General features: G+C 34.5%; 1 protein-coding gene across 1 annotated transcript; it reads right to left on the bottom strand.

The window, feature by feature from the left end:
• Nucleotides 1-40,760: 40,760 nt before the first annotated feature.
• Nucleotides 40,761-69,944, bottom strand: EFCAB13 (EF-hand calcium binding domain 13). The gene is made up of 10 exons (XM_051996633.1): nucleotides 67,957-69,944; nucleotides 62,010-62,115; nucleotides 57,865-58,154; nucleotides 56,905-56,987; nucleotides 54,871-55,014; nucleotides 50,783-50,926; nucleotides 48,567-48,638; nucleotides 45,575-46,378; nucleotides 41,760-41,903; nucleotides 40,761-40,834 (listed from the first exon to the last, which is right to left on the bottom strand). The coding sequence occupies exons 1-10, from the start codon at nucleotides 69,942-69,944 to the stop codon at nucleotides 40,761-40,763; spliced, it is 3,849 nt and encodes a 1,282-aa protein (XP_051852593.1).
• Between the last annotated feature and the right edge of the window lie 2,145 nt (nucleotides 69,945-72,089).

Genomic DNA, 72,089 nt, shown 5'->3' with positions numbered 1-72,089 from the left:
AAAAAGAACAAATTTAAAACTCCCAATTAAATAACAAATTAGAAATTCTGAAACTCAAAGGAGAGATTAATAAAAATGAAACCAAGAAAACTATTGAATTAATAAATAAAACTAAGAATTGGTTTTATGAAAAAACAACAAAAATAGATAAACCTTTGATTAATTTGATTGGAAAAAGGAAAGAAAAAACCAAATCACCAGCATCAAAAAAGAAAAAGATGAATTTACCACCAATGAAAAAGAAATTAAAGCAATAATTAGGAGTTATTTTGCCCAACTATATGGAAGCAAATCCAACAATTTAATTGAAATTAATGAACATTTACAAAAATATAAATTGCCCAGATGAATAGAAGAGGAAAAAATTACTTAACTAGTCCCATCTTTGAAAAAGAAAACAAACAAGCCATTAATGAACTTTCTAAGAAAAAATATCCAGGACCAGTTGGACTCACAAGTGAATTCTACCAAACATTTAAAGAACAATTAATTCCAACACTATGTAAACTATTTGGAAAAATAGTTAGAGAAGGAGTCCTGCCAAATTCCTTCTATGACACAAATATAGTACTGATATCTAAACCAGGAAGAGCCAAAAGAGAGAAAGAAAATTACAAGCCAATCTCCCTAATGAATATTAATGTAAAAATTTTGAATAAAATATTAGCAAAGAGATTACAACAACTTACCAGCAGGATAATATACTATGACCATATAGGATTTATATCAGGATTACAGGGCTGGTTTAATGTCAGGAAAACTATTACCATAATCAACAATAAGAAAACCAATAGAAATCATATAATAATCTCAATAAATGTAGAAAAAGCTTTTAATAAAATATAGTATCTATTCCTATTAAAAATACTAAAAAACATAGGGATAAAGGGAGCCTTCTTTAAAATAATAAGCAGTATCTATCTAAGACCAACAGCAAGCATTATCTGTAATCAAGGAAAGCTTTACATATTCCATCAGGGGCAAAACAAGGATGCCCATTGTCACCACTATTATTCAACATTTTACTAGAAATGTTGACTTTAGCAGTAAGAAAAAGAAATTAGAATAGGCAATGAGGAGATAAAACTATCACATTATGATGATATACTTAGAGAATCCTAGAAAATCATCCAAAAACCTACTTGAAAATTCACAGCTTTAGCAAAATTGCAGGATATAAAATAAACCTACACAAATCATTAGCATTTCTATATATTACTGACAAAGTCCATCATCAAGAGATAGAAAGAGAAATTTGATTTAAAATAACTGTAGCCAAAATAAAATTTTCCCTGACATGAAAAACCCCCAGGAATTATATGAACACAATTACAAAAAATTTTTCACACAAATAAAGTCAGAGCTAAACAAATGGAACTTACTATTTCACAAAAATTTCTGGGAAAACTGGAAAATAATATGTCAGAAACTTTGGGTAGGCTTACATCCTAACAACCCATACTAAAATAAGGTTGAAATATGCATATGATATGCAAATTAGGAGAGCAAAGGATAGTTTACTTATCAGATATCTTTGGAGATGAGAGGGATTTATCTCAAAAGAACTAGAGAACATTTTAAAAGGCAAAATGGGCAACTTTGATTAAATTAAATTAAAAAGGTTTTGCACAAAACAGAAGTAACAGAAACAAGATTAAAAGCAAAGTACAAAGCTGGAGGAAAAATCTTTACAGCCAGTGTTTCTGATAAAGGTTTCAGTTTTACAAATGGTCAAAGGATATGAACCAATTTTTAAATGACAAAATTAAAACCATCTATAGTCATATGAAATAATGTTTTAAATCCTTATTGATTAGAGAAATACAAATTAAAACAACTCTGGAGTACCACCTCCTCTTCCAGATTGGCCAAGATGACAGGAAAAGATAATGATAAATGTTGGAGGGGATATGGGAAAAGTGGGACACTGATGCATTGTTGGTGGAGTTGTAAAATGATCCAATTAATATGGAGAGCAATCTGGAACTATGCCCAAAGAGCTATCAAACTGTTCATACACTTTGACTCAGCAGTGCCACTACTGTATCCCAAAGGAAATCATAAAGAAGTAAAAAGAACCCACACATGCAAAAATGTTTGTAACAGCTCTTTTTGTGGTAGCAAAGAATTGGAAAATGAGTAGATGCCCATCAATTGGGGAATGACTGAATAAGTTGTGGTATATGAAGGTAATGGAATATTATTGTTCTACTAAAATGATGAACAAGTTGATTTGATAAAAACCTGGAAAGATTTATACAAACTGATACTGAACAAAGCCATGAAAACATTGTACACAAAAATAGCAGGATTGTGCAATGGCCAACCAAGCAGACTTGGTCTTTCTCAGGGGTTCAGTGATCCAAAGCAATCCCTATAGATTCTGCATCCAGAAAAAAGAATTATGGAGACTGAATGTAAATCAACACATGCTATGTTCTCTTTCTTTTTCTTCTCTCTCCCAGGTTTTTCTCTTTTGCTCTGATTTTTCTCTCCCAACATGATTCATAAAGCAATGTGTATTAAAAAATAAATCTTTTTTTTAAAAGAATGCCAATTTTGTTTCTTGTTTTAATTCAGCTGATCCTATTACATTATGGGTTTGAATATAATAGGATCAGCTGAATTAAAACCAGAAACAAAAACAATGCTAAGAACTGACAAACTATTGCTGCAAAAGAGCTTAATTAAGCCTCAGAAAATAGCAAAGACTTTTAGAAAGACTTGGCAACTAAAAATTATTCAAAATTACACAATGTAGCACAGATTTTTTATAATTGGAAAATCTAAGAAAAACAGTAAAAAAAAAAAAACTAATCATTTCTGTAAAAAAAAAATTAGCTGTCATTGGCAAAGTGATTAAGATTAGAAAAAAGTAATTTTTATTGATGAAATTCTTTTTTTATACAAACCTATGCTAAAATCATTGTTAGAAGAAGTTCAATTGAGTCTGGGCAACTTCATAAAATGTGAAATATCTGACCCAAAAATGTTTTGGGGAATTTTTTTTTACTTCTAGTTGGTTTGAAAATCATATTCTTTGAAAGAATAATGAATTCTAAAAAATAAATTGATATGTTGATAAACAGAATGGCTTCAGAATTCTCAGAAGAAATCAAAGTTATCTGTTAATAATATGAAAAATGCTCTAAATCACTATTCATTAAAGAAAATAGATTAAAACAATGCTGAAATAGTACTTCACATTTCAGAAATGACAAATGTTGGAAAGGATGAGAGAATAATAGGTAAACTAAATTTTCGGTAGAGTTGTGAACTGATTTAATCATTCTGGAGAGCAATATGGAACTATGCCTAAAAGGCTATAAAATCGTGCATTCCCTTGACCCAGCAATATCATTTGTAAGCCTGTATCCCAATGAGATCAAAAATAGAAAAAGAATGTTTATGTACAAAAATATTTATATCAACTCTTCGAAATAACAAAGAATTGGAAATTGAGGGAAGATGCCTGAATGTGGCACATGATTGTAATGGAGTATTATTATGCCATAAAAGAAGTGATGAGGAGACGGTTTCAGAAAAACATGGGAAGATCTATATGAACTAAGGAAAAGTGAAGTAAGCAGAATCAGATCATTTTACACAGGAACAACAATATTGCAGTGATGATCAACTGTGAAATACTAAGCTTAGATTAATACAAAAATCCATGATAATTCCAAAGGACTCATGATGAAAAAAAGCTATCCATCTCCAAAGAAAGAACTGATGAACAATAAGTACAAATTGAAATATACTATTCTCACTTTTGTGTTTCTTGCTTTTTGTGACTAATATGGAAATTTTTGTATTATTTTACACACATAATTGATATCACATTACTTGCCTGCCTGCTCAGTAGATGGGGAAAGGGAAATAGGGAGGAAGTGGATGTAGATTTGAATTTTTTTAATGTTAAAAAATAACTAATCAATATTTTTTTTCAAAAAACAAGAGACAGAAACAGACATACAGATGGGAAGGGAGGGGAATGTTTCAATGGCCTGCAAATGTGATTTATGCCCCATTGAAAAGGCTAGATGTAGGAAAATGTACTGCTAATCAGAGGCATCCTTAATATATTAACATGACAAATATGGTTTCATGATTAATAATGAAAGAATATGTACAGTTAATTATATTGTATTTTTAGGATCCCTGTTCTGTTGTGAATAAATTCCACTAGAATCTCAAACTTTTCAATCAATATTCTTTCCCACTCACTTTAAAGGAAACCTAGGTTCTTCCCTAAGGACACTAAATCTCTTACAGCCCTTTCCATTCTCCCACTGCATAGTTTTAAGTGAAGGAAACAATACTTTTTGTTTTCCCCAAACCACTTCCAGAGAGTTATCTTACCACCATCCCTCCATGACTATGTTGACATTTTGCCCACTGAACAGAATAGGAGCTCTTTGAAGATTTTATATAACCAGAACTTTCCTCCCCGTACCTAGCACAGGGGCTAACTTTGTCTACAACAAATTTGTTGTATTGTTGAACTAAATGATTCTAAAATCCAGTAAACTATGTTTAGTGATATTAATTCAATATATAAAATCCCTTAAGAAAGTATCTTGGATTCCCAAAATTCACCAAAACATTGCAAGTATTCACCATTGGCAAGCTCAGTGGCAAGCTCAGGTAACATTTGTGTAAGTGCTTCACTTGCTGCATAAAGACCTTGTTCATTCAATGCATTCTTGAGTTCATCATAATCAATGACATTATCTTGGACATTTTCTAGGACAGAAGAGACTAGTTGCAAAGCTGAAAACACATAACAAGGATAAATAGTCAGATGATTGTAGTAAGTGACAGTGGCAGAAATAGGGTCTGATACATATATAAATTAAATTATCTATTGTTTAAGATATATAATAGAAATGTCACAAATATCTAAAAAAATTGAATTAAGAAGTAGAGATAGACATAATTAAATAACCTGGAAACTTGATTTATATCTGACTGAAAACTTCTACTTTATAATCAAGACTAGTTGGGGAAAATGTGGAGTGCCATTTGTAGTTTCATATATGACCTTTAAAACATGTAAAACACTTTGAATTGCTACTATGGTAAAAAGTATCATACCTTTAGAAAATATAAAATTATATTATAGTATAAGGGCAAAAATAGCTTCAAATGTTCATTAAGAAGTAGATGAATGATGCAAATATATTTTGGCTCTTCGTCCTAAGAGTAACATATTTGCTAACATCACACAGAAATTGCCAACCACTTGCTCTGTTCTTTTGAAATTGAGACCAAAGGTTTCCAAAATCTGTATATTCTGAGGTATCTAAATCTATTAGAAAAGTTGAACCAACAGTTTTTTTTTAACTTGAAGGGGCTGTAAAAATAATTTATTTCAATCTCTCTTTCTACAGATGAAGTAACTGAATGCAAGAAAGGAGATCTGACTTGCCAGGGACATACATTTAATTTCAGAACTTGGAGAACCCAGGTTATCATAATTTCCAGTCCAAAGCTCTTTCCAATGATAACTGTATTTCCCCACAGGCATTAAACTATTTTTAGTCTTAATAAATTAGTTATAAAAAAAGTTCTATTACTTTATCCAAAAAAATATAATTCAATAAAAGCCAGAAAAATATACAGTTTTTTCAACTCAAACTCTGTTCAAATACTCTTCACTCCATTTTAGGAAAATAAAGCACTTAGAAAGTATATGTAAAAATTATTTGGCCCATTTTGGAGTCCAATTATGATTCCAAGATCCTCTGTTAGGTAATCCATTCTTCTGTGACTTAAGTTAAATGGATGATTTGCTATTCCCTAAACAAGTCTAAACTTTTATTCCTATCATCAATATTTGCTGATGCTGCTAACTGAATGAAATGTCTTATCCTGGTCAAAATTATAACAATATTTCAGGGATCAGCTGAAATGTTGCCTTTATAATGAAGGTTTCTTTGATGCCCAGCCAAAAAATATAGAAAAATACAAAATTAGGATATTACAGTGATATGGTGAAAAGTTATCTAACCCAATAATTTTTCTTCAAACTGAGTCTTCACTTACCTATGGAATCAGCAAATTTTGGAATCTCTGTTAAACCACTGATGAAATCTTTTAACTGTATATTCCCATTCTCTGTAGGTACAAAATTCAAAGATATTGATATTCAAACACAGACCCCTTTTTCAAAATCCTTTTCCTATTAGCTGTGTCTAGGTCTGCCTTTTCCATTTGATAGGAGATTTATTTTTCAAACCCAAGATAAAGACTTCACATGTACTTCTATTAAATTTAGAATTAAAGAAAGAGGGACTATAATCTTGGCTTTTTACTGTGCTTGTTTTCTCAGATGAAATGATGTCTTCCTTATAAGGTGCCCTTCAATAACTTTTTGTAACAACTCTGAAAGCTCAGGCACTGTTTTGGGAAAGTGAATTTAACTTCTTGAGGTAAGAAAAAAGTTAGCTAGAGTGATTTTAAAAATTAATAATGGGAAATTAATTCAATTTCTTGGCCTTATTTAGGATCTCCTTTTAGTAACCTGATATATAGTATACTTATATCAAATGATCATCCCACCTCTAGAAGACCTTTAAAAAATGTCATCTTCAAAACTCTCTAAATAGCTCATTCCTCTTTGGGACAATTTTAACTGTTTGTTACATCAAGAATAAACTTGTCTCCTTGAAACTTTTGTCCATCATTCTTGTAATTGTCCTCTTAGGCCAAATACAAGCCTAATTCCTTCTACATGCCATGAGATATTAAGACAGCATCTCATTTTCCTTTCTTGAGTTCAAATCAAAATTTTTGATGAAGCCAACTGGTTCTTTGTAATCACTCTTCCCCCTTCTGATGCTCATCAACCATCTCTTTAATGATCCAATCTATAATCTTCCAAGGAACAAAAGCCAAACTCACTGGCCTATATGATTTGCCACTTCTAAACCAAATGATTTGAACTTATTAAAGGCAAATGAGGTGCTGTCTTAACATCTCATGACATGTTTTCTTAGACATTTTTGTTCTGTCATTTCTACCTCAGAGATCATTCCTCCTTGGCAGAGAAAAGCAAAGAAAGAATTAAACAACTCTGCCTTTTCTTCATTATCATTTGTCATTCTCCCATGTACTCCAAAGAAAGATTCAATCCCTCCTTTTATTCTCCTCTTTCTTATATATTGAGAAAAAAAATTTGTTGTCCTTAATTTCTTTAAGTAGCCTCAACTCATTCTGAGCTTCAGCATTACTGATGCTCTTTTTACAGAAAACTATGCCATACTTCTAATCACCATCTGTTAATCTGGGTTTGCTTCCACCATCTGATTGTTTTAATCAAAGTTGGATGGTAAATCCACTGTGCATCCACATCTGTTCTCTTCAGACAAATCTCATGTTCCCTCCTAATGAGAATTTTTTCCCTTGTCATCAAAATTTTCTTCATGAGCATATCCCATCTATCTTGAGCTGATTTTTTTAGTTGTATTTTAGTCCATAAGATCCTACTTATCCTTCTCTCTGAATCTTTTGAAGTCTGCTTTCCTACCCTCTAGGGTACATATCAGATCTTATCAAGACAATAATGAAGTCATTTGCTGCTCTGCTCTTGGCAGAGAGCTTCAGCAAATGTATCAGAATTTCTCCATCATTACTATTATTATCATGTCTATGGGCCAGTCTTGTGATCCATTTCCCATATTCTTCATCTTTCCCCTCTTTTTATTCAGGTGGTATGTAATATATCCCAAGGACATAATCACTTGTTCCTCTCTCCATTGACAAATACTCTCCACAATGCTTCCCCACTCTCGTTTATGTATTTCCTCACGATTATATACTCTTAATATCCAATACTACTCTCATTTTTTTATCTATCCTGTTTTTTTTTAATAAAATACATTCATCAAGAACCATGATACAGTCAGTCATTGGTTTCCTCTCATCAAGTCTCAATGATATAGGGTTGAATTTGTTTTCTTGAGTTAGAACTTCTACTGCTTTTATTTATTACCAATACATTGAAGACCATGAGTTTTTTGCTGCTGGTTGCCTTCTTAGATTTTATCTACTGTGAACTTTTGACTATCTCAATTAGTAGTCTTCTTTATTGTTGCTATTCTCTATTGCATCTAGTTTATTATGTATGTAAATATATACATATATATGTATGTATTCAAAAATGTATGTATTTACACATAGACAAATAGGCAGTATTCTCCCTCTCCATAATTTTTTAGTTGAAAGGTTTTTTATTTGATTTGAAAGACACCCAGAACATACCCTGTTACTAAACTTTGTTAGTTATATTGTTTATAAACAGGAATTTGTCATTTTTATATTTTAAGCAATGGCTCAGATGTCTAAATCCCACTCTCAGAGACCATTTTCTTAGCCAGCTATTCACTTCCCAAATTAATTTTTCACTTCTGCACTCTTGTCTTCAATAGGCAGTAGTGAGGAAACATGATAAGTTCTCAGGGTCTTTAGGTTCTTGCCCAAGTCTTCCTAATTGTTGGCAGTATTTTTACTTTTCTGCTATTAATATTGGCTATCCATGTGAATAATCAGAAGTGAGTCACTTTTCATCTGTTTTGATAAGTTTGAGAAAGTTCTCTGTAGTATCTTGGGCACATGCTCCAAAATGAAGACTTCTCTTTCTCTCCACTGTTATCAAGCTAACAAATAGCATCTTGGTCATCAGTCACTACCACTCTTTCTTTTTCTCACCCTCTATTACCCCTATGCTTTTCTTCTCCTTACTCATTTCAAATCCTCCCGCAGGAACCAAGAATAGTATCCAGTGATGGCATCTTTTGTCTATAATTCTTCTCCTTCCTCAAGCACAACATTTGGATCACAGTCTGCCTAACCTCCTCTCTCTTGCCCTTCTCTGATGAGACTTCAGTACATGTGATAATGATGACATGATGATGATGATACTCCCCCCCAAGCAACCTAATTTATCATTCTGTAATCCCATTACTTGTCTAGTCTTGTATGAATACTCTCTTCTGCTTCTTCTACTTGTATAACATGTTTATTGGACAAATTTCCTTTGCTGGATCATCACCCTTAATGGTCCCTTTAATCGTGATTATGCCCTAAGGTTCATAAGAGTCTCTTTCTTTATTTAAAACACAGTTTATACAACATCTTCTGTATGGAATCTTTCCTGGTTTCTTATTTGAAATCTTTTCTGATATCCATTAACAGCTACTACTGCCTTCTTAAAATTACTTTGTATATAATTGTATTTATTCCCTTCATTATTATGCTGTATATGACTTAAACATGTACTTGTTGTTTCTTCATTAGAATAGAAATTCTTTAGGATAGGGATTGTTTCATTCTTTACACTTGTATCCCCAGGGATTTGTACAGTGCCTTATGGATTATATGAGGGATTAGTTGTTTTGGGAGTACTCACATTGGAGAAATTACAAAGCCATCAACATAACAAAGCAAACCTTATGAAGAATTATTATTCTAATAACTTCCTGTGAATAAATAATACAGAACCCTACTCTAAGAATGCTCACCATCAGGAGCACAAGATGCAATGATTTGATCCAAGTTTTCCTTTGGTAAATTGATATTCAAATTAGTCAGGCACTCCTTCAGGTCTGGAACACCAATCTTTCCATCTTCTAAATGTGTAAGAACATCAACACTCTTTTTCAAGGCTACACAGAGAAAGAACAAACAATATATCATTTGATGATTAATTATGTCGCCAAAAAGTATACAAGATAATTTTTTTTTAATTTTATTAAGTTCACAGCAGGTAAATTACTATGGTAATAAAGAGTATAATAACCAAAACTGTGAACCAATGCAGAGTATAGTATGCAAAACCTAGAATTCAATAGACTAAAATAACAACATAAAGGAAAAGAAAATAACATTAAAAGTTACATACTGGGTAATTATAATAAGCCCCATGATTTTTACCTAAAAGTAACAATGAGAAAAGTCATAGAGAAGCCCACTTTTCCTACACAAGTCCCAGAAAATAACTGAAAAGGACTCCAGAAAGGCCAATGATAAAGAAATTCAGAGGAAAAAATAGAAGTTCTCTATTCAATTAACACCTGTACCAAAAGACTGGTGGAGGCAAAGAAAAGAATCCCAGCTGGCAAGACTTAAAATTATCCAGTGCTCTGAATAGAGGGTCTTATAAGCCAACATGAACTCTAGTAATGGGAAACCTAAAAACAAACCCAAGACCTGACCTAGCAGACCAGAAAAGGAGACAGAGTCAGCTCCAGTAGGCTACTATATGAGTAGACAAGGGATGGCTATGCACTTTTTAGATCATGGGGAGCCACAGCATGAAGAAAAGTTAGCCTTCTTTTCTAAGAAAAATTTAATTTAATTAATTAATTTAATTAATTTTCTAAGAAAGCAACAATGGACAAGAACAGAGCTAGTAGTCCATGAGACAAGAGAGCTTGTCAAAACTTCCTTTGATTGGGCACTGTTCATGAGAATAGGTGTCTTGAATTTAATTGGTAGTTCTCCCATATACAGTATATAAGTTAATAAGAAAGGCTAGGGGAGGGTGGGGAAGGGAGTTAGATGGTGTACTGGATGGAGCACTAGCCCTAAAGTCGGGAAGACCTGAGTTAAAATTCAAACTCAGACACTTAACATTTACTAATTGTGTGACCCTAGGCAAGCCACTTAACTCCATTTGCCTCACCCCTCCCAAAAAAGAAGAATGTTAGAAAGCTGGAAAGATAGGTTTTGCTAATACCTTTGATCTGAATTATGGGCACATGAGTTTTGCCTTTGATCTTCCATTTCAAAGATTGACTAATATAGCAATGGATGATCAAGCATTCCTAAAAGAGTCAAATACATTGGATGTTTCCTCATGATTCATTGTAATAGAATCTGAGCTAGGCAAATAATTATCTGTTCTGTTCATTTACTATTTCTTGAGTTAGATGCTTTCAGCAGGTATTGCTATCCTCCTAAACAGGGAAGAAAACAGAAGATCAAAGAGAATGCTCATTCGCCTAGATGATTGGTGACAAATGTTATAAATTAAGATTCTTGATCCTGACCCAATTTAAATGACAAAGACATATCCATTACCCATTTGGTATATTTTCTATATTATGCATATATTACCATCTTTCACAGGAAGCTTCTTGCTCTGAGACAAGGCCGACATAAATACATTGAATTTATCTTTCTCTGAACCTAGAAAGGAAATTAGATATTACAAAAAAAAAAAAAAGACTGATTTGCAAATATTACTAGGCATGGAAGAAAACTAGGGAATTTATTCTACACAGGAAGAGGAAACATGGCAGAGTGTATAGAGTATTTAGAATCATGGAAACTTGATTCAAGTTGTACCTCTTAATACAAGAGGTTATTTAAACATTAGCAAATCACTCATCTTGACCCAAAGAGACTCTCAAAAATTCTTGGAGTTCTAGATGAGTTGCTAATCTATACTTTGTAAAATTCTCCTCTCAAATAAAATCTTGGGTTAGATAAATGTATGTGTATTTAATCGTAAAAATTTTTAAAGTATTTTAAGCTAAAAGATGGCAATGTGGTTAGAATAAGGATCTCAAACTGCTTACTGCTACAAAAATCTATCTCTTTAATCCTAATTATTCTCCCATTGGTCATTAAAGTCTATAAATCACAGAATACCATGATTTCAGAATAATTAAAATGATGTGTGGTATAGTGGGAGGAGGGGTGTTGGGAGTGGGAAAGAGATCTAATTGATCAGGAAATTGCTACTCAACTGATTTTCCTCTAGCCCAGTAGAAAACACTATGCTGATCAGGAAACAGATCCCCTAGCTGAGAAAGGAGATAGTTTTAAGGAGGGCAAGCTCTGACAGTCCAAAAGAGTGCCAGCTATGGGAGAAGAATTCATCTTTTTAGAGAAGTTCACTACTTACCTTTTGGTGGGAGAGAGGATGTTTCTCTCTTCCTGTATTATTTTATCCTAAGATATTTTATAGCAGAAATACACACCTACCAGGAGATACCACACCCTACAGGGAACAGGCCAAGGAAACCTAGGGACATGTTCATCAGACACATTAGATGTAGAGGAAACAGTAAAAGGCTTATGCATGAGATGCATGAGTCACTTTGCCCACATATATGGTCTATCTCTAGAAACTTGGAAACTATAAGATACTCATAATATTTAAATATTATTAGCCACCTTGATCAAAGTGCAAGATAGAGTTGTCTCATTCCAAATATGCTACAGATAAAACAATTTTAGAGCAAGTTTGCCATGTTTTTTAAAAATGATGTAACTGAGGCTTCATTAGCATTTTGCAAGTACTAGGAAACCCTTGGGAGGAAATGGTCTTCCAACACTATAGCACCTCTTCTTCTCTTACCTCAAAAGATCAGATGGTATAGGGTCAACTCACCTTCAAGAAGAGGGCCACCAATTGCATACTCAATTGATTGATCAGATAATGGCATTCCCATGGAGTCCAGAGGATATTTTTCTTGAATAATTTCTGAATATATATCTTTTATAGGGAGAGGAACTGTTTTATCCTGGTCCATTGCACTGATTATCTCTTTCAATGCTACCAATAAAATTAAAATAATTCAAAATGGATGAGTTATAGGGCTTAACAAAAATTGATATTATGAATACCTTTAATCCTGGGGGGGAAAGTACTTCGCTATTTAAGCTTTGTGGTAATTCAGCCATAATTAACAAGTAATACATTTTAAATGTCTTTGTAAATTTTTAAGCTCTTACTTGCAAATAAAGAGAATGAAAAAAAAAGTAGCTTTTTTCTAACTGAATCCTCAAGATATTAAGGATTCCTTGAATGTGTTTTTAATTTCTAGAGATAGCAATTCTGAAACATTAAATTTGCCTTTAGGATCTCTCTATTTTGCTCAAAAACAAGACACTAGATCACTTCCCAGATAGCTTTAAACCATACTGTTTGCACTCTAACCATCCTCCTGATCCCTCCTCCAACCAGGACTTGTACTCTGACTCTGGGACCCAAAACTTTGACAAGAGAACCAAAAAAAGAGAAAAGATTGCTATCAAGCAGATGAAGATAGCTAGCTATTAAACAGCACAGAAATGTCATGGAGGATGAGAACTATGAAGAATGCTTAGATTTGTCAATAAAGATAAATTATCGGAGGCTTTGAAAAGAATAATACCATCAAAATGAGTAATAACATCAAAATCCAAACAAATAGTTGAGAAGAGAAAGAGATGAGAGGAAAGTAATTTTTCTAAGAATTCAAGAGGAAAGTCATAGGATGATAGTTTGAGTAAATGGTAGGATGTAACTAGAACAGCTAGGTGATGCACTGAATAAAGTGCCAAACCTGAAAGTAGGAAAAATCATCTTCCTTAGTTCAAATCTGATCTCAGACATTTACTAGTTGTGTGATCCTAAGCAAGTGAATTAACCCAACTTGCCTCAGTCTTCTCATTCATAAAATGAACTGGAGAAGGAAATGGTAAACCACTCTAAGTGCCAATAAAAGCCCAAATGGAATCACAAAGAGTCAGACAAGACTGAAAAATGACTGAACAACAAAAATCTAAGGTTGTTTTTTTACTTTGTTTATTAGGATGGGGAAGACTCAGCCATTTTTGTAGATAAATACAAGAAACCAGTGAGTAGGGAGAAATAGAGAAAAAGATAATTAGAGATAGGGAATGATTGAGGGGGCAATCTATAGAAGCAGTAATAAGGGGATAGGAAGCAAATTCATACTAGTCTTGGAAATAGGTATCTCATCATGGACTGGAGGTACAAGAGTACAAGGGTACAAGGATATTATATCAAAATGTTGTGAGGTTTTGGAGAATTGGGACTAAAAAATTTGTCTATAAAAGTATCTGAAGTTTTAGTAGATAGCATGCTCAATGAAAGTAAACAATGCAATAGAGGAGGCAAAAAAGTTAACATGAATTTAGGTGGAATTAAGAGAGGAGTTTTTGATTCTCAGGGTCATCTGATTTCCCTGGATCAGGCCATATCTAGAGTATTGTGTTCAGTCACAGATATCAAATTTTGAAAAGTACATTGATGAGCTAGAGAAAGTTCAGAGGTGGGCAATCAAGAAGGCAAAGGATCTAGAGATCCTTTAATCACAAAAACTTATGAAGCCCTGATTATACTAGGTGTTGGAACTAAGCAGCTAGGTAGCCCAGAAGTAAAAATACTGGGCCTGAAGTCAGGAAGACTCACCATCCTGAGTTCAAATCTGACTTCAGACATTTACTAGCTAGGTGACCTTGGGCAAGTCACTTATCCCTGTTTGCCCAAGTTCCCTCTTCTATAAAATGAGCTGAAGAAGGAAATGGCAAACCACTCCAGTATATGTCCAATATATGTGACCCCCAAATGAGGTCATAGAGAGTCAGATAAGACTGGAACAACTGAATAACAGCAAATGCTAGGTGGTGGATACAAAGATAAAAATTCAATTCTCCCTGCTCTTAATGAGATCCACTGAAGGAATCTAGAATGTTTAATTCAGAGAAGACAAGGGATAAGGAGGGGGGAGTACAAAATAGCTGTCTTCATTTGCTACAGGGCTGCCATATGAAAGGAGGATTACATTTGATTTGTAGAGCTAAGAGTAATGACTAAAAAGTACAAAGAAGCCAACAAAAATAGCTAACTCGTGGTGGATAAACCAGTTTAGGGAGGCACAGGTTTCCTCCCCCTACTGAAGTTTTTCAAGCAATGACTCAAGATCCATCTGTTGAGTTTATTATAGAAAGAGACTTACTTTTTCAGACACAAATTGAACTATATGACCTCTGATAACTCAATAACTTTGAGGTTCTACTATTGTAATCATGTAAATGTATATTCTTGTTCAAATGTATAGTACAATATAACATTTTCAACCTATCTTACTTTTCCTTTTTTCATTACTTATTGTTCCCTGTTAGTCAGACTCTGGATCTAGTCAAATTAATCTTTCCTAATCACACATGACATTCTATTTTTCCTCTCTCCTGTCCTACGGAGAACATATTTAGAATCACTCCATTCTTCCCTCTACCTCTTAGAATCCTTAACTTCTTTCAAAGCCCAAATTCAAATGCCATCTTCTACAGGAGGATTTTCTTGATTCCTCTAGTTGCTACTAAATTCCCAATCCTCCTTGGTGAACTTATCTTTTAACAATGTTGCATAAACCCTCCATGTATACTTTGTCTCCCCTTGTCAAATTGAACAGGAATTACATATCTATTTATAACTTGTCATTTATTCAATGAGCATTTATTTAAGCATTTACCATGCAAAAATATCATTAGTAATTGACATTTACATAGCTCTTAAAAAGTTTACAACACTTTCTATATACTACCTCATTTGATTCTCACAACTCTCTAAGGTTATTAAGACATATTATTATCCTCCTCATTTGATAGAAAAGGAAACTGAGCCTCAGGCAAGTGAAACCACAAAAGTCAGCAAGTATCTAAGATGAGATTAAAATGCAGGACTTGCTGATTCCAAGCCCAGCACTATCCCTCAATACCACTCTGACTCAAGGGGCTGGGTATCCTACCATAATCATTTTGACAAAACTCTTACCAACAATATTGGAGAAACTGTCACTGCTCCTTAAAGTTGACAAAAAGTCTTTGATATTCACTGAGTCATCATCTGCAAGGTAGAAAAGAGACAGATTGAGCCAGAGCAAAATCTATAGACAAAGCATTTATTGGCCCATTTATTAACCACTAAAACAGAAGTTTAATTAGTTTTTTTCGTTTCTCTGGGACATCATATATTTATTAAGTGTTTGAAATTCATTTTATTTCTATCCCAACAACCCCAGAAAGTAAGCATACCATTTCTGATCTTTATTACAAGCAAATAGAAATTTTAAAGTTGAGTAAATGAGGTCAACAGACTATTACACAGCAAAACTGCTAAACTTTTATTTTGCTTCAATTCTAAGTTATCACTAATTTAGCTTTGGAAGATTTTCCTTGGAGTAGTGGAGAGAATGCCAGCCCTGAAATTAGCAAGAGCTAGCAATGACACACATTGGTTATATCATACTGGTCAAGTCATTTAGTGTAATGGGCTGAAGCTCGAGTTGATGCACTGAGGTTCCAAGCATGTGAGGCTAAATAATAATTGGACCATACTCTATTAATACTCTAGACTCTAAGAAAGTGCCAGAAATTTTCCTTACCCAGCAGTTTTCTTTAAAAGTTAATAACCCTGACTTCAAGCAAAAGCATGTACATTAAAAACAAAAAACAAAAATCCTCTCAACTCAATTGTGAAAAGAATGATGATTCAATGTGTGTTTCTGTGTGAGGGGGATAGTTGACATGAAAGCTGTGGAAAGAGAGACACCTTTTCTTACTGCTTCTTCAAGGAGAAACAAAAAAGAAAAAGAACAAACCCTTGTCAGACAATATACAGAACTCCCATTAGGAGCGATATAAGTCAGTTCAAGTAAGAAAAGAGGCCCTCACTCAAAGGAAAATTCCCAAAAATTTCTAAAGAACTAAGTTAAAAATCACAGCATGTTTGATGAGCCAGCTGGGCTCACATCTTGCTTCAGACTCATACTGATTATGGTATGACTATATGGAATCATGAAGAGTCCTCTTTCAGACAGTCCTCTACAGTCATTAGTTTTAAAGAAAATCCTAACTTGCTTTAATAAGGGTTCCCTTACCTAAGAGTTCCTTAGATCAGTGAAATCACAGATCCAATTCCAATCCCCATTCCTAAAAAATAAGAACTCTGAGGATGCAGAGAAATAAAGGAACAACTGGATAAAGCAATATAAATTAAGTAAAACCAGGAGAACATTATGCACAATGATTCCCATCATGTGAATCAAAACACAAAACCCATACTTGTAATTATAATTACCAATGTTGGTCTTGGGGAAAAGATAATGAATGGAATACACCTCCCTCCCCTCAACAAAGAAGTGTGGGACTGTGGAGGCAGAATGCTACATATAGTGTCAGAGAAGGTCTCAAGTTATTTTTGCTTAATTGTCTCAGTCACGGGAGTTTTCAATGCTAGGAAAGAAGTAAGGGGAGGGTTATATAAGGGGATTAGTGATATAAAAATTAAAAGCACCCATAAAATAAAATTACACATTATGAAAATAAAATACCTGTAGATGTAAGTAATTTTTCCAACTGTTCTTTAGGCAAATCAATCCCCATATTCTTCAAGACATAATCCAAGTCGTCCTTAGCTACCTTGTCATCTGTGATCATATTTAAGGCAAGGATTCTCTCAGATGGCTCTAGAAACAAATAAATGGCAATTTAGAAGAAACCTGTAGCAAGAAGATCAACACCTAGTATAATCAGGGCTTCATAAGTTTTTGTGATTAATTTATTAATAATCTCTAGATCCTTTGCCTTCTTGATTGCCCACCTCTGAACTTAAATTTACTTACCAAAAAAAAAACAAGGGGGAAGGTACTTCTCATACTACTGGGCTAATAAACAAATGGCACTCTGTAGCTATCACATTATGTAGCCATGGTATGGAGGGTAGAAGAAACCTGTAGCAAGAAGATCAAACTAGCCATGAATTTACTCTACAATATTCAGGAACCCATGCTAATTTATTACCAAGGTTCTACCAGCATTTCCTCTACTGATAAAAATGTACCAATAGTAGTAAATTCTCATTCTTTCAATGTAAAAAGTTCAAAGCCTTTGTTTGCTTTCATCTTGCCAAAAAGAAACAAATTAAATTCAAACCTAAACTGAGATATTTTATGAATATAGGCAAGAGTATGGAACACAAGACCTAAAAATATCCTCAAATAAACAATTTACCCAAGCCTTGCAATAACTTCAGATGCATCTAAAATGTCTTTTATTTGGCCATCAGTATATGGTCGACTTGACCTTGTAGAATATTTAGCTCAATAACTTCCTATATCATTCTATTGGTGTTTAATTGACTAAAGATATGTTTAAGGCATGTTAATAGAGTTTATCCTGGGCAAAATGATTCAGATAAGAGAAGTTTTGGAATTTCCCATTTCCTTCTTCAGCATTTCCATCACTTTTTGGCATGTCCTTCTCCAGACTTCTGATTATAAATAGCCAGTTCCCTCCAGCTGACCCTAGACTGACAAATTTCATCACTCCTTCATAACATCCGTACCCCTGTCATTTACCCAAACTTGTCCTATATTCCAGCAATGGCCCAAATTTCAGACCTTTCCTTTTACCTGATCTATGAAAGGTTGCCTGTTTTAAATTAGAGGATCATAGATCATAGCCATTCCTTCAGAATATCATTTTTTTGTTTCCCAACCCAATATGATCAATTATTCTTGTGCATTAATAACAATGTCACTCAATACAATTAGCACAATAATAGTTTCATAGAACAATAGATTTTTAAGAGTTGAAAGGTATCTCAAAAGATCATCCAATTAGAAAACCCCTCCGTAATAACCCCGACAAATGTTTACCAAGCTAATTACTTGAAAAACTTCAGGGAGGAAAAACTAAGTCTTCCAAGGTAGTCTATTCTATTTCTAAGCAGCTGTAATTACTACAGAGTTTTTCCTCATACTACATATAAGCCAGCCTTTGAAATGTCTATCCATTGTTCTTAGTTTTGCTCCCTAAGGTCAAGAAAAACAAGTCCAATCCTACTACTTCAACATGAGGATCAAATATCTGGGAAAAACTGCTGCAACCCCAACTAAATCTTTTCTTCTCCAAACTAAACATCTACACATTCTTTCTTTAGCCAATTGACCATTTATAACTTCCTTACTAAGAAACAAGCAGGCCTTCTGTAAGGTCCTTTTGTCTATGGTTATGCTTTCTTGTCATGTAAAAACAGGAAATTAAAAGTTCACAGTTGACTATTCCTGTGCTTTCTTAAAGAAATAATTAAGAAGGATAGGCTTCTAAAAGAAACAGTTCAGAGTATTATGGGAAATAATGCCAAATACTGAGCCACAGGATAGGATTCTAATCTTAAGACTTAAGAATAAACAGGGTCTTCTCCCCTGGAAAATCAGAAAAACAAGATCTGAGAATATTTAAAGGAAGTATCCATGTGAGCTGTTTCCAAAACTAATTCATTTCTAAATACAGATTTCTGGAGAAAGGACTTTCTTATTTTCATTGCAAAAGACCCTTAGATTCCAAGTCAAGACTTCCAACCATTAGCCGAGCACAAATTCTGTTGCTGTATATTCATTTGCATTCCTAAGATGAGTTTACTGAAAATGTTGGCTCCATAATATACTCCAAGTTTCTAAATTCAATAAAAGCGAATTTTCATCAATCATAGTACATTTCTTACCTATTATTTCCTGTGCTTGTTGTCTTGTATCTTCTAGAGCCTTAAAGAACTTGTCAAAATCTACATTTTTATCTTCTGCAAGGCAATATATGGGTACAAAATATTTTGAAAATAGTCTTAATAAATAAAGATCAGGGTATAATAAAGACATTGTGCATTATTATCCTAGTTTCTATGCCATTAATGAGCAACTAAGTTGCTCTGCAAAACCAGATTCATTTTTTCAAAGTTTATATTATCAAAGAATACTATTACTACTAATAACTAACATTTATATAATGTTTGCAAAGTACTTTTCACATATTATCTGTTTTTGTGGGATGACTGAGTATTCAAAATATGTCATGGAGACTAGGTAATAAAGATTCATTCTCCAACCAAAGTGAACTATATAATATTGAAGTGAGATTTGGAGATCAGCTCACAGAAACACATGAATCCTGGAGTGACCTGTGATAATCTTAGAAGTTTCCTGAGTAGAAATGTTTTAATTCATTGGGCAAGGGAAGCAATGAAATCTCCTTGCTTTAATAGAAAGAAAAACTCTCTAATAATCAAGGAAATGTAAATCAAAACAATTTTAAGGTATCTCCCCTTATGATGACAAAAACTGGAAAAAAATTATTGCAGGTAGACATAGACACCCTTAAAATAACGTTCATAGGACTATAACTGATGCAAACATTTTGGAAATCAATGTGACAATGCACTATAATAATCATAAAGAAATAAATGTCAACAAGCATTTATTAAGCACCTACTCTGTGCCAGGTAATATTCACATTTTAAGTCAATAATTTCCATTTCTAGAATTTATCCCAAAATAGCATTATGAAAAAAGACTATTTGTAAAATTCACAGGAACTTGTTCTGTAATAGAAAAATGAGGGGAATCCCTATCTACCAAATGATTGTACATACCTTAGCTAAATTTTATATTGCACATTATGGTCAAAAATGATGAATGTAAAGCAAAAGAATAAATATGGAAAGACCTATATGAAGTGATAGAAAGTGAAGTCATTAGAACTAGAACCGTATTCATATTGATAAAAATATTTTTGAAGAGAAAAAACAGGGAGGGAAAGAAAATAGAAGGGGGAAGAAAATAATGAGGAGAACAAGGAGGAGAAAGAAGAGAAAGGGTGGGAATGAAAAAGATAGCACTTCAGACTTGTCTAGAAAGAAATACAGAATAAAAGCATCCTCTCTCCTTGTTTGTTATACTAATTTCTTTGGTTAAATAGATTTTGTTCCTTACTTTTGTATGTTTTTATTGATTATATTTTACTTTGTGTGTTTAATTGATTATATGCCTAAATAGCGATTCTTGTCTATCGGGTTTTGTTTTGTTTTTTTTTTTAAATAAGAGAAACCATCATCAATTTTGGTTTAGCCTTTCACCTGTCTGAAGAGGCTAGGGAGATTAGATCACATGACATTTGGAGATTGTTTCCAGCTCTTTGATTCTTTGATTCTTTTTCTGTTCTGTTCTGAACCTGTTTAAGCCCATTAATTGTTCAATTCAAAATCATCAGTTATTATTCTGAATATTTTATCTCCTTCATTCCACAATCAGAAGAAAGGAACTCAGATCTTTTCATGCCAAGTTCTTCTGATAAAAGATGGAATTAAGGTACCAATCTGGGATTGTAATCAGGAGTAACAGGTATACAGAAGATAAGAAACAAAATCCCAAGTTAAAGTTAAGAATAACAGAGAACAAAGTTAAGAACAACAGAGAACAAAGTCAACCTAAGACAAGATCAAAAGCAATGAGTCAGATGTAATAAGGAAATAATAATAATAGCTATTATTTATATAGGACATTAATGTTCACAAAATGCTTTATGTTATTTCAATTGATCCTCACAAGTGAGGTAGATGTTATTATTCACCCCATTTTACAAAAGAGAAAACTAAGGCTAAGAAAAGTTAAGGTTAGACCCCTGAACATCATCAAACAACTTAGTGTCTTGAGACAATATTTGAACTCAAGACTTTTGTTCATCACTTTAGCTACAGCTCCATTGGCTGTACCTGGCACCCTGGCTTTACACTGTAATTGACTTATGATTCTGGCTTGCAGATTAACTCTTAGATTTGAGGGGGAGGGAAAGGGGTGAAACTGGTCCCAAAAAAAAGAGTGAGTCTGATCAGGGAATTTCTAGCTTTTCTCATTGAATTGGGCTAAAAAATGACTCTTTTGATAGAATTTAGCCCTGAATCTGCCAAGAGGAAAGATCTTTGAAGCTCTGCTGTCCAGTTCTCCATGTTTTTTTCTCATAGTAATTCTATACACAAGTACATAATAAGTATCTAGCAATTGTTTACTGATTGACTTTATATTTAAAATACCAACCATCTGCTGGCACTGTCTTCAGTGCCTCTTGGAATTCCTCTTCTGTTAAATCAGGATCTAATGTGTGCAGAGGGACCCATAAATCATTCACTGGAACCTTCTTGCCCTTGAATGTCTCTACTTTTTTAAGACTTTCTTCTGTTACTGTGGATTTAGAGAAAAAAAAAAGGTTCATTGTGTTGATCCAAAAACTTAATACATTTAAGTCATCATCAGTCATTTATTTCTATTTGGCAATATTTTCCATTAGAATTAATCACTTTTCCATTTATAAAGTATCATTTTTCAAATAAATAGGCTCTAATGAATAATACTAAGATTATATTGAATTGAATTTTATCCTTTTTTAAATTATTCAGAAAGCACTTCGGGAATTTTGTAGCTTAAGGCCATTATTGTAACAAATGTATTATAGATACACATAAATGCCTTGACAACTAATGGAACTTTTGATAAATCAGCTTTCACTATATATCAGTCTGAGTTTATAATAAGTATGGCCAAATCTGACAATGCCAAAACATTCAGCCTATCTAATGAATTGTGCTTTAATGGTATATTTATATGCATCAAGAAAGCCAGAATACCCATTCTGCTCTTCTCATTTTTAAGATGATCTCAGAATAATGGGACACATAAAATAGTCAGATCTCAGGTCCAAATTAACCAAGCTGTATAGACCTGACTCATTCACAAACAGTTCAGCTTTAGAAATGGTCCCTTGTTCAAAAGACAATATGATTAGCATACTGTCTGGGGAAATAACAACAACAATAATAATATATTAGCCTGTCTGCTATTGAAGTTGTACTGAGCATACTTACAGTGAGCCTCAAGAGGCTAAGTTTTTAGTGCTTTTAATAAATTATAAAAAGAAGTTATTTTATCTCCCTGGGCAATGGTCCATAGAGCATAAATTAAATTAAATATAAAAAATAATTGAGATAAGAGGGTTTGTTCCAAGACTATTTCAATCTAAACCTCTTTAGAAAGAATGAGAATGAATTTGGTGATAATAATATCATCCTGAAATCCCAAGCTATCATCCATGATGGTGTGTCAGAATCTCTATATTCCCTCAGAGTACCATGAGACCTTCAACAACCTATTCTGACAAACTATTGATTGGTTTTATGACAAAACCAGTGATTGGATTAGCCTCCTATTCAGGGTGAAAAAAAACTATTCCCATGAATCTAAGAAACAGATAGAGCATCATAGATTTATAGGCTGGACCTACTCAAAGTTATAATTATGATCAGTTTGATATGAAAAGTTATATAATGAATAGTTTTCTGGTACTACTAAGAGGTAAGACATCAAAACAAGTTACAAATATAAGTAAGCTAGTTTTTGGAAATACTTTGATGTAAATTGTACTATCCAGTAAAGTAAGTGTACATGAATTGGATCAAATACACTTTCATTATGTATCAACATTATATCATAACAAAATTGGAAATGGATCTTAGCAGTTAAAAGCAAAGGTTTAACATTGGGTTCCTTTATTCGTTTTGTCAATAGTACCATCACTTCTGAGGGTACCTCTTCAGAAAGGAGGAAGAGAATTGAAAGATATTATTAGAGAACATGATAAACAGGACAAACATTTAGACAAACCCTTTTGAGACAAGCAAATATCACCTAACCAAAAAAAAGTGTAAACCTAATAACATGTACATGTATAAAATGGCTAAGATCCAAGAATGGAATTAAAAATGACTTTTCTAGATGACATCCTTATGAATTCAACCAACAATATGTTAACAAAGCAGCATTAAACAAATGACAAAGTCATGAGGATCTGTTTGTAGAAAGGGAGGGAATTATGATGGTAATTAAGTATCAGGTTATTGTCAGTAAAAAATAAAGAAGGAATAAGTCTTACTGAGCTTTGACAGTGATTCAGATTGAATTATGAAAAAAAACACTAGAGATTGTGTAACACATCAAAGCTAACTATAATAATTTAGCATATACAAAAATATTTTGAAAAATATGACCTGGTGGTGTACATCACCAACTCACTGTCTTTCATGGGGGTTGTTGTTTGTCTTTCATTCTCCAAGAGAACCATGAATTCAGAAAAGTGATGCATAGTATTCAAGTGAATTGGATTCAAGTGAGGAAGGGCTATGCAAAGTCACCAACCTCACTTTTTTTTCTGGGGCCATGTGGGTCCAGTGGCCAGATATAGATCAAGACAACTGGAAATAGCCCTAAATTGATATGACAAATTTCCATTCTATAAATATGGAACTTAAAATATCCCTGAAGAACTCAACCAATAAAGTTAACTGGAATTAAAGCATTATATACCACACTGTTGTCCATGATCACTCAGACATAGCAGTGATACATAAAAATTTAAAAACAATTTTTAGCATATTTCACTCATATTAGATCTCACAATCTCTAAGTTATGTAGAATAAAAAGATTTTATGTTTGTAGCAGCCCTTTTTATAGTGGCAAATAACTGGAAACTGAGTGGATGCCCATCAGTTGGAGAATGGCTGGATAAAAGTTATGATATATGAATGTTATGGAATATTATTGTTCTATAAGAAATAATCAGAAAGATGATTTCAGAAAGGCCTAGAGAGACTTACAGGAACTGATGTTAAGCGAAGTAAGTAAAACCAAAAGAACATTTTACATAGCAACAACAAGATTATGTGATGACCAACTCTGATGGACATGGCTCTTTTCAACAATGAGGTGATTCAGGCCAATTCCAATAGTCTTGTGATAGAGAGAGCCATCTAACCCAGAGAGTGGGACTGTGGGAACTGAGTGTAGATCATAACATAGTGTTTTCACCTTTTTTGTTGTTATTTGCTTGCTTTTTTGTTTTCTTTCTCATTTTTTTTCTTTTTTGATCTGATTTTTCTTATGTAGTATGATCATTGTGAAAATATGTATAGAAGAATTGCACATATTTAACATATAATGGATTACTTGATGTCTAGGGAAGGGGGTGGCTTGATCTCAAAGTGCTCACAATCTAATATGGGAAATGACAGGCAAAGAACTATGTATAAACTATACGCACACAGAGTACTAAATATATGTGTTTTATGTTATATATATGATTACATATTATATTAAATATATACATATAAATGCATACTAATAGCTATATATACAAGATATATTTATATGTACATATATGTATATGTATGTATAGATACTTAATGCCTTTCCTCTAAGAATATACCTAATTTCTCCTATATTGCAAGCCAGTGAAAATCAAAATGCTTGGAACTGAGAGATGAAAGGTCATGTGCCAGAAAAATAAAAGAGGATGCCGATTTGAAAGTCTAAAAATGCAATCTTCTCTTAATGTGATATGAAGATTTTGCTAATCTCATTTTAAACACTTTTCAAAAACTTGTCTCATAAAAAAATTATGAGACCAGAAACCTAATTGTAGAATAATTTAAAGACAAGCCTGAAACTTAAAAGTCCTATCAATGCTTTCAGAATCTATGAATGTCAATATCATTATCAATGTCATAGGATCCTGGAATTGGTAAAGGTCATCTAGTCTAACTCCATACCATAAGCCATTTAACAGATGAGGAAACTTCACAGGGAAGTTAAGTGATTTGCTTATAATTATGGCAGAGACATATTAGAACCCAGATCCTCTGACTCCAATATGCATGGCAGGTTGCGGGTCTACCCTCCACTTGATTTCCTTCAGTGATATACTTCCTATTTCAAAAAGCAACACATTCCATTTCCAGAAAACTCTAAATTTTGGGAAGTTCTTCTTTATATTTAACCAAATACTACTTTCCACAAACTTCTACCCACTCAATCTAGTCCTCCAATCTGACGCCAAACAGAGCCAGTCTAATCCCATTTCCACATTATAGGCATTCCTTCATACTGGAAAACTAAAACTATTTCCCCACTAGATGGCATTAGATTCTCAACCTTAAAACAGATTCCAGTCTATCCAATTAACACTGATGAGCACACTTTATTTCTTAATATCCTGTTCTCTCCTGTTCTCTACGTTGCAGTTTCGACCACAAATGGCTAGGAGGTAGAAGAATTAACAGGTGTATGTTTTAACTTCTTACAATTTGAAATGAATTCCAGGATTAAGAACTAGAGTTAGAGAAGAACAAGGGTCAAATTATCTCTAAGGTTTTTGTTGATTTTTTTGGTTTGCTTAAAGACCATATTGACATAATCTTTGAATATATCCCTACATCTTTTTATAATTATGTGTCTTGATTTTTAAATGTATGGCTTACAAAGAAGAAAGCATGGTTTTACTTACATTTTATTTGGTCTAACAAGCGTTCACTCATCAGAGTTTTAACAAACTCTTTAAAATCCACTTTTCCTTCACCTGAAAGAGAGAAAAAGATTAATATAGGGAATGACAATTTTCTAAAGTCTTCTTTAGCATTATATTTATTTTGATTTTCCCTAAAGCTTTCAGTTATGAAGCCCATTATTAAAAATATGGATTTACATAAAATAAGGAGTTATATCTGATGCATATTTTTCTGATGGGATATTTCATAGAGGGCCGGGCTTAGAGTAAGGAAAACCTGCAATTCTCACATCTTCTCTGACACATACTTACTCTAGGAATGAAGTTAAGTCACCTAGTTTTTCAGTGCCTCAAATAACTGTCTAGGACCATAAATTGCAAATAAGTTGCCAATCTGTTGGAAATAACTAGAATATGTATTAGTGATCCTATTTTATAGATAAGGAAACTGAGGTGAAGAAAGTTTAAATGACTTGTCTAATAGTAAGCTAATGGCAGAGCTGTGTATACATAACATGCTGCTACTTATACTCAAAATGATCATTATTCAAAGGACTTACAGAAGTTTTCTATTCAGAACAGGCACATGGCAATATTATCCTACATTTCCACAGCTCCTGTCTGTTTGCAAAATTCTTTTAAATTACTAATACCCATTTGACATACATATATATATATATGATTGTCACCTAGTTTATGTAGACTAGGAGGTAGGGAGGCCATTCTTATAATGATCATTGATTTGGCTTCCTTGCCATCTAAGAGATAAAAGGCCCAATTTATCAGGTATTGAGATATTTTAGCAGACTTCCATTTGCCAAATTGAACGGCTTTTTTGGCAGAATATAGTGGATTGCCATAGTAAATGCAGAGACAGAATTTTTATCTGAATTACTATCATGTTTAACCTTAGGAACCTTCTTTTTTTTTTCTTTTATTATTAGCAAAGTCATTTTTATTGCATTTCATAGTCCACCAGTGTCTCATTACTTTCTGACCCAATGACTGAATTGCTGGACTGAGTTAGACCTCTCGTTGCTCTGCTAAATACTTCTTTAGGCAAGTCACTCATTTTCTTGCTCTACAAAAAGAGAAGATTCAGACAAGATTATTTCTAAAGTCCTTTTCAAATGATCTAAGTCAATGGTTCTCTGCCTGCAGAATAGGATAGTTATTACAAAGAATCAATATCTCAATCATTTAATCACTAGATCTGCATTAAGCACCTAGTGTGTGTATGTAAATTCCTATGCTAGGCACTGTAGATACAAAAACAAGCAAAAACAAAAAACAAAAGGAAACAATCTCTCCTCTCAAATGCTTTATATTCCATCAAGGGAGACAACTTCATTGTTGTTCAGTCATTTTTCAGTCATGTCCGACTCTTCATGATCCCATTTGGGGTTTTCTTGGCAAAGATGTTGGAATGATTTGCCATTTTCTTCTCCAGCTCATTTTTTTTGACAGATGAGGAAATTGAGGCAAACAAGGTGAAGTGACTTGCCCCAGATCACACAGTAAGTATCTGAGGCCAGATTTGAACTCAGGAAGATGAATCTTCCTGACTCCAGGCCTACCACTCCATCCACTTCCCCACCCAACTGCCCTCAATGGAACAATAGTCACTACAAATATTGCTTACTTGTGTGTGCTTGATGGAAATGTAAATTTTGACTTAGAGTCATAAGATAATAGGTGGTTCACTTCACAAGATACACTGTTTTGGAGTAGAAAAGCTGGTCAAAAAAAAGTGTGAGGAGGGTCCTTAAAGTTTGACCTAATGGCATCCTGAGAACCTTCACTATGGACCCTAGAAGAACTGACTGAAGGAAAGCTTTGTTTCTTGGAGAAACTAACTAAAGGAAAAGCGTTGCTGTTTGGAGGAGCTGACTAGAGAAAAAAGATCTTTGCACTTTTGCCTTCATTGCCATCTCTAAAGACAACTAAAGGGATAAAGTGTATGTACTCACATTTTCAAATGACTCAAAGCTGGATGGGATAACTAAACACAATAGATGATATGGGCAAGAGTATTGGACTTAATTTAGTAAGATGAAATTCAATAGGTTTAAATGTAAAATCTTACAATTGTTTAGAAGAAAGTAACTTCCTAAGTATAAGGTGGGGGAGACATGGTTAGATAACAGTGGTTATGAAAAATACCTATGGGTTTTAAATTACTACAAGTTTTAATGGACTATGGCGATATCTTTTGATTTTTGCATAAATTGGATTTAAGGGAGGCAGAAATGCACAAAGTTGGCAGCCTCTCTCTCTCTTCCAGAGCACCACTGTTCAATGGCAGGATAGAGTCAAGATGACCGATGATGACTGGAGGTTCAGTGGAGGAACTTGGAATCTTCGATGTCTAACCAAGTTCTAAGCACTCCATAACATCTGATTCACCTGCCTTCATGGACATTGGAATAAATTGTTCTCATCCACTCATTCCATCTAAGGAAAGTCTTCACATGCTTGTGTTAGACATCCCCCTAACTCACCATAGGGTCTGAGATCCCTGGGTTACCCTCAACCTGATTTAGTCCAAGTGCCAAAATGATTTTCTGGGGTATGCTTTGCTTGCTATAGCTTCTTAGAGCCATAGGGGAGAATTAAGTGGATCATGAATCACCAAAGATGGAAAACAGCTTTGTAAAGAGCTTGGCAGCCCTCACCACAGAGGTCCTGGTCTTTCCTGAACACACCTGACACCCCACAAGCTCAATATGAGTCAGCAATGTGACCTAGCAATCCAAAAAGTTAATGTCATCTTGGACTATGTTGAGGGGCAGAGATAAGAGTCCCACATCAGTTCTTATCTGATCTCATCTTGAGTGCTTTATTTAGCTCTGAACTCCAGGATTTAAAAAAGACATTAATAGTGACTAGTACATAGTAGGTACTTAATGTTCATTGATTAGTTAATCAAATTACAAAAAAAAAAAAAAAAAAGCCAACAAGGATGGTAAAGGGCTTCAAGTGTATCACAAATAAGAATGGTTGAAAGAACCCGACATGTTTAACCTGGGAAAAACAAGATAAGTTTTCAGGTATGTGAAGAGCAATTAAATGTGTTTCTCTCTTTGGCTCCAGAAGGAAGAGCCAGGAGCAATGGATAAAAATTGCCAATAAAAAATTTCAGGCTCAAAATCAGAGAGGGAGGAAGAAGGAATGAGCATTGATTAAGCACCCAAAATGTGCCAGACCCTGTTCTAAATGCTTTAAAATATGATTTCAGTTGATCTTTACAATTCTGGGAAGTAGATACTATTATCTTGAGGAAACTAAGGAAATCAGGGATTAAATAAAACTTCTCAGGATCACAAAGCTTTTAAGGGTCTAAGGCCAAATTTGAACTTAGCTCTGATCCCATCCAGTGCTCTACCCACTGGGCCAGCAACTTCCTCTTTCAGGAAAGAGATTTCCTTCTTTTAGGGAAAAGTTCATAACAATTAGAATGAACTGCTAAGGGGTGGGGCAGCTATGTTGCACAGAGCAGTATCCAGTCCAGAGTCAGGAAGACTCAACTTTCTGAGTTCAAATCTGGCCTTAATATAGTTCTTAGTTGTATGATCCTGAGCAAGTCATTCAACTCTGTTTGCCTTTGTCTATGTAAAATGAGATGAAAAAGAAAATGGCAAACCCCTCCAATTTCTTTGCCAAGAAAACCCCAAATTGAATCACAAAGAGTCAGATACAACTGAAAAATGACTGAATAACAATCCAAAAGGTGAATGAACTGCTTTAAGAGGTGATTGGCTCTACCTTCAAAAATCTTCAACCAATTATATTATAATGGAAATCCCCTTGTATATTAGAATGGAATAGATGGCCTAGAAGTTCCCTTCCAATCTCAAGTTCTATGATGATATGATCAACTATTACTTGAGAGAAAAAGACTCCTCAGAGCCCAACCAAGAGAACGAATAGGAAAGGCTCTGCAAATTTCAATTTTGGTGTTTCTGTTTTACTAAAAAGGCTTAGTATTCCTTTGGCAGTCCAGAAGAAGAATGGTCCACAGGAAAGCAGCCTAGCTTGTCTCAGGAAAAGAATGACAAGGCCTAGAAGAAAAACAGCCTTACTCCATCAGTGAATTATCATAGAGAATGGATCTGAAGGACATCAACAGTCTCTGTCCATTAATGAGAGCTGCTCTGTGAGAGCACATGCCTCCTTGCTAAGATTCTATAAGATTGTACCTATATCTCCTGCACAAATGCTAGATGAAGTGATGAGCAAGTAGGTCCTAGGTTTGTGGGAGAAAGGTTATAAATTCATTATTCTTGCTTAAGCAGAAACATTTCCTAAATTGAAGATAAAAATTAATGGTGTCATCTTGGCTGGTTTGTTAAATGTGAAATGCAGAATGAGGTGTAGGAAATAGAGTTCAATAGCTATAGTTGTGAATAGTAAAAATATAGCTTTGCCCACCAGGGTTACTCTTAGGATTCTAAGAGTAATCTGTAGCACCCCTTCTGGGTACCCCAACTTGACAGCATGTGTGAACAAGCTAAACAAGGAAGAGAGAAAAAGAGAAGAAAATGTCATTGAAAACATGTCAACCATACCACAAAATGCAATAGAAAGTAAATACAAAATGAATATAAGGTAGCAAAACTGAGATATTTAGAGGACAGGACATTAGCAGTTATAGGGGAATCAAGAAAGACTTCATGTAGAAGTAGGTGGATAGCTAGTGCATGGAGATGAGTAAACTAAGAATCATGAATAAGGAACACAGGACAGGCTATAGAGTGAAGGAAAAGGAGAAAATGCAATGATACAAGAAATATTTGTTGAATCCAGGTTGGAAAGGACTTTAAAAATTAAACATAGGAATTTATATTTTGGAGGCAAGAGTAGTCACTGGAGTTTACTGAGAAGGGGATAGATGCAGTCAGATCTGCATACAAGTAAAATCATTTGGATATATATGAGTATGGGTTTGGCAGACAGAGTGGAGTAGGGACTTGAGACAAGGAGACTAATTAAAAAGCTATTAGAATAGTTCATAGGAGAGATAACAATAACCTGAAATAGGGCGATAGCTGTGTGAGTAGGGAGAAGGAGCAGGATACAAGAGAATTTATAGAGATAGAAGATAGAAACAAGATTTGGTAACTGATTAATTCTGTGGGGTGAGAGAAAGTTGAGCAATTTTTTTTAGCTCCATTTGGCAATACATAATTAGGAACAGATGAGGAAGATGCTGAGAATAATTCAGAATTGGGGTATGTCAAGGAATGAAAGATGATAAGACAAGGGAGTACAATTCAGGAGCTGAATAGGTTAACTATAGAGTCAAGATTGATATGGTAGAAATAATTTCTATTAGGGTCCTTGTCATGTAGAGTGGGCTAGTTTTCCCATAAAAATCAGAGAAGCTACCCCAGAAGGTACTTGAACTATTGACAAGGCATTAATTTAAGGAATAAAAAAAAAAAAATTAGCCCACAAGGAATCCCATCTAACTTGATGAATGTCCAATGGGTATATGAATCAACACACCTTTCTGACCAGATGCATTTCTGTGTGGAGATAAGAGAGGGGCATTTTATCTTTCTGAAGCAATGCTATATCTTTGCTGAGTATCTTTTCCAGGTAAACTTCCTTTTTTTCCTGTACGGGATAGTCTGAGTGTTATTTTGTCCTAATCCTGAACCTTAACGCTGGATAACCCTAGGAGATAGGTACAATTATCTCATAAAGGAGGAGATCGAGTAATTTGCCCAGGATCATACAAGCTAATGAGTATCAATATCCTATCTACCTAGCCATTTTGCATAATAAATAACTCAAAATCTGGTAGATTGAATAAACAATATGCTTTAAACAAATGTGTATTACAGTTTTTGAAAGTTTGTAGATGTTATAAGAGAGCAGACTAGCTCACCTACTCCCTTATTTAAAAGCATTACTGAATTTATTTTGGTTTTAGCCATTACCTATTGATTTTGGCTATATGTGGGTAGGATTCAAGAATTTGTTATGGCTTTAGTGAATGATAATTCATTGCATATTAAATGCTAATGTACAAGCATCATGATAGGCTTCGAGGAATTATAAAAATGTAGTATGACATATTGTCATACTTCCAATATTATTCCCAAATAATGTTCCCAATTTGAATATTGGAAACATTCACAAAACCAATCTGATTTTCATTGGCCACCAATAAGTCCTAGGCCAAACTCCATTTGGTCATTGTTTGAGTCCAGATTGACTCAGATTGAATATAAATAGCAATCATCTCTCCTTTGGCCAGAAACCTTGATGGGCTTCTCCTCCCAGATGTACTTATTTGTTTAAATTGGGGGAGGAGGAAGGGGGATTAAGTGAAAGTGGAGATTCTTTGCCTCAATTGCTATCTAGCTTTAATCACTGAATGGGATCAGCCTCGGTCAGATTGAGAATTGTTGAAGATCTTAGCTTAAAAAGGCCAAGGTCTCCCATTTAGTCCAGGGCCATCTCCAGTCATTTTGATCTATATCTGACCATTGGACTCAGGTGGCACTAGAGGGAAAATTGAGGCAGGTGACCTTGCACAACCTTCCTCCACTTAAATCCAATTCACTTGCAATGTCATGATATTATCTCTCCCTGATGTCATGGTCCTCTTTGAGAACTAAGAACAAATCAACAACAACAGAATTGAAAGTGGTTTTGGCCATTATCTGTATTCTCCATCATTGGATACTAAAAAGTGTAACTATTCCTCCCCAAGGGAAGTCTGTATAATTCACATTCTGTACATCTGTACAGATTCTATAATCTTCACATTCCAAAAAGGTGGGATTCACATCAAAACCTCACAAAGTCAAGGACATGGGAATATGGGCAGGAACAATATACTAAACTGCAGAAACATAGACTTAAAGTCAGAAGAGATTTTGGAGGTCATTTTGTCCAACATTTTAGTTTCACGGATGAGATGAGTTAGACCCCAAGAAATACAGTGACTTGGCCAAAGTAACATAGGTGATAAATTTCAGAGAAATTATTTAAACTCAGGTCCTCTGATTTTAAATCCTAGGTTCTTACCATGGAATAAAATTTTCAGATACAATTCTAAATACCAATGCCCTTCTTAACTGAATGGAATCAATCAAATATTTCTTTGAGCAGCTTATTTTGAAGAACTAGAAAATGCTTAAATACCCCTGTGCTCTCATCTACAATTCTGGAACCTTGTGAAACTCAAATCTTGATGTGTTCTTGAAGGGAAATCAGTTTGTGAAAGTTAAATGTGTATTCATGTTTAAAAGTTCACAAAGAAAACATGAAAAAGGAAGAAAATGTAGTGTAAGAAGCTTGAGTCGTACCCTTTTCTTTCCCCTTTACTTTTCATTCCCCATGGCAAATAGAGTTCCAGGACCCTAGGTTTTTGAAATGAAATAATTTAATTTCTCTATAAATCCCTTTCACTTACTATCAGGAGGTATCTGTTCTAGGACTTTATTAAATTCTGTCTTGGAAGTATAGATTCCCAATTTCTTCAGACTGGGTTGTACTTCTTGCAAGGGAATATTCTCATCTTCAAATTCTTCAAAAATATCAGTGGTATCTTTCAACACTGAAAACAAAGGAGTATAGAAGATATGTTATTTATATAAAGTGAAATTTTAATGGAAAACTTCAGCAAAAACGAGAAGACCCTAATTCTAGAATTCACTTATTAGAAGAATAAATCATTAACACCACAATCTGTATCTACTCCAAACCTCCTAGAGACTGTAAGGAACTTGACAGTAACAATATGTCATACTACATTTTTATAACTTCTCGAAACCTATCATGATGCTTGTACATTAGCACTTAATATCCAATGAATTATCCTTCACTAAAGCAATAACAAATTCTTGAATCCTACCTCCAATGTCTCATTATAATATAGAGTTCATCTTAGGTACTATAAAGTTGTGATAATAAAACATAACCTAAGGTATTTCCCACTGACTCAGAAAGACTTCAAGTATTACCCCATTGACAGATTATATCTGCTGTCAAAGGACTAAATTTAGTACAGGAAGGTTCATCATAAGAATGTTCACCATCAGGTGATTCATTCTTTGATCATGGTGATCCATGAAACTGATTTTTTAAAATTCAATTCTTAATTTTAAAATTCTATTATTAAGAGTAATAGAAAATAATTTCAAAAAAGAAACTAAAGAAATAATAATAGGCCAAAAAAAGGTCAAATAAATAGCTGTTTGGGGGCAATATTATAGTTTGCTTAGAGACTCTTAGAAGAGCAGCAAAAAATTGAGACAACAGCATCAGCAAAGCAGCAAAGATACAAAATTGACAGAAAGCATTGATATTTCTCAGTATTGCTAACAAAACTGTGAGGAAGAGAAATTGCATTAGAAATAACAGTATACAAAGTACTACTGAGAAAGAACTTATATAAACATAACTAAATTTTTTTTTAACTTACACAATGTTAAATAGTTTAATCAAAATGTAGCAAATCGAATTTTTAGGAAAACAGCTTAAATTACTTTGTGAGCAAGATAAAGCAAACAAAAAAAAAAATAGCCAGCTCTTAACTCATTATCTCTGTTGTCCAATTACATTAATTTTTAAAGTTTTATTTCATTAAAAATAATTTTTGTTGAAAGGAAAAGAAGAGATCCAATATGGTGATGGAAGTTCTTATACAAACTCAGTTGTCTCTACTGTCAACTTATTAACAATAAGAAATGTTCCAGATGAAGCAAAAAGTTAACTATTGAAAAAAGAAAATGAAAAGAAATAAGATAATTTACCCTATGGGAGAAAAAATTAAGAAATAAGAAATCGTGGCAGTATCAAGTCCCTGTTCTCTTCTCTATATTCCTTGTTCCTTGAAAAAAAGACAGTCACTCCTGACTCTGGACACTTTCACAGCCTGTACCCCATTTATTGAATGCTTTCTCTCCTAATTCCTGCCTCTTAGTTGCTATCTTCCTTTAAGATCCAGATAAAGTTAGACCTTCTACAGAAAATCTTTTCCTATCCCTCTTATCCCTCTGTTGATTTCCAATTTATCCCATATACAGCTTGTTTGTACATAGTTGTTTTCATGTTGTCTTTCCCCAATTGTAAGTTTCTTGAGAGCAGGGACTGTCTTGTATTTCTTTATAGTCTTAGAGCTTAGCACAGAGCCAGCCACATATTAGCTATTTAATTAATATTAATCACCTGACTCTTCACTTAGAAGAATTTGGGTGTTACCAGCTGCTGCTATTATTGTTGAGTTCTATCAGTTACCTCCAGCTCTTTGTGACTTCATTTGGCATTTTTCTTGGCAAAGATATTGCTATGATTTTCATTTCCTTCTCCAGCTTATTTTATAGATGAAGAAGAAATAGCTGCTAATATTAGTTAATTGCTAAATACTACCTCGCCATTTCCCACCCTCAGCCCTACTCTAGGTTTCCACTTAGAAGAGGGTCCACAGCAGGGGCAAACTCAAGAGCAATTCAGAAAAAAACAAAAATTGATGCAGCCCTTCAATATATGTCATCCTAGTATAGTTGTTCTTTGGCCAATTCAGTTAAAGGCCTTCAACCCTCACCAGAGGAAAGTTCTTAAGTTAAGACTTCACAAGAGAAAATTAATAGGATAAAGAGAGTAAATGAGTGAATCCAACTAAATAAATTAAAAGAATTCCAAACTAAAATTCCAGAAAAAAGAATGATTCTGGGAAAACTACAAATAAAACTGCCAAAAGGAGAATGGATTGTCCACAAGATCCCAGAGAAAGGTTGAAAGGCCAAATAAAAGAATAAGAGAAAGAAATAAGGAGGAAAATCAAAATTCTTGATCAAAAAACACATGCAAAAAAATTTAAAAGAAAAATAAAAAGGGGAGGGAAATAGAAGGAAAGGGGTTGAGAGGAAGGCAAAGCAAGAAAAAAAGAGGGAGGGAAGAAGAAGAGGGAGAGGGAAAGAGAAATTAACAATATAAATAAATTTAAGGAATTTGGATTAAGTAGCAAAGAGAGAACCTATAAAAATAGATTAACAACAAAGTAATATAAATAAAACTAATCACAGAAACAATGAGCTGACTTAAAAGAAAAAAGAGGGAAGTCAAAAAATTAAATTCAAAACCTTCCTTTAAAAAAAAAGTTTAATGATACCTTTTGTTTTTTAAACCAGTAATTTTCTTGATGATACTTCATTCTCACTGAAACTTCCTTTTTTAACAACAACAGCAATCAGTTAAGCAAAATCAACCAATTAAACAATCCCATCTATAAGCACAGGCAACACTGAGCATTTACAGTCTGACACTTCTCTCTCGGAAGGAAGGAGTAGGTTTCATCTTCCATTCTCCGAGAATGACAATCTCATTCCATTTCAGTAGAGCTTGACGGACAGTCTTGTAATGGTGTTTCCATTTACATGACTGAAACCATTGTGTCTATTATTCTCTGGGTTCTGCTTTCTTCATTCTGCAACATTTTATACAAGTCTTTCCAAGCTTCTCTGAATTCCTCATTTGTCATTTCTACTAGTTTAATAATATTCTATTTTATTTACATACTACAATTTAACTATTCCCTATTTTTGCTTCAACAAAAGGTACTATTATAAATATTTTAGTATAGATGAATCCTTTCTTTCTGTCTTACTTTTTTGGGGCGAATAAGTAACTTCTTTTCTGTTCAAATCAGTAAAGTACAAATAAAGTAGGAAAGTAGGAAATAATATTAGACTAAAAGCCAATAGATAAGAAATCAAAAGATATAAACAATTATCAAAAGAATAATCTCAAACCAATATCAATCATATGAAAAAATTTCCAGATTACTAACAATGTGAGAAATGCAAATTAAAGTAATTATGAGTTTTTGACACAAGAGCAAAGCTGATTTTTAAAAAATCTTGGAAAAGGGAGCATATTATATAAAACCATACAAAATTAGGTGTAATAATTCATTGTTGTAAACTGGTCTAACTATCCTAGAAAATAACTAAAAATTGGGGGAAGGGGGAGTACAACACTGTTCATACTCTTTGACTCAAAAATCCTACTCCTGGGCAATAAGCCCAAGGAAGTCAAAACAGAAAGATTTCATCTACTCCCAAACATTCACTATAGCATATATTTTCAAATAGTTAAAAACTGAAAAGGGAAATGGCTAAATAAATTATAGCCTACAAATGTTACAAAATATTGTTGAGCCATAAAAAAACTTGATATTTAAGAAAACATGAGAAGACTTGTAGGATCCAATACAGAAAGATAGCAAAAACCAAAGAACAATATTTACAATAACTACAGCAATGTAAATAAAAACAACACTAAAAGTTTTTGAAGTCAAAATAAAGGCAGTTATAAAGGCTGGTTATTTCCTTTCTTATTCCAAAGAAAAGAAATAAAAAGGTGGGAATCTATGTATGTTGAATGGCATATTTCTGTCAAAGATGGTCATAGTGAGATGATTGATTTTACTTAACTTTTCTTTTATGGCAGGTAAGAATTAAAAGAGGGGAACATAGAAATACTGGAAATGTCTGCAGTATAAAAAACAAAGATCATTAACAAAACATTTTTTCTGAAAAAAGAAAATCACATCATTATTGATTACAAGTTGTATATTTAATGGTTTTTTGCTTAACTGGTTTTTTTTGGGAGGGGTGGAATTTACTTTATGAATTATGTTTGGATATTCATCCTGAATAGGAAAAGAAAATATATTAAAAATTAAAAACAAATAATTAAAACTATTTATAAGGTACAAGTAGATAATGCTTATTACTCATGGAGATCTCAAAAGATAGAGATCATTCACTAAGTGAGTGAATTCAACTGGTATCAAACCTAAATGAAACTAAAAACAAAATATCAACATCAAAATACTCTTTAAACTCAATATATTTTCATCTATATCCATTATTAGAGACAGTTGTGGATTTTTTTTACTCAATTGTCATGAATGCATTGACAAATGGTGTTGATTACTTAAGGATTCAATAAAGTTTCTACCTACCAGTATACTCTTTGAACTGTTGGGATTTGACTAGATTAGACATAAAATCATTTAAATCCACCATTCCATCATCTGCAAAATAAAAATGCTTAGATAATTATATGCTCCATAGCATGAACTTGTATAAATGCTATTATTAACATTATTAATACAACTATAAAACAGAATATATTCATACTGTTTCAATTCAAAATCCCATCTTCTCTTTTTCCTTCATATCCAAGTTCTTGGAAAGGGCCCTCTGATTCTCTCTGCTTCCTTTCTGATAAATTGTTCCTCAGTTAGAAGGCTGACTTTCAAGAGTAAAGTAAACTTCTATAATCTTCTCATTCACTGCTCCTCAATCATACAAAATCACTCCCTTTACCTTACCTCTGGCCATTGTTATTCTATTTCCCTTACTGAGAATTCTACATGTAGGCTCATTTCAGAAAAGCCTGGAAAGATTTACATGAACGGATGCTAAGTGTAATGAGTAGAACATTGAACACAGCAACAAAAAGATTATGTCACAAACAACTGTAATGAACTTGGCTCTTCAACAATGAGGTGATTTGAGGCAGTTCCTATAGATTTGTGATAGAAAGAGCCATCTGCAGCCAGAGAGAGAACTATGGAAACTGAACGAGTATCATAACATACTATTTTCACCTTTTTTGTTTACTTACTTTTTTCTTTCTCAATTTTTTCCCTTTTGATCTGATTTTTCTTGCACATTATGATAAATGTGGAAATATGTTTAGAATTATACATGTTTAACCTATATTATATTACTTACTATCTAAAGGAGGGGAAAAGAAAAGAGTGGGGGGGGGGGAGAGAGAGAAAAAACTGGAATACAAGGTTTTACATGGATAGATGTTGAAAACTAACTTTGTATTGCATGTGTTTTGAAAAATAAAAAACCATTATTTTTTTAAAAGAATTTTGCCTCTACCATAACCTCTATTATTTCATTTCTTCATATTCTTCACTTCTCCAAACCCTATCCTCTACATGACCTTGAGTCTCTTCAGTCCTCCCTACATTTGTCTAGGTCCTCATGTCTGCTCTAGCTTCACTTTCTCTTCCCTTCCCAATTTTCATTCCAACTTAGTTTGATTTCACATCTTGAATCTGGTTTCCTTGTCCTGTCACTGTAAAACCTCAACTTTAGATTTTTTTCTGTTGGCTTTCTTCATTCTTACTCATGTTCTGAAAGTCTCAGAAGGAAGTCAAATAGCCTAATGATCTCTTATCTTCCTCACTTTCCCAAAAGCTAATTTTATTCTTCACTGCTAAAAAAAAAAAAAAAAAAAAAAAAAAAACAGGCTTCCCTATCAAAACTATCCATCCTTTAAAAAACAAAACAAAAACACCTCACTAGATTCTAGAATTGTCTAAATCTATGGTCCTATAGATCTACTCCCTTTCTCAACCAAACTTCTAGAAAAAGTTATCTGCGTCTCACACTTTTTATATCTATTTCCTTTCCCCTTTTCTCATGCATTTACTACTTCTTAAAACCACCTGCAATCTGGCTTCTGACCTCATCAGTCAACTGAAACTACTCTCTCCAAAGTCACCAGTGATTTTTAGCATGTAATAAGGGCTTAATTAAAATGTTCAGCAAATTTTTGTTTTTCTTCCCGGGTTATTGTTACCTTCTGAATTCAATTCTTCCTGTGCAACAAGAGAACTGTTCGATTCTGCACACATATATTGTATCTAGGATATACTGTTACATATTTAACATGTATAGGACTGCTTGCCATCTGGGGGAGGGAGAAGAGGGAGGATGGGGAAAAATCGAAACAGAAATGAGTGCAAGAGATAATGTTGTAAAAAAAATTACTCAGGCATGGGTTCTGTCAATAAAAAGTTATAATTTAAAAAATGTTCAACAATTGATTATCAAATCTGATTACCATTTTTCAATCCTCATCCTTCTTATCCACCTTACCTACCTTGCTAAAGCTTTTGATGCTATTAACCAGCATCCCCAACTGGATGTTCTCTTCTATCTGGGGTTTTTGCAACACAGCTCTGTTTCTTCTATCTATCTATCAATTTTTTTCTGTCTTCTTTGTTGGATCATCATCCATAACCTAGCCCCTTAATTGTGTATACCACATACTCCCATCTCAAGTTCTATCCTACTCTCTCTTCTCTCTAGATAGTATCTCTTAGAATCTCAACTCTTACTATGCGTACACTTATTAACCACTCTCTGAAGATGACTACCAAATCTATATATCCAGTCTTAGTCCCTTTCCTGAGCTGCAATTTTGTATCTACAGTACTGGACATTCCAAACTAGTCATAATAGACATTTCAAACTCTAGATATCCAAAATAAAACTGATCTTTCCTCCCCAAACTATCCTCTTTTGAATTTTATTATTTCTCTTTAAGGTACACCTACTATCCTAATCACAATGATTCACAACCTTGGAGTCATTTTTGACCCTTTATTCTACTTCTCCCTCTATATAGGGGAGAAGTAGATAGGGACTAGTTGCAAGGACATATCAATCTTTTTTTCATATATTTCTCAAATCCATTCTCTTCTCTTCATTCACATAGCCAATACACTAGTTCAAATTCACATTACTTTCCTATATTGCAATAGCCTCATAATTTGGCTTAACTAACCCAAGCATCAGATGCCAAAATGATGATCCTAGAGACATAGGATGAAGTCATTCCCTTGATCAATAAATTTCAGAGGCTCACTGCCTCTAGTGTCATATGCAAATTCCCTTGAAGTATTTTGGAACATTGCTCCAATTTACCTGCTCAAGCTTATTATGCCTCCATAGATTTATTTTCATGAATTCTCTGATGTGACCAAATTGGCCTTTTGCTGTTCCTCATACAACACTCCATCTCTCATTTTCATGCCTTTGCATACATAATGTACAAATTATCAAAAATGTTTTAAGAAGTCAAGTTCCTATACCCCAGACTAAGAACCCTTAACTCTTTTCATCAATGAGATGATTCAAAGCAATTCCAATAGACATGATAGAAAGCGTTATCCACATTCTGAGAGGGAACTATGGAGCCTGAATGTGAATCAAAGCATTGTATTTTCACCGTTTTTGTTATTATTTTTTTCTTTATTTCTTTCTCGTGATTTTCCCCCTTTTGATCTGCTTTTTCTTGTGCAGCATAATAAATACGGAAATATGTTTAGAAGAATTGTACCTGTTTAACATATCAAATTGCTTGCTGTCTTGGGGAGGGGAATAGAAGGGAGAAAAATTGGGAGCAAAAATTTTTGCAAGGATGAATACTGAAAATTATCTTTGCATGTGTTTAGAAAAATAAAATACTATTTTTTAAAAATCCTTGCTTTAGTTGGTCAAAGAGAAGTTTCTGTGACCAATCAAATTTTAATCCCTTCCATTGAACCTGCTACTCTCTCAGCATCAATTTTGCCTCATGACAGCAATGACATCTCTCATCTAGGCAGAACTTCCAGGAAAAAAATTTTTTTATATAATTCACATTTTTAATCCAACTTTATCACTTTATAGATGGAGGAGCTAAGACCCAGAGAGGCTAAGTGTCCTCCCCAATGTTCCATAAACAAACAGAAAGAAGTGAAGCTGATATTCAAACTTAAGTACTCTGATTCCAAGCCCAGAATTCTTTGTATACTTCATTAAGCTTTACTTTCATCTTCCTCTTTCCCATTTATTAGTGATATATTCCAGACCTCTGGTAAGTGCCTGCAGATATATTGCTGCTCAAAAAATGTTAACACTTAAATGCATCCCAAAAAAAGAGCTGATTTCATAAAGCATGCTACACCAGGTCTCACCATCTGCAGGAGTTATTTGCAACACCTTCTCAAATCCATCTTCAGATAAATCCATTCCAATAATCTTCAACATAGATTGGAGTTCACTAACTGGAACTTTGTCCTCCTTGGGTTTTTTGAAATATCCAATGGACTCTTCTATGTCTGCAAAATGTGTAAGAATGTAAGCTGGGTATATACCATTCTTACTGCCTTACCATAAGGTGTTTGGAACATGTTATGATCTTATTATTGCACCTGGAAAAGAGGTGTTTCAGAGGATTACTACTCCCTCCACATCTGTTTTCTCTTTTGTTCTAGCTATGTTTCAATGCAAGACTGCCTTTGAATTTTTAAAAACAGCCCAGGAAAATGAATTATTGGACTCTATTTTTTCCCAATGAACATAGACTATTCAAGTCTAGAAAATGATGATTGCTTTCTGCATCAATTAAAATTGTATCAAGAGTGGTTGCAAGAATGAAGTATGTAAGTCTGTAGGTCTATTGAAATCTCTCCAGTTATGTTACCTGAGGCTCCATGGTAATCTACTATATGATTTTCAAATATACTCTAGAAGCATAATAGGAGCTAAAAAAATTTACTTATCTTATTCCAAATCTCAGGTGATCAATTGAAATTATTACTGAAGTAGATGCAAATAATGATAATAAGTAATATCTATGTAGCACTTACCATGTACCAGGCACTATCCTAAATGCTTTACAATTATTATTTTATTTAATCCTAACAACAATCCTGGGAGGTAAGTGCTATTATAATCCCATTTTTACACATGAGAAAATTGAAGCAAACAGAGATTAAATGACTCACAACTGATGAGTACATAAAGTCAAATTTGAACTGGGTTCTCCCTGACTCAAGGATTAAGCCTCTATCTACTGTGTTCCAATTGCGACACAGTCCAAAAGCAATTTGTATGCTCTACCAATGTTCTTCCTCTTTGGTACCATGGAAATCTACAGAAAAGGATACTCTGATATGTGTTGAGTATAAATTTTCCCAAGTACTCACTTTGTTCTTCAGTTTAATTAAATATCATGGCTTTAAAATTAGTGCAGCCTTCTGGTGGTCTGGTTTTCTTTGTTGCTTTTTCTTTTTTTCCCTTAAAAAAAAGAGCTTCAAACGGGGAGTCATGCTCTTGTTGTTTTCAAAAATGCTGACCAAATTGTGCCTTGAACTAAAATATAGTTTTTGGGGACTCAAGGTAATGGAAAGGCCAAAGGGACAGAATTGAGGGATATAACAGCTTAAAATGTAATAACATTTTTTATTGGATACTAGCACAAATTTAAATTCCAGATCTCAGAGCAAAATTTTATAAAGCTCTTTCCCTTTTCCCTTGCCCAAACCCTACCTCCTCTGAAGTATGCTAGATCCAACACAAATCAGCTTTCAAAAACAGATTGTTTAATTTTCAATATGAACATTTAGACCTCAGAAATAGGCAAATGTTACAAATCAGAGCTTGGTTTGTTGTTTTATTGATTTGTTATGGATTCAAGAAAATAATGGAGAAAATGTTAATAGAAAAGTTAAACTTAAAAGTGTATTGTTTCCACTTTCTTTTTCTAGAAAGTCAGTTGCTAAACATTTACTAGCACACTACTGCTCTCAGCCCACCTTGTTTAGTTATTCCTAAAGAGAGAGAGAGAGAGAGAGAGAGAGAGAGAGAGAGAGAGAGAGAGAGAAGGAAGGGAGGGGAGGAAGAGAGAGATGGGAGACGGGGGAGGAGGAAGGGGGAAGGAAGGGAGGGAGAGAGGAAGGAAGAGGGAGGGAAGAAGAGAGAGAGGGGAAAAGAGAGAGAGGGGAGGGAGGGAGGAAGAGAATGAGGAGGGAAAGGGAGAGGGAGGGAGAGAAGGGGAAGGGAAGAATGGAGAGAAGGGAGGGAGAAGATAGAGTCTGCTAAACATAAAGATGGCTTGATAGAAGTATTTGGGTCTCTTATTAGGATGAAAATTTCTAAGAATAGTCAGAAGGTAATTTGGACAAAGGGGAATTAAAATGAACCTATCCTCCCTCTTAGGAGTTTCTATTCTCAGTAATCCTAAAAACTGAAGGCAATCTTTGTCTAAGTACCCAATTATCATAAAAGTTTAGAATTGATTAGACCTATTAAAACTTACTTCAATGTATTTACTGAGATTATTATCAATAGGTATAGTTATTCCCCGACAACTTCTATGGTGTTGTCCAACATCCTTCTAACCAGATGAAATATTTCTGTATCTTCTATCCCCAAAACTAGTCTTAGTTTTACTGCTAATATGGTTTGGTTTTTTGGACAACCAGGAGGTCCTCAGCATGTCCAAAAATACTCATATGATAGGAAGTCTGATACCATGGAAAGAGGACTAGATTTGTAATCTGATGACCTAGCTTCTTTACCAATTACTGACTACAAGATACAACCTCTGAAGACTTCTATTTCCTCTTATCCAAACTAAGTGGATTAGACTAGATTTATTCAGATTATATTAATTGTCTCTGAGGTCAACAATCTAAACATATGATTTCATTATCCTAATGCTTGAAATTCCACTGTTTAAAAATTTATCCCCAAGGATCCATGGATTTAAAGTTTGAAAGGAGTTTAGCAATAACCTACTCCAACTTCCTCATTTTATAGATGAAAAAAGTGAGATTCTAAAAGACTTAGGTAAATTAATGCAGAGTGAAATGAGCAAAATTAGGAGAACATTGTACACAGTGATTCTTTATGATGAGGAATTGTGAATGACTTAGCCATTCTCAGCAATACAATGATCCAAGACAATTCCAAAGGACCCATGATGAAAAATGCTATCTGACTCCATAAAAAGAACTGATGGAGTCTGAATGTAGATTGAAGCAAACTTTTTTAAAACTTTGTTATTTTTGAATTTTTTGGTCTGTGTTTCCTTTTACAACATGGTTAGCACAGAAATATTTTATATAGCTGCAATTGTACAATCAAATTGCTTGCCATCTTAAGGAGGGGAGATGGGAGGAAGAGAATATGAAACTCAAAAACTTTTTTTAAAGAATATTAAATTTTTCAACTGTTTGGACATGTACACTTATGTTGTATTTAATTTATACTTTAACATATTCAACATGTATTGGTCAACCTGCCATCTGCAGGAGGGGTGGGTGGAAGGAGGGGAAAAATTGGAACAAAAGGTTTGGCAATTGTCAATGCTGTAAAATTACCCATGCATATAACTTGTAAATAAAAAGCTATTTAAAAAGAATATTAATTTTTTTGTTTACATGTAATTGAGAAAAATAAAAACTAAATGCAAAAAAAGAATTATTGCCAACTTTGTTTCCTCCAATCATAACTTTATGAAATTTTCTTGTACCTGAGCATAAGACTTTACATCTATACCTAATGAACTTTACCTTAATTGGTAAATCTTTGTGGCTTCTCCATTAGGAATTAAGTGTCCATCTCTCTTTCTCCCTAGAATCTAGCTCTGTATCTTCATAAGTGGCCACAAGCACTAGAGTGAGAGCTATATGCATTAAATTCTGAAGTTTTAAACAAAAATTTCAAGGACCTCAATAATTTATCTTTTGTTAAGAAACAAAAATAAAAAGCTTTCCAATGGAAAGGAATCCTTTCTAGAGAGTGTAATGCAAGCACTATTTGGATGTTTTTTATAACTATGATTTCCATTAATTACCATGTGGGAATCACAGTTTTAAAAAAGAATAGCTATGGCAAGATGGTTTGAAGTAGCAATTACAAAAGAATTTTTTCCCAATGTGTGGTTGCTTAATAATGACTGATTGCTAATGGTACAATAATTATACAGTAAAAAGAAATTTACCTTCAGTTACTTCTGGTGCCTGCTTCTCTATGAATTTTTCTTTTGTTTTTTCAGGTTGCAGCTCAACCAAGTCATAAGAGGTTGGTGGGCTCTCTAGAATATGAATTTCACTTAATGGTTTTCTGATTATAGTACTCTTTACACTTGGTGGTTGGAGATCTGTGACAGAAATTCCATATTTTAACTCAGGTTCTTCCAAGTATTTTGGGAAACTTGTACTCCTTTTCACACTAGGAATCTCTTCTATATCTGGATATTTCTTGAGAGAAATACTACTACCACGTGCTTGGGTCCCAGGGACACATATTTCATAGATATCAATTTCTTCCAGAGATTTTCTGGAGCTACTCTTTATAGGCTCCAGCTCATAACCTTCTTCTGTCTTCAGAATCTTTTGTTGAGACTCTGAAACAGAAATATCAGCTTCATGGAAAGATCTTCTGAAGCTTGGGATGGATTTGGGGGGTAAAGAATCCAACTTATAAGTCTCTGGCTGACCTACAACTTTTCTGAAGATCATGCTTGGTTTTGAGCTTGTCCGTAGGGATTCAAGAGGGATTTCAACTCTTTCCAAAGACTTTTTCAAACTCAAGCTACTTTTTAAACTTTGCTGTGGGGCAAGAACGTCAAAGCTCTCCTCCAAACCTCTTTCACCGAAGCTCTTTTTACTAAACTGTGTGAAGGAAGACTCAGATGAAATAGGATATAGACTGCTCTTCTTTTTTACTTGCTGAAATGACTTAATGTCTTGGGCTTTTGAAAATCTCCGATCAGACTCATCTTGGAATGACCAATCCCTAATTACTAGAGATACATAAGGAATATACATTTAATAATTTCATTTTCTGATTCATTAAGACATGATTGGATGCCTTTAAAATAAAGTTAAATCATTGGAAATTACTCAAATAATAAATTATGGATAATCATATTCTAAGAGCTAGAAAGAACTATGGAAAATCTTCCTCTAATGTAAAATGTGCTCATTTTACTAGATGAGGTTCACATAGGTGGTAAGTAACAGAAATTCCATATTTTAACTCAAGCAACTATAACTTTAAATTCTGCACTTTTTTTCTACTGCAATCAGATGACATCCTTTTTCTTAAATATCAGAAAAATAGCCTGTTAAATAAATTTCTAAAAGGGTCTAAAGACCAAAGACTGAACCAACTAACTTTTTAAGTAACTATATATATAAATCTATCTAAGTTATTGCCACATAAAGGCTAGCCTCATTTAGATGATAAGTGTGAAGAGCTATAATGAGGGTCAAGCTAGGTGCAACGAAGCACCAGCCCTGGAGTCAGGAGGACCTGAGTTCAAATAAGCTAACACTTATTAGCTGTGTGATGCTGGGCAAGTCACTTTACCCCAATTGTCTCAAAAAAAATTTTTTTGATCTATAATGAAAATTAATATGGTTACCTGTTGAAATCTTTTGATTCCCTAATTAATTTAATTAATAGCAAAATGGTATGGTATATCCATAATCAAAGGACATGGATTCAAATCCCACTCTGACTCATAGTAGTTTTGTCACTTTTAGCAAGTCCTTCCCTGGACCTCAGTTTCCTTATCTATAAAATCAGGAGGTTTGACTAAGATTTCCCTTTCCAGCTACTTTCTTATCAATGAGTTATTTTCCAACTCTTCATGACCTCATTAGGGGTTTTTTCAGTAGAGATACTGAAGTAGTTAGCCATTTCTTTCTCAAGCTCATTTGTACAGGTGAGTAAACTGAAGCAAACAGGGTGAAATGACTTGCCCAGGATCACAGAGTAAGCATCTGAAGTCAAATTTGAATTTCGGAAGATAAGTCTTTTTGACTCCAAACTCAGCATTCAGTGCACTTCACCTAGCTGTGTTGTTAATGAGATAGCATTTATTAAGTGCTAAACTCTAGATATATTAAAGACAAAAATACAAAAGTTTCTGCCCTCAAGAAGAAGATAAAGGAAAAAAAGGCTAATTAGAGAAAACCTCAGTAACAGAAATTTAGTTCATTCTGAAGGAGAAGAGGCTTCTGGAAAGGGATATAAGGAATAAACATGCTTAGAGTGGGGGAAATAGCCTGGAAGCCTAGATACCATAATCATAGAAAAGAATTGAGTTGATAATTGGGCAGATAGAATCTTTGACTTATAGAAGTACAAATATTTGGGTTTGGTTCAGAACACAGAATAAAAATCATATTTTATCCATTTTCAATAAAGCTTTATCTTCAATCCAATCCAATAAGGTCAGTACCCCAATAAACAGAGAATATTTAACCTAAAACAGAAGACCTGGGTAAGTGGGAAAGGGCAGCAGGAAACATGATCACTCTTCCAAGTATCTAAAGGACAATCTTGAAGAGGGGATATTAGACACATTTTGTTTGGAGCCATAAGCAATGGTAGAAGTTTCTAAGAGGCAAATTTCGTGAAAAACTTCCTAATGACTAGAGCTGTTCTACCTAATAATTACAGCTGGAATGGGCTGTCCCAGATGGTAGAGGGATCTCCTTCTTTGAAGGCCTTCAAGCAGAAGCTGGGTCACCATTCATCAGGTATGTTATAGTAGGTATTCTTTTCATATAAGTTGAACTAAATGACTAACCCCTTCAAATTTTATAATTCTGTGATTTATTGAATTATAAGGCAGAATAAGGTAGAAAACAAACAACAACAAGATAGGGATTGGCTTGCTAAAGAACAATTATGAACTTCCCCCCCCCAAAAAAAAAGGACTTAAATATCAGAGTTACTCATAAGCTAACTATGAACTTATTTATTCTAGTTTTTTAAAGAGGATAAATAGTAAAAATATAAAGTAATCATTCAATGTGATCAGTATTCATTAAATTGCATTATATTTTCTGTTTATATTTTTTTCAGTCTATGATTTAGAGTTTAGAAAAAAAAATTTCCCCCCAAAAAAATCACGAAATATGCCATTAAAATTGTATTCACATTTGAAATCAATTTTTATATCAAACAAATATCCTTACCAATCTCCTCATACTGTTGTTGTAGATCATCCAAAGAAAATAGAAGATCTCTAACATCCACAGTTTTATTATCTATAATAAACAAGAGAAAAGATTCAAATACTGACTAGATTTATTCCCTGGAAGGAAAATCATTTTTTATCAGTTTAAGAGAGTTACATATAGGCACAAGGAGGCTTCAGAGCCACCCTAAAACAACATTTGGGATTATGATAACTGACTAAACACCAACTCTGATACCGAGTTTTCTATATGTAACTCATTACATATAAATGTCAGCCTAGTTTTTACCCTCTAAAACCATTCTTGTAAAAAATTTGAGATGTGACTAAGATTACAAATAAATTCCAAAAATAATTATTTCTAAATATTTCTATAATTTAAAATTAATAATGAAGACAGAATTATGAACAATAAAACAAGGAGAAAGCCAACAAAATACATTAAAATGCATTCTTGAATAAAAGAGGGAAAGGAACAAGTCAATCAATGACTTAATATTTACTGAAATTCAAAGGCCCTGGAAGAAGAAAGGAATGGAAGTAGAAAGCTTGGTTCTACCCTAAAGAAAGGGTAAGTAGGTAGTATAGTACCAGGCCTAGAATCAGGGAAGACTCATTTTCCTAATTTTAACTATAGTTTCAGACATTTACTAGCTGTGTGACTCTGAGCAATTCACTTAATCCTGTTGCCTCAGTTTCTTCTCCCGTAAAATGAGCTGGACAAGGAAATGGCAGATCATTCCAGTATATTTACCAAGAAAATACCAAACGATGTCACAGAGAGTTGGATGTGATTGAACGATCTTGTAGGAGGTTAACCATCTAATCTAAGATTAAAGATACTTTTATCTTCTACTTCCAAGAATAATATAAGGAAATTGGCACCAGGGAGATGGAATATGTGCCTATAAAAGTTATAACCAACAAATCCATGCCTTGTCTGGAGTCTGCTCCTTATGCCACAGATGACACCATATTAATCCACAGCAACTGCTGACTTACTTTGGCTATTTGTTTCAAATCTATTTCCAGGCAATAATTTCCTCCACACCACACTCTCTTGAACCACAAAGATACTATACATGTGAATGTCCTATCAAGATACAAGTAATTTTAATAATCACTGGTTTCATGGAAAAGAATAATAAGGTAGAAAAATGAAACACTGAAATCATTCAGAAACCTTATCAACAAAAAATGTCATACTTCCTTTAACCAGGTGAATCTTTTTATAAAAGTTACTTATAAATAGCAAAATGAACAATTTGTTGTTTCTTCTTTCATAGTACAAAAGCCTGGAATCAGGAAGAAAAACAGAAAGTAATAAATAAGAGTAAAGTCCCCTGAATGGGAGTTCTCCAACATAATAAATTATGAGTTAGACAGTTTTCCCAAACATTGGAACTTTAGACATTTTGAGTAAGACACTGAAGGGAATTGGATTCTCAATTGCACCTAGATACAAGGGTTACATTTGAACATATTAGTATCAAAAAATAAATCTTATATGGTATTGGGGGAAGGAAAAGTTCTGCATAGAAAGGGGAGTCCTGAAGTACTTTTGAACAGCTTTTAGAGGAAAAAAAAAAGTAACCTTAGATATGGAAATTAAGAAGAGTAGGGTTGTAAACCCTGTAGGAATGAGAAGAGAAGGAAAAGAAAGCTGAGGGATATATTTGGAGTAGGGAAAAATAAGAAGTCAGGAAGCCCACTAATCACCCTAGAGTCAAGTCAAGCAATTTTGTTGGATTCTCGCTTTCCCTGAGAGGTAAGCTTATTTCCATAATAGCTATTAATATTATGCTAAGAGAACAAAAAACAGTTGTTGTTTTTTTACCCCCTTCACTAGAAGGATATCTTTTCTCTATCCGCTAATGCATTTTCCTGTGTTATTTCCCATCTAGGGAGGTATGGGTGATCACATCCATTTGAGCATGAAGAAAGAGTGTGACACTATGGATTCTCTCTCATTTACTTTGAGGTTTTTTATGTATTAATTAAATGCTTTTGCTGTATTGCAATGGATGGGGATTTGGGTCACTATATGCATATAACCACACCAAACCTGGGGAAAGTAGCAAGACACCCCAGAGCCAGAGTTCTCAGAGTTTCTACAGGGCCAGTTGTTACAAAGCAAAGGATAATATATATATATATATAGGCTAAGTAACCAATATTTAATTATAAAAACACACTGAGAATTCAAACACTTACCATCATGATACAAGTATTTCATCACATCCTGGTAAGTATTAAAACTTACAGAGATTCCCAAGATATTCAGAACAGATTGTACATCATCAACTCCAACTCGACCTCCTTTTACCTTACTGAAAACTTGATGTGCTTCCTGCAATGCTACAAAATCAAAAATCAAGAAAAGGTAAGTTAGTGCCTTCTAAGAATCAATACCTTCTCTTGGTAAAGTGGATGATTTTTTGTCAAGAAACTTTCAGTTTAAAAAAAACTCACATAGGGGCTTTTCTAGAAATTCACCTGCAAATAAATATTTGACCAAATTCTGGCTCTATCCTTAATGCTATATCCAACTACTTTTTAAATCTTTTATTTGAATCCTTTCTAACTGATATTGTCTGTAGTTCCTTGCAAAATCTGTAGTAACAATAAAGCAGCTGATTCCCAAAGCAAAATGTTTGCAAAGCCTGGGTTTCAAACATCTTTAAGGGATTTGAGAGCAAGCCTATACTCCATTCAGACTTTTTCCATCATGCTACTGTGCAAGATACTCTTTCCCTCCAAGTTTCCTTTTCAGCTACCTTTAATATATTCTCTTTTCTCACTAGAACATAAGCTTCATGAGGACAACGATTATCTTCCTGTATTTTCATTCCTGTGCTTAGAACAGTGTCTGCAATACAGTAAGTGCCTACAAATGCCTTTGGATAGACGAGAACAATGATTTTTAAGTAAAACTAATCTGTCGGCAGAACAGTAGTGGATTGGTAAGAGAAGTGGCACACATTTTAAATTGTGCTCAATCTAAAGTATCTGAAAAAGTAGTTAGGAGACATGGAAGAAATAGAAATTAAGCCTAGCTGAAAATCAGCTATACTAAATATCAATTCTCTTTTTTTGTTATGATTTTGAAAAAGATTCTCGTTTACCTGAGTCTTGAGAGAAGGAACCCCTTTCTTTCAAAACCTCTATGAAGTCTGAAAAATCCAGCATGCCATTTACTGTAAAGAACAATTTAGAAGCAAAGAGAAATAGAGCTGTCAGCAAAACCAGTCAGTTTACATGTAAATCTAAATAAGGTAACTTGAAAATTCAATGAGACATTATACTATACAAATTAAACCATCCTATTCTATAAATAAGTACATTTTCTATCAACTGTTTACTATGGTAGCAACAAAAGGAAAGAATAAAAAATCAGTCAACAAACATATTTAAGACCTATGCTCAAAGTGTACTGCTAGATGTTGAGGTTGCAAAGACACAAAACAGTCTGTGCTTTTTAGGAGCTTAGGTTCTAGGGAATAAGACAAATCTATGCAAAATAAATACAATGTTACTTCTGCAAAGGGTAAGGTTGTAAAAGGCTATGGTCACTAGATAATTAGCACAACAGTAGTATTAGAAAGGGCTTCATATAAAAAGGATGCTTAAGGTGAGCTTTGAAGGGAACTAGAGAATCTAAGAAGGTCTAGAGAGGTGAGGGAGAGCATTCCAGCTATAGGGATCAAAAGTCAGTGTAAATGTACATATTTAGAAGTTAATGTGTATTGTATTGTGCATAAAAATAGGAAAAGTAGGCCAGAGATATAAATATCTAGTCCAGATTGTGATGGGATTTAAATGTTAAACGTGTCTTTATGTGATTCTAAAAGGAAAAGGGAATTCCTGGAATTTAGGGGAGCAACATGATCAGACCTACATTAAAGAAAATAACTTTGGCAGCTGTGGTAGGGAGGAGATAAATTAGAACAAGGGGATATTTAAGGCAGAGACCAATTAATGAGATTAGGCTAAAGGGGATGCTTAACAAAGGTAGTAATGATGTTGATAGAGAGAATGGAAAAGATGACAGAGAGAGACAGAGACAGAGAGACCATAGAGACAGAAACAAGATTTGACAACTAAGCAGAGATGTGGGGTCAAAAAGAATGAGGCATCAAAAATGATACAGAAGTTGCAAAGCTGGGTGGCTAAAAAAAATCATGGTATCCCCTTGACAGAAAAATAGGGAAATTCAAAAAAGAGGAAGAAGCAAGGGGAAAAGTAATTCTACGTTAGCCATGTAGATTTTTAGATGCTCAGGAATATCTGATTTGAAATGTACAAATATAATTTATGATAGAAAGGAAATTAACAAACAGGGACTTGGGAGATTTAAGAAGAAATGACAGATATTGGTGTTTACTAGTTTCAAGACAGGAGATAGAGTACAAAGAAAATTTCTGAAACAGGTACTGAATTCCTTGAGACTGAACTCAATGTTCTCTAATAGATTCCTTCATGTGGAGAATGATAACAATACAAAAAGACTAAGAGGCAATTGCGTTCTCTGACCTCTCTCCTCTTCCCCCTTGCCTCAGATTATTTCATTCCCAATTCACAGGCAACATTTGTGTCAGGTAAAGGCTGATTTGCAATTCCTTCAGGTATGTTATGATTCAGAACTGTAGGGGCTTTCAGAGAACTGACCTGTCCCTTCACACTTAGCATGGTCCTTAATACATCAAGACCATCTTCTTATACTTGCTCTACAATTTACAACTACTTTTTTTATTTGATACTCACAATGACTTTATGAAGTAGGTATAGCACCTATAATTTTAGGAAATGAGGTAGGTTGAGGGCCTAAATGATGAATTATCTAACCCCTCATTTCTATCTTTGTAACATCTCTGCTATAACTCTTCTCCCCACTGACACTTGTCTCTTGCTTAGGACAAGCCATTATAACCTCCAGCCTAGACTACTGCAATAGCTGCTGGTTTAGCTTCCTCCTTATTTCAAATTTCTCTTCCTTAAGTGCATGTCTGACCATATCACCCAACCCCCATTCAACAAACTAGAGTGACTCCCTATTACTTCCAAAATCAATATAAATCCTGTCTTTAGCTTTTAAAGCCCTTCTTAACTTGGTCCTTTCCTATATTTCCAGTCTTCTTACACCTTGCTCCTCATCAAGTACTCTGTGATACAGTGACACAGATCTCCTTGCTATTCCCCAAGTACAACATTTCATTGCCTGACTCAGTACATTTTCACTGGCTGTCTGCCAGGCCTGGAATACTCTCCTCCTGATCTCTTCCCCCAGGCTTCTTTGGCTTCTTATAAATCTCAGCTTAAGTTCCACCTTTGCCAGTCCTCCTTAATTCTAGTGCCTCCCTATCATTGATTACCCCCAATTTATCCTCTGTGTATATATGAATGTGTGCATATATATACATAAATACATTCACATATATATATATATATATATATATATAGAAAGAGAAGTCTATCTCTGTCTCTATAGCTTCTATTTCTATCTATAGCTGTGTGTATATACATGTGTATATATATATGCATGCATACATAAATCTATATAGAAGATCTATATCTACAAAAAGCAAGATGTATAGCTATATAAAGATAGAGAAATCTATATATCTATATCTCCAGCTCTATAGTTCTTTTTCTATATAGATATCGATATAGGAATATTGGGGGAAGGGGAGGCAACTAGATGGTACAGCAGATAAGCATTGCAGGCCTGGAATGAGGAAGACTTGAATTCAAATTTGGCTTCAGATATTTATTGTCTCTGTGACCCTGAGCAAGTCACTTAAGTTTGCCTCCACTTCCTCATCTATAAAATGATTTACAGAAGAAAATAGCAAAGCATTACAGTATCTTTGCCAAGAAAACCCCAAATGGGATCACAATGAGTCAAATGTAACTGAAATGACTGAGCAATATATACATATACATATATGTGTATGTATATGTGTCTATGTATAAAATTTGTATGATTATTTGTATTAGACTGTGAGCTCCTTGAAAGCAGGGACTCATTTCTGCATTCCTTTTTGTCACCAGGCTTAGCATAATGTCTAGCCCTTTTTTCCTCTGAGACACCATAGTTGTCCACAGAAGTTAGCACTAATAATATAGTCTATAGAATAGTTTTCATCTTCATTGAAAAAAAATGAGATTTTCTTAATAATGTGTTTTAAAGATTCAGCTGTTTTATTTATTAAATAAATGACAGGGATCACTCTGAAATTTAAATCCACACTAACAAGTCCTTCTAACTGCCTTGTCTAGTAATAAAAGTACACAGAACTTACCATCAATATAAACACCTTTCAATGTCTGACGCAGTTCTCCATCACTTATGGAAATCTTTAAGGCACGTAGAGTTGGTAGCATATCATTCACATGAATCTTACCATTTCGGATGTTACTGAAAATTTTACAGGCTTTTGGAAGTGCTGACAAAAGGTAAGGAAAACATGAAAAAAAAAAAAAAAAAAACTTAGTTACTATGGTCAGGGCATAATAAAAGAGTCTTCCTTGAAATATACAGTTCAACACACACCTCAAACTATATGATTGGAAGCATTCTTGAATAATCAGCACTATTTTTTTTTAAGTCTCTATAGAAAAAATCCTTATTCTTCTCATTTACCTCTAAAGAAAACAACTAGACAGCATGTATCTAAATGGGGAAAAAAAATTCTTTCCCAAATCACCTCCTCAAATTGAATTCATGGCCAATGGAAGTTGAAGGAAGTTCAAGGAAGTTCATATGGACTCAGAGACCCATATATATCCTAGGGCTACAGCCTATGAAATTCCTGAGGGATTAAGAATTCCTTAGGAGAAGACAGATAAAGACCATTTTTTCTGCAGCTATTTAGGCATTTGCAAAATCCACTTAAGCCCTTTCTTGATTACCCTTCCAAATTAAGAGCATTCAGCCATTTTGTACACCTTTTTAAGTGGCTTCTGGCAACTGCTCATAACTTATATATAAAGTCTCAGACTTCTCATGATTTTTGTGGCTGGACAAAATCACAGATCTTTTATGTACTCACCTAATTTGAGCCTCAAATTGCTTTATTATAACTTTGAATGCCATCATAGAAATAAGACTGAGAGGAAGCTATTTGGCATAATAGATAGATAGGAGTCAAGGAGATCTGAATTCAAATTCTGCCTCAGAGACTTACTAAGGCATGTGATCCTGGACAAGATCCTAAATATCTTTCAAACCAAAATTTTATAACTTAAAAATAAGCTATCAACATCATAGGAACTATCAAAACCACTTCCAAGAAAATCTTTCACCTGTAGCCCAGATCACCAAACCATATTTCTGAGGAAACAAGTTATTAAAGGCTTTTAAAAAATAAAAAGCTGTTATTTTTCCCTCTATTGATGATTAAATTCAATGTACCTCTCAGGGTTTATGAAACACATCACTTCATCCAGTAGTCAGAAGTCACTCATAGTTCACTTTAATCCCATATTTTGTGACAACATAATCAAGATAGGGTCTAGACTTAAGAGTGCATTAGTGTAGGGAACTCAGAGAAAAGGAAATTCCTCCTATCAATAATGGTTGGCACTTTCTCAGCAATTTATAGTATCAGAACAAGGATTTTTATTCTTTGTTGATGCTATGGACATCTTCAAGTGAGGCTTAGTCATGTCATTTCCAAATAATAATACTTTAAATGCATAAAATAAAACACATAGAATTATAAAGTTAAACAAATATATTGAAATACAGTTATCAGAATATTTAAAAACAAATTGATGGACCCCAGATTAAGAAACTCTGTCATAAAGAATTGAAGATTACCTAGTCAGTACCTCTCAGAGGCAATATTTGAACCTAGATTTTCCTAGTTCTGAGGCTGCCTCTTTATTATGTAATACAGCACCACTTAGCTGCCTCACATTATTCACATTACATCATATATAATACAGTATGACAAATAGAAGGGCAATTAGATACCACAGTGGATAGGAGAGAGTGACATCTTTGGAGTGAGGAGGTGCATCTTTAGAGTCAGAAGGACCTGAGTTCAAAAAAATCTTCAGATACTTAGTAGTCATGTGATTTTAGGGAAGTTACTTAACCCTGTTTGCCTCAGTTTCCTCACCTATAAAATGAGCTGGAAAAGGAAATGACAAACTACTCCAGTATCTTTGCTAAGAAAACCCTAAAGGGGGTCACATAGAGTTGGACATGCCTGAAATAATTCAAAAGCAATAAATGACAAATGGAAGAGGCATTTCACAAAATGAAAACCTTCTTCAAAATGCATATCCTTTCTAGGAAATCTACTTCTGGGTAGAGAATCACATATTACCTTCCAAATCTGGTAAGAAAAACTCTCCATGCTGCACCTCATCATATAAATTCATATAAAGGTTGGTATGAAGACTAGTTTTCCTGCAAAAGAAGAACAAACTTTAGAAAGGGTGAGATAAAAGGACAAATTTTCATCCTAAGTTTTTGACATACTTTAATATTACACTCTTAGTGTAAAACTCTCCTAAGCATTGCCTCTCCCTTCCTCTTTGAAGAGATGTCTAAATAGAATGATAGTGAATCGTCCCAATGCCACCATCTCATTCCCTTTAAGATAATTTCTCTCCCTATAGCAGAATGTCCATTTATTTAATCACAATCCATTGACAATCTATAGCTGGAATCTGAAACACATTGGAATCAACTATGAGACATAGGAGACACTGGCACAGGACTGTTCAGTATGACATGCCCACATAAAAAAGGCACTGTGCTCTATAAGCAAAGCATAATTGCAGTAGCTCAAAGGAGATAGGACATGCAACTTTAGCGGCATCTCTACTCTACATGTTCAAATGGATTATTGGTACCTGACTGGTAGAGCATTCTAAGTAGAGCATTATTCATATTGGTCTAATCAGCCACAGTTGGACACACTGTACGTTGACCCTGATGTCACTTTGATCCTCTGAGAATGAAAAATAGCAATCAACCATAGATGGGATCCCACATTTTCCCAGGTTTAAATTTACATGTGTTTACTTTTTAAGGAAGTTGTCAAGACCAGAAACTCTTCCTCTAATAATTAAAGAAAATTAAGTCCCATTCTTTGGACTTGATCATCAAACAACCTGAAAGAGACATTGTGATGACTTTTATGTAAGTCAGAACTCACTCAGAAAGCCCTCTCAAACTGACTGACATTCTTTAGGAAGGAGAGAAGCAGGAAATAGAGGGCATCAATTCTCTTTCAGAACCCAGAATTATCAAACAAAGTAGAAAAACATCAGAGATATACCAGGTAGGTGTAGATGGAGCTGGTTTTATCGATGGAATGCTGCAAATGCTAGTTTGGTGAACCTGGTACTTGGAAAAAGAAATGGTCTCTTCCTTGCTCTTCCTCCTCTCTCTCTCCTTTTCTTTTTCTTTTTCCTTTTTTCTTTCCTTCTGTCTTTCCTTCTCTTTTTCCTCTTCTCTTTCCTTCTCCTCTTTTTCTTCCTTTTCCTTCTCTCTCTCCCTTTCTTTTTCTTTCTCCTTGTTTTCCCTTTCCCTTTCTCTCATAGCCATCCTTATTAAGGAAGGTGTTATCTGTATAAAAACACAACAACTTATGATCATAGGTTCATAAGATTTTCAAGTCTGAAGGGACCTTAAAGATAATCAGGTCTCATTATTTGCTTTTTGGTAGTATCAGAGATGTCATATAATTTATCATGGGGATAGAAAGGACTTTGCCCCTAGGGTGCTGACATGGGGACAGGAAAATTCACTTCTCAAGAGATCTGACTTAGAATCTACCTCCAAGAACAAATAGTGAATCACCTCAATCTCATCCCTGTATATGTGTGTATGTGTGTATACATATACATACATATATATATATATATATATATATATATATATATATATATGTGTGTGTGTGTGTGTGTGTATAAATGTGTTGATATAGAAAACAATTTAGGAAATTCATTTGGCATTGAATAATCCAAATATTCTCAAGATAATGGGAAGTTACAAGGGTTGATCAAACTAGGATGATAGATGTGCAATAGACAGGAGACTTAGGGAGAGATTAGAGGTTGCCAAACCTCTAATGGGGGAGGGAAATTAGAAGCCACAATTTCAGTGACTAGGATTGTGATACCTTCATCAGAAATAAGGAAGTTCAAAGAGGAGTGTGTTTGGGAGAAATAATGAATGAAATCTGTTAATTCTTGCAACCCATCTATGTTCATTCTATGAGATTTGCTCTATCCCACCCAAAACAAAAAAAGGGGAAGGTAAATTCCTGGTTACTACCATAGACTGCAGAGCTCATCCCTCAAAACCATGAAGCAAAAACCATGAACTAGTCCAGTGATTCTCAAACTTTTGTTCTCAATATCTTTTAGTATTAAAATAAAATACTATTAAAAATTATTAAGGCTCTGTCCAAAAAATTTTTATTTATATGGACTATATTTATAGATATTTAACATATTAGGAAAAAACTAATTTTTAATTTGTAGATCTTTTCAGGGGATCTATGAGACCCACAGGATTTAATGGGCTACACCTTTGAGAAATACTCTAGATGGTAAAGGCATGAGTGTACTGGAGAGAGCAAATTTTCCACCTGTGCTACTACTGCTTCGGGTGCCCAGCAGTGGCTAGGTACTAAAAGCCCTGAAGGACTAAAGACCTGTACAGAAAGAGGAGGCTGGTAGCATGCACAGCAGAGAAAGGAAATTGTTGTTATTGTTCAGTCACTTTAGTCGTGTCCTATTCTTTGTGACCTGATTTAAGATTTTTTTTGGCAAAAATACTGGAGTGCTTTGCCATTTCCTTCTCCAGTTCATTTTACAAATGAGGAAACTGAGGCAACCAGGATTAAGTGACTTGTCCAGGGTTACACAGTTATAAAGTGTCTGAGAACAACTCTGAGATATCACTACACACCTGTCAGATTGACTAAGATGACAGGAAAAAATAATGATGAATGTTGGAGGGGATGCGGGAAAACGGGGGACACTGATGCATTGTTGGTGGAGTTGTGAACAAATCCAGCCATTCTGGAGAACAATCTGGAATTATGCCCAAAAAGTTATCAAAATGTGCATACCCTTTGATCCAGCAGTGTTTCTATTGGGCTTATACCCCAAAGAGATACTAAAAAAGGGAAAGGGACCTGTATGTGCCAAAATGTTTGTAGCAGCCCTGTTTGTAGTGGCTAGAAACTGGAAAATGAATGGATGCCCATCAATTGGAGAATGGCTGGGTAAATTGTGGTATATGAATGTTATGGAATATTATTGCTCTGTAAGGAATGACCAGCAGGATGAATACAGAGAGGCTTGGAGAGACCTACATGGACTGATGCTAAGTGAGATGAGCAGAACCAGGAGATCATTATACACTTCGACAACAATATTGTATGAGGATGTATTCTAATGGAAGTGGATTTCTCTGACAAAGAGACTTAACTGAGTTTCATTGGATAAATGATGGACAGAAACAGCTACACCCAAAGAAGGAATACTGGGAAATGAATGTGAACTATTTGCATTTTTGATTTTCTTCCTGAGTTATTTTTACCTTCTGAATCCAATTCTCCCTGTGCAGCGGGAGAACTGTTCGGTTCTGCAAATATGTATTGTATCTAGGATATACTGCAACATATTTAACATATATAGGACTGCTTGCCATCTTGGGTGTGGAGGGAGGAGGGAGGGAGGGAAAAAAAACGAAACATAAGTGATTGCAAGGGATAATGTTGTGTAAAAATTATCCTGGCATGGATTCTGTCAATACAAAGTTATTATTAAATAAAATTAAATTTAAAAAAATAAAAAATAATAATAATAATAATAAATGAAAACACCTGATTCGCTAAAAAAATAAAATAAAATAAAGTGTCTGAGACCAGATCTGAAGTTAGGAAGATGAGTCTTCCTGACTCCAGACATGGCACTCTATTCACTTTACCACCTAGTTAGAGTGAGGGAATTTAGGAGATAAAGATCAATGTAGTTGTATTGAAGACAAGTTTCACAATAATTGGCTATGTTGGGAGAGGAGGATATGATCCATCTTCCTCTCCTCTGATCCTCTTGTGATCATGTCATGATCTTTGAGGGGAGTGGATTGGACTACAAACTCTCAAGGGAGATTTGGAAGCCTATATCATAAATAATAAATGCTAAAGGGATTCAGAGGAAAATAAAATTAATGAAGATGGGAGTAATTAAGGAAAGCTTCACCAAAAAAAGGCAGAGCTTGAGAAAAATATGAAGGAGGATTTGAATAAAGGGAATAAAAAAGGCATTCCAGGTAAAGGAATATATAAGTGAAGACCCACAGGCAGAAATGAGTGCTTCCAGATCAGAAAACAGATCTAAGCAGAGCAACTAGGAAAGAAAGTTAAAGAATTGGAATCAAATTATGAAGAACCTTAAAAAAAAAAAAAAAAAAACTACATAGATTTTATTAGGATATAGAAAATCACCAAAGATTTCTAAGTAGGAAAATGATATGTTACAAAAGGTATTTAAGGAAAATCACTCTGACCACCCTGATACATACAAGCAATGTCAACCCTCTCCCAATAGTTAGGGCAACTATGTTGCTGTGGTTGTGGTGGTGGTGCTAGTGGTACTATACAAAGCACTGGGCCCGAGTTCAAATATTATCTCAGACACTTACAGCTATGTGACTACAAGTAAGTAAATCACTTAACTTCTATCTTCCTCAAGTTTCCTCATCTATAAAATGGAGATAATAATCGTACTTTCTTCCTAGTGTCATCATAAGGATAAAATGAGATAATGTTTATAAAGAGCTTTGTAAATTCTAATATATAAATGATAACTATTATGATGATGATTCTTTCTCTGAAACTAGAGAGAATGAAAATAAGTGTAATCTGGGTGAAAGATCATGTGTACCTTTCCTGTATTGACCGATTTCAAAGAACTAGCATCTAATAAAATATACTTAATCCTAAAACCATATTGAATATAATTTGATATTCTTTTCATGATTCAAAAGATAATTTCAGATCTTTTTCTTATTAATAGGAATTAACATTGGATTACAGAAAAAATACAATGTCCCTAGTGGAAATAGAGAAGAACCAAGTGACCTTGGCAAATCATTTTGTTTTTCTGGGCAGAGAATGGGCTAGGTGATTTCTCTAAGGACCCTTCTCAATCTTTTTTTTTTTTTTTAAGTTGAATTCCAAATGTGTACAAGTGTCATCAGAGTAAATATTCTGATGAAAAGAATTCTGATTTACAAACAAAAACTGAAACTCCACAAAGAAAAGATAAAGAAAGCATTGCTCCCTTTAAGAAAATTTCCTTCAGGTGATTAAAATGAAATTATCTGAATGGTTTCTTTTAATTCTATCAGACCAAAGTACAAGCAGTATTTATAGGACTGGGAAGCAGGTTTTGCCATCCTTACCTCAGTTCCTTTATCTTCCATTACTACATCTCGCTTTTTCTTGCTTTTGATCGGTGTCCTTTCAATTAATTTTTCATCTTCACAGACAAACACTGTTGTTTCAAACCTAAATTACAAAGTAACTTGGCATCATTAGTCAAGTGGTAGGTTTTCCCCATTTTTCTCTTTCTCTTGATTTACTATCAAGAATATTGCTGACACAGATATCCCAGATACTAAATAGCAATCTTCACATACATTAGGATAAAACATAGTCCTGAACGAGAGATGGGAAGAGCAAGCCCAGTCTAGTAGGTTCTGTTCAATGTTGTCAGAAGCCCACAGAGAAATGGATGAACTCAGTAACAGGGGTTAACCTACATGCCAGATACAAGTTAAAGACAAAGTTGCCACCTGGAATAAATAGCCAGTTATTTAAAACCCTTAAGCACTTCTATTTCTTCCTTGTTAATCTGTTTCTCTGCCTTACCTTAAAACTAGATTTTTGAATACATCATGACTTCCCTTTTATGGAAAGAGAAAAGAAAAATTCAGGGCGGGAAGGGAATGCTGGATTCGAAGTGACAAGACTTCAATAAACATTTATTAAGCACCAATATGTGCCAGGCACTACAAGCCATTTATTGCCTTTGTGATTGTAAGCCAATCACTTAACTTCTAAAATCAATTACCTGAAGTCTTAGTTTCCCAAGTGTGCTTCAGCCTAGATAACCTTAGAAGCTTCCTTCAAGGTCTAAATCAATAATTCTTATTAAAGTATCTTGTTTCTCACCTTCAACTATATCCCAACTATATCCCAATAAAATGTCATTCTTCCCCCTAAATTATTTGATCAAAGAAGTAAGTAGAAGGGTATAAATAACCTTATTTTTTAGAAGTAAAAATATTTCCATTTAATATTTTTCAAAAAAAATTTTTTTTAAAAGAAGCAAAAGTAGTAAATTCATCTTGTAAGCCCTTAGATTAAGGATTCTTAACCTGGGGTCCATAAACTTTTTTTAAAAAATTGATACTGGAACTCCAAAGAATTCACAATTAGAAATTCTATCCACCTCCAGATAAAGAATTGATGAATTCAGTAAAAAAAAAAAAAAAAAATTCTTTTTCTTTTTCTTGTTATTTCCTCACCCAAGAATATGGCTAATATAGAAATATGCTTTGTAGGATTTTAAGTGTATAATAAATATCATATAGAGAAATGCTTTTAGAACCATGTCTTCACAAAACCATAATAAAAGACAACAATTGAATTTGTCCCATATAACTGAAAATTATGTTGATCTCCCATTAAACTCTAAGCACTTTGAGGACAAGAACTGTCTTTTGCAGGTCTTGCAATTGTCAATGCTGAAAAATTATCCGTGCATATATCTTGTAAATAAAAAGCTGTAATAAAAAAAAAAGTTTTAAAAAAAGAACTGTCTTTTGCCTCTTTTTATATTCTCACAATTTGGCACAATGCATAACATATAACAGGTACTTAGATATGGTTTACTAATTCGTTGATTGATGCAGGCAATGAAATAATTAAGATCCAAAAATGGAATCAAAAGGCCCTTTGTGGGCAACAAATCTCTGAACTCAAACAGTAATATATTGAAAAAGAAATGTCAGATAAAGGCTAAATCATGCAGATTGGTTTACAAAAACAGAGAAATTTATGTTGATAATTCAGGATCAGGTCATCATCACCAGAATTTTCAAAAGATTAACCTTATGGATTAATGAAAACTACAATAATAATACCTAACATTTAGTTGGTAACTAGGTGGCACTGTGGGACCTGGAATCAGGAAGACTTATTTTTCACTTTCTAGTTGTATGACCTTGGGCAAGTCAATTTCCCCTATTCACCTCAATTTCTTTGTCTATAAAATGAGCTGAAGAGAGAAATGAGGAATCACTCCAGTCTCTCTGCCAAGAAAACCCCAAATTGGGTCACAAAAAGTCAGATATAATTTAACAACAACAAAACATTTAGTTAATATCCACTACATATCAACACACCCTACTAAGCCCTTTATAATTATTATCTCATTTGATCCTGACAACAATCCTAAAAGATAGGTGTTATTATTAGCCCCATTTTACAAATGAAAAAACTAAGGCAAACAAAGATTTGGTGACCTGCCTAAAGTCACACAGTTAGTAAGTGCCTGAGGTCACATTTGAACTCAGGTCTTCAATTCTAAGTCCAGAGCTTGTTACACTGTGTTACCTAGCTGCAAAGAAATGAAAGAGATTGTCTGACTCCATCACTACAGATTATAAAAATTTAACAAGTTGCAAGAGGCAATCCTAATTATACGCAAGAAACTTGTCATCTTTCAAAAAACTAATGAATGATGAGTCTCTGTACTACAAAAATAGGTTTCAAAATATCTTGAACAACTCAAGAAATAAGTGATAGGGAAACTGGGGCATATCACAGAAAAAAATGTGTATATTTATTCAAACATAACATCGATCCACAAAAATGTAAATACATTTTTTATAGATATTGTCATGCCAAGTACTCAAAATGTGCAAGCTATATGAAATCAAATGTTTTAAAATTTAGAAACTGAAACCCTAGGGAAAAGAATAAGGTACATATCATGTCTGTCATCCTGTCTGCTGCTTAAGTTGAGCTGAGAATGCTTTCAGGTAGTCTAAAGAAAATGAAATTAAAATATAATATTTTTATTCAATTATTAAAAAGTGGGTTTTTCTACTTGTTTAATGGCCCCCAGAGCATTAAACAAAAAATGTATAACTATAGCTGGATAATAATATTATTATCTATAATAATGTAACAAGATAATTATGGCAGGACACTAACTTTTTCCAAGAACATTTTCATCTGACACAATAATAACCATTCTCTTTAAGGTGACAGTACTAGAAAGACATTAATGTACTGGATGATGACTTTTCCCAAGAACATTTCCATCTGACATAATAATAATTGATGACAGTACTACAAAGACAATAAGATACTGTCCCTTCCCCAGGGAACTGTTTAATGCTAAAAGAGACAGAAAGAGTATTTTCAAATAAAGACAGTAAGATACTGTCTCTTCCCCAGGGAGCTGGTTAGTGCTAAAAGAGAGCATTTTCAAATAAAGAGGTTTAAATCAATTTATAAACTATTTAAGATACTGCCTCTGTCAAAAAAGAATATTTTGATATCTAAAAGGTGAAAGAAAAAAATTTTGTTTTAATAAAAAAAATAGCTAAAATATGTAAATGAAGCAACGTTTTCAGATGGGATTTGAACTGTTAGAACAAAAAAACCAAACTGTGGCATAAATCTAAAGATTTAAATCACTTTGTCAAAGTTTTAGAGTGATGCTTCATTTACCTATAAATAGCCTAATGGATTAAAGTGGCAGAGGGAAAAAATTTAATTATTAAAAACTTGAAAATGTGTAAAGACAATTTCAAAGATAGAATGTAATGTTGGTCCCTTAGTTCATTTACCTAACCACGTTTAATACTTAAAAAGGCTAAACTAAAAAGATTAGAAATCATATAACTAGTCAAAGACTAAGTGATGATCAAATAAATTTATTCTGTTGATTTCATAAGGGAAAATTATCAATTTCTTGTCTTTTAAGTGAAAAGTGAGTCAACTAAGTGTCAGGGAGCTCTGATTTAAATCATTAGAAGGTTCTTGGCATTTCTGTCATAATGTGCTTTTTTATTTATTTCTTTGGGGGCCTCCCTTTGGAAAGAAGGCAGGAGGTAGAATAGGTGGATTTTCATTCATTGAAAATTTTAAATTAATTTAAAAACTATTATTTGTTATATGGGATGAATCAGGGAAACAAAAGGAAGAATAAAAAATTCTGGTGATGTAAAAAAGAGATATCAATGTTTTGTTTTGTTTTACAAGGCTGGGACTAGTATTGAGGCTGAATAAATATTTAACAAATGATTACTTGCTGTCAGATGAATATTATAGAAATAGTCAGAAAGGGTCAAAAGTGTCTTTGTGAAACTTCAGGTGAAGAAGAAGCAACTGGAACTACTGCACAGCTAGGGCAGTTAGCTAACAGTAGGCTTTAGGCATGATTCCTGATGAATGAGAGAGAAGATCAGTTAGAGGGAGCCAGTTCTAAACATTGTCTAAATGTCTATTGCTCTTTTCTGCCTCCTTCTGGTCTCATAGTAAAAATTAGAAAGGGCACATGGTGTTAATCCTTGCTCAATAGAAAAAGAAAATTCTAACTGAATGACTCGGAATCCTGATAAGTAAACGGTTTAAGAAGTATTTAGGAAGGACTAGCCCCACTCCTATAAAGGTTTGCATGGCCCTTTTCAGGGCTGCTCATTTATCTCTGGTGCTCATCTTCACCCAGCTCCAAGAAGCTGAATCATGTACATTGGCCAGACCCCAGTAAAAACTGTCTCAACAAATGGTCTAAACCATGTTAAGGGTAACCAACAGACTTCATACCTGTTGGTTAAGTTTGAAGGAAGTAGAGCTATCTACTCCAAGCCGGAGAAGACTTTGCCCAGAAGAATGGGTAGATGGGATAAATGTTTTCCAATAGTCATGAAGGGACTGAAGCAAGTAGTGTGGAATACTTAGAGATTGGTCAGCAATCAAGACATCAAGGTCGTCCACTGCATTCTAGACCATTGCAAGTCATCTTGACTTTTTATCCTGCCTTCAGACTTCAATGACTCAAGGAGAGAGTAAAACTGATGACTGTGTACAACTCTATTTCATTTAAATCCAGTTCACAATTAAGTCAAAACCTCACCCTACAATGTCATTTGGTTCTCTTTGAAAACAAACGATAAACAACATGTGAACAGTTGACTAGTTTTGTTTTGCCTCTCCCACAGAGTTAATCTGAGTTGTGTGTGTGTGTGTGTGTGTGTGTGTGTGTGTGTGTGTGTGTATCCAATCCAAGTTCATAGACCCCTGAAAGCTATCCATAGACTATGGTTAAGAAACCTTCATCTAAATTAACTCCTTCATTGTATAGATAAGGAAACAAAATCAAAGCAGGGCTAAGTTACTCTTACCCTAATCAAAAATATAATAAGCACCAAAGGCAGAATTTGAACACAGGTTCTCTGAATTTAGATCCAAATGTTCTTTTCACCATAGCACATTAAGAGTAATATGACAAGGTGATTGAGAGCTATTTTAAGGGAGACAGGAAATGCAGTATTCCTCAAATATCATTTTCACATAAGGCTAAGAGGTTCACAGATTTAAAACTAGCCTTCTATTTTTAATAAATAATTCTTTATTTATAATCCAACCTCCCCATTTTAAAGATGAAGCCTAGAAGTGTCTTGTCTAAGATCACAAAGATAGTAAGTGATAAATTAGAAATTCAAACCCAAGTCCTTTGACTCCAAATTCATTGCTGCCCTTAAGATGGCCCAGGATACAAAAAAAGTAGAGATGGGATTGGCCATGTGCCTTTTATCTACTAGTTTTCTCCTTCTTGTTTCTATTGATAGAATAGACACACACTAGGTGCTCTTCCTAGGAACCTATGGTATCCTGGAACTTCTGGATTTATCAGAAGCAGGCAGACTCTGGCCAGTTAAGATATATGGAAATACCACATGAGGACTCAGGACAAATGTCCTATTACACAAGAGAATGCACATTCACCAAGTATAAGGTTAATAGAGCCCTCTCTCTATCACTCCCATATTCTCTCCCACTGTCAAATTCAAAGAATTATATCATCATACTTGGAAGTCCACATTTTACTCCAGTACATTCCTGTGTGCCATAAAGTAACTCTTATATAGTTATAACTGTGCTTTAAAAGGGTGTTTAGAAGTATTTCTATTTAGGTGATGGTGGAGCCCATTAGTCCATTCAGATTGCAGCCCCCAATAATAATAAATAGCTCTTCCCAAAAGAACTTTACTCAAGACTTTTGCATGATCTGTTATAGATTAGAAAATTCAAAACCACTGTTTTACTTACCCTTTCTTAGATTTGGAGGTCAGCATTCTAACTTCGGATATGGCTTCTGGTGAAACCTTTTCTAATGTTCTAGAGATCTTGATGTACTTCCTGGTATCAACTCCTGATGTTGTCATACTAGTTGCAAAGGCAGCAGTGGTAGTAGCAGTACCAACACCCTTCTGGGTATCAACTCCTGATGACATACTTGTTACAAAGGCAGCACCAGTAGTAGCAGTACCAACGCCCTTCTGGGTATCAACTCCTGATGACATACTGGTTACAAAGGCAGCACCAGTAGTAGCAGTACCAACACCCTTGTGGGTATCAACTCCTGATGACATACATGTTACAAAGGCAGCACCAGTAGTAGCAGTACCAACGCCCTTCTGGGTATCAACTCCTGATGACATACTGGTTACAAAGGCAGCACCAGTAGTAGCAGTACCAATGCCCTTCTGGGTATCAACTCTTGATGACATACTTGCAAAGGTAACACCAGTAGGAGCAGTACCAATACCCTTCTGGGTATCAACTCTTGATGACATACTTGCAAAGGTAACACCAGTAGGAGCAGTACCAATACCCTTCTGGGTATCAACTCTTGATGACATACTAGTTACAAAGGCACCAGTAGTAGTAGTACCAACGCACTTCTGGGTATCAACTCTTGATGACATACTTGCAAAGGCAGCACCAGTAGTAGCAGTCCCAATGCACTTTCGGGTATCAACTCCTGATGACATACTAGTTACAAAGGCAGCACCAGTAGTAGAAGTACTAATGCCCTTCTGGGTATCAACTCTTGATGACATACTTGCAAAGGTAGCACCAGTAGGAGCAGTACCAACGCCCTTCTGGGTATCAACTCTTGATGGCATACTTGCAAAGGCAGCACCAGTAGTAGCAGTCCCAATACACTTTCGGGTATCAACTCCTGATGACATACTAGTTACAAAGGCAGCACCAGTAGTAGAAGTACTAATGCCCTTCTGGGTATCAACTCTTGATGACATACTTGCAAAGGCAGCACCAGTAGTAGCAGTCCCAATGCACTTTCGGGTATCAACTCCTGATGACATACTAGTTACAAAGGCAGCACCAGTAGTAGAAGTACCAACGCCCTTCTGCATATCAACTCTTGATGACATACTTGCAAAGGTAGCACCAGTAGGAGCAGTACCAACGCCCTTCTGCATATCAACTCTTGATGACATACTTGCAAAGGTAGCACCAGTAGGAGCAGTACCAATGCCCTTCTGGGTATCAACTCTTGATGACATACTTGCAAATGCAGCACCAGTAGGAGCAGTACCAACGCCTTTCTGGGTATCAACTCTTGATGACATACTTGCAAATGCAGCACCGGTAGTAGAAGTACCAATGCACTTCTGGGTATCAACTCTTGATGACATACTTGCAAAGGTAGCACCAGTAGGAGCAGTACCAATGCCCTTCAATGTATCAGCTCTTGATGACATATTTGCAAAGGCAGCACCAGTAGGAGCAGTACCCATGCCCTTCTGGGTATCAACTCTTGATGACATACTTGCAAAGGTAGCACCAGTAGGAGCAGTACCAACGCCCTTCTGGGTATCAACTCTTGATGACATACTTGCAAAGGTAGCACCAGTAGGAGCAGTACCAACGCCCTTCTGGGTATCAACTCTTGATGACATACTTGCAAAGGTAGCACCAGTAGGAGCAGTACCAACGCCCTTCTGGGTATCAACTCTTGATGACATACTTGCAAAGGTAGCACCAGTAGGAGCAGTACCAACGCCCTTCTGGGTATCAACTCTTGATGACATACTTGCAAAGGTAGCACCAGTAGGAGCAGTACCAATGCCCTTCTGGGTATCAACTCTTGATGACATACTTGCAAAGGTAGCACCAGTAGGAGCAGTACCCATGCCCTTCAAGGTATCAGCTCTTGATGACATACTTGCAAAGGTAGCACCAGTAAGAGCAGTCCCAATGCACTTCAAGATATCAGCTCTTGATGGCATACCTGCAAAGGTAGCACCAGTACCAACACCCTTCTGGGTATCACCTCTTGATGACATACTTGCAAAGGCAGCACCAGTAGGAGCAGTACCAACGCCTTTCTGGGTATCAACTCTTGATGACATGCTTGCAAATGCAGCACCAGTAGGAGCAGTACCAATGCCCTTCTGGGTATCAACTCTTGATGACATACTTGCAAAGGTAGTACCAGTAGGAGCAGTACCGATGCATTTCTGGGTATCAACTCTTGATGACATACTTGCAAAGGTAGCACCAGTAGGAGCAGTTCCAACACCCTTCTGGGTATCAACTCTTGATGACATACTTGCAAAGGTAGCACCAGTAGGAGCAGTACTGATGCATTTCTGGGTATCAACTCTTGATGACATACTTGCAAACGCAGCACCAGTAGGAGCAGTACCAATGCCCTTCTGGGTATCAACTCTTGATGACATACTTGCAAATGCAGCACCAGTAGGAGCAGTACCAACGCCCTTCTGCATATCAACTCTTGATGATATACTTGCAAAGGTAGCACCAGTAGGAGCAGTACCAATGCCCTTCTGCATATCAACTCTTGATGACATACTTGCAAAGGTAGCACCAGAAGGAGTAGTACCAATGCACTTGTGGGTATCAACTCCTGATGACATACTACTTGCAAAGGCAGCACTAGTAGGAGCAGTCCCAATGCACTTCAAGATATCAGCTCTTGATGACATACTTGCAAAGGTAGCACTGGTAGTAGAAGTACCAATGCCGTTCTGGGTATCAATTCTTGATGACATACTTGCAAAGACAGTACCAGTTGGAGCAGTACTCATATCATTTCTTTTTTCCATTTTCTTTTTGGCCTGGAAAAGAACCAATACCTACAATTAGATGAACCCTTTTATGGGAACACCAGATATTGTTCCTCTCCTGATTCTGACCAATTCTGTACTCTTTCTGTAACAGTGACATCAAATGCAGTTAGGTGAGAACTGGAGAGCTCAATGACCACAAATTCAACCACTATCTATTAATCTATTCTAATAGACTTAAATCATTTCAGAGTCTTATTCTTATGTCAATCCATACTCATGGTTGTTTTAATTTCCCTAGAATCATTTTTACTTGGAAGTATATGCTAGTCAAAATTTCAAACTCATGTAATCTAAAAAAAATGAATATTCCCCATCATCCAGAGGTTAAGACTTGTTCAGCTTTCTCTGAAGAGATTGGAGAATACAAAAAGTGCAGTAAGCAATAAATTTGATCAGATGCCCTGATTCTATGTTAGATAGTGGAGGATAAGGAGAAGGAAGAGGAGGAGGGATTCTACTAAAAAGCTATTAGAAATAATCCACACCTTTAACAAAGTTGAAGGATATAAAATAAACCCACATAAGTCATCAGCATTCTTATATATCACTAACAAAATCCAACAGTTAAGAGTTACAAAGAGAAATTCCATTTAAGGTAACTACTGACAATATAAAATATTTAGGAATCTATCTGTCAGGGGAAAATCAGGAACTATATGAGCAAAACTACAAAACTCCACACAATAAAGTCAGATTTAACTAATTGGAAAAATATTAAATGCTCATGGATTGGGCGAGCAAATATAATAAAGATGACAATACTACCTAAACTAATCTATTTATTTAGCGCTATACCAATCAGACTCCCAAAAAACTATTTTAATGACCTAGAAAAAATAACAACAAAGTTCATTTGGAAAAACAAAAGGTCAAGAATTTCAAGGGAATTACTAAAAAAAAAAAAAAATCAAATGAAGGTAGCCTAGTTGTACCAGATCTAAAATTATATTATAAAGCAGTGGTTACCGAAACCATTTGGTATTGGCTAAGAAATAGACTGGTTGATCAAGTGGAATAGGTTAGATTCAAAGGACAAAACAGTCAATAATTTTAATAATCCAGTGTTTGACAAACCCAAAGACCCCAGCTTTTGGGATAAGAACTCACTGTTTGACAAAAATTGCTGGGAAAATTGGAAACTAGTATGGCAGAAACTAGGCATTGACCCATACTTAACACCGTACACCAAGATAAGGTCAAAATGGGTTCATGACCTAGGCATAAAGAATGAGATTATAAATAAATTGGAAGAGCATAGGATAGTTTACCTCTCAGACCTGT

The sequence above is a fragment of the Antechinus flavipes genome, chromosome 4 (assembly GCF_016432865.1).
Source record: "Antechinus flavipes isolate AdamAnt ecotype Samford, QLD, Australia chromosome 4, AdamAnt_v2, whole genome shotgun sequence".
NCBI classification, from domain to species: Eukaryota; Metazoa; Chordata; class Mammalia; order Dasyuromorphia; family Dasyuridae; genus Antechinus; species Antechinus flavipes.
Note: the sequence above shows the minus strand (reverse complement) of the source record. Positions and strands in the feature narration are given on the sequence as shown.

What these genes read in the sequence shown, in the direction of transcription:
- EFCAB13 (XM_051996633.1), bottom strand. Translation starts at nt 69,944, where the DNA reads ATGCCATCAAGAGCTGATATCTTGAAGTGCATTGGGACTGCTCTTACT. An exon ending in TGGAAGATAAAGGAACTGAG is followed by an intron (nt 58,155 to 62,009) that starts GTAAGGATGGCA and finishes GTTTTTATACAG; the next exon opens with ATAACACCTTCCTTAATAAG. An exon ending in ACAACAGTATGAGGAGATTG is followed by an intron (nt 46,379 to 48,566) that starts GTAAGGATATTT and finishes ATGTATCTCTAG; the next exon opens with TAATTAGGGATTGGTCATTC.